At 32.6% G+C, this 67,119-nt stretch overlaps 3 protein-coding genes and 1 pseudogene across 3 annotated transcripts; all 4 read left to right on the forward strand.

The window, feature by feature from the left end:
* The first annotated feature begins 794 nt into the window (after positions 1–794).
* On the forward strand, positions 795–1,902 carry LOC147401827 (putative carboxylesterase 18 pseudogene; annotated as a pseudogene).
* Positions 1,903–6,848: 4,946 nt separating this feature from the next.
* Positions 6,849–14,450, forward strand: LOC147401828 (protein NRT1/ PTR FAMILY 4.4-like). Its single transcript, XM_086443243.1, has 5 exons — positions 6,849–7,053; positions 9,045–9,262; positions 11,085–11,525; positions 12,158–12,237; positions 13,500–14,450. The coding sequence occupies exons 1-5, from the start codon at positions 6,960–6,962 to the stop codon at positions 14,353–14,355; spliced, it is 1,689 nt and encodes a 562-aa protein (XP_086299369.1). The 5' UTR covers positions 6,849–6,959; the 3' UTR covers positions 14,356–14,450.
* A 22,431-nt stretch (positions 14,451–36,881) lies between these two features.
* On the forward strand, positions 36,882–38,027 carry LOC147401829 (dehydration-responsive element-binding protein 3-like). The gene has a single exon (XM_086443244.1). The coding sequence runs from the start codon at positions 36,922–36,924 to the stop codon at positions 37,510–37,512; it is 591 nt and encodes a 196-aa protein (XP_086299370.1). The 5' UTR covers positions 36,882–36,921; the 3' UTR covers positions 37,513–38,027.
* A 13,976-nt stretch (positions 38,028–52,003) lies between these two features.
* On the forward strand, positions 52,004–59,680 carry LOC147401830 (Galactosyltransferase family protein). The gene is made up of 8 exons (XM_086443245.1): positions 52,004–52,357; positions 54,006–54,070; positions 54,190–54,383; positions 55,719–55,976; positions 56,854–56,941; positions 57,062–57,187; positions 59,039–59,148; positions 59,484–59,680. Exons 1-8 carry the CDS (start codon positions 52,055–52,057, stop codon positions 59,630–59,632), a joined length of 1,293 nt encoding a protein of 430 aa, XP_086299371.1. The 5' UTR covers positions 52,004–52,054; the 3' UTR covers positions 59,633–59,680.
* Positions 59,681–67,119: the final 7,439 nt, after the last annotated feature.

The raw sequence follows: 67,119 nt of genomic DNA on the forward strand, positions 1-67,119 counted from the left end.
TTTTTCTTCTTTAACCTTATTTTTTATTTCCCAAAATCAATAATCTTCAGCCTGTTCTTTTACTATATTTTTAACTTAAATTTTTTTTCTTTTTTAACCTTATTTTTTATTTCCGAAAATCAATAATCTTAAGCCTATTGTTTTAAACCTCAAGAATAAAATATAATTTTTGAAGAATTAAAATAATGGATTTTATGTACAAAAGTCAAATTTCTACGGGTCATTGGAGATGATGGATCCAAGACAGCATTGATTGTGTTAAAAAACAATTTACCAAGTTAACGGCTTGAAGATGTGGATTTCCATGGTAAATTCATTTTTAATCTTTAAATTTTATTACATTCGACTTTTAAGTCTCAAAAACAAGATAAATTATTGAAAAAGTTGTAGGGTAGACTTTTGTGTAGAAAAATGAAAGGGTTTTTTCTTTTTTTTTTCAAACATTGAATATGATTGGTTGAAATTAGATTAAATAACTTAAAAATATTTTATCTTAAAAATGGATTGATTTTTTTAAAGAAAAATCAAAACGTTTTTGGCCAAATGTTGAAGACAAGGGCATTTAGATTATTTTACTTCAATCTCTCAAACATAGCACAAGTCGAGCGGCATGTTGAAGAGAAGGGTATTTAGGTCATTTTATATCAATTTCCCATAGAAAACCTAAGTCAAGGGTATAGCATTAATTTTAAAACATAGGGGTATCCCTAATATTCATTAAGATATAGAGGGGGTATTTCTAAATCACCCTATTGTCCTTAATACTATATATAAGGAAAATGCTGAAGTGAAGTGATTGCATCTTATATCTTCACGTCTGCGAAACTTGAGTTCAAACCAGAAATTGTTTGACAGCAATGTCTGAAAACCCCAACTCATCATCTCTAGTTCTCCCATGGAGTGTACGTATCCACATGTTCTTCCTAACCGTCGCTACGGATTTCAGTCGTCGTTCTAACGGCACCGTTAACCGCCGTCTCGTAAGCTACTTCGACATAACCGCCAAACTACCCAGAAAACCGGTTAAGGGAGTCAAAATCTCCGATATCTCTGTGGATCCAAGCCGAAATCTCTGGTTTCGCCTCTTCGTGCCAATCGATTCAACCGGTCACACCACACTCCCTGTAATCGTCTTCTTCCACGGCGGCGCATTCACGTTTGGTTCTCCTAAATCCATGCTCTATGACGCCGTCTGCCGTCGTTTCGCCCGGAAAATGCCTGCCGTTGTCGTCTCCGTCAACTATCGTCTCTCGCCTGAACACCGATTTCCCGCACAATACATCGACGGATTTGACACATTAAAGTTCCTTGACGAGAGAGATATCAAAGGTTTTCCTGAGAACGCTGATCTATCACAGTGTTTTCTAGCCGGAGATAGTGCCGGCGGCAACATAGCTCACAACGTTGCTCGCCGAGTCGCGGAAGCCGAAGCTGAATTTCGGAAAGTGAAGGTGATCGGATTGATACCGATTCAACCGTATTTTGGAGGAGAAGAAAGGACTGAGTCAGAGATCCGAGTCACAGGAGTTCCTATTGTTTCTTTGGATCGTTCGGACTGGCATTGGAAAGTGTTCTTGCCTGAAGGATCGGATCGTGATCACGAAGCTTGTAACGTTTTCGGTCCGAAATCGAGCGATATTTCTGGTTTGAAAAATTTTCCCGTTACATTGGTGTTTGTTGGTGGTTTTGATCCTCTGCAGGATTGGCAGAAACGATATTACGAGGGATTGAAGCGTAACGGGAAAGAAGCGTATCTGGTGGAGTACCCAACCGTTTGTCATTGTTTTTATCTTTTTCCACAATTGCCCCAATCTTCGCAATTATTTACGGAAGTGAAGGATTTCATTCATAAGCTGATGCAGCAAAACCAAAAAAAATAATACTTACTAGTTAAGTGAAGAATATTTCTGGGTTAGTGAGATGGAAAGAGGAAATGCAGATTTCCCAGAGAAACTTCAATGTGAAATAAATGTATTTAATTAATATTTATTTATATTTATTATATGTATCAGGTGGTAACATTAATAGATGAAAATTTTAAGGGACAAGTCAAAATTTGGCTTGTCTCACCCATTTAAACGTTATTTTCTAATAAATAATAAAATAATGATAATATTCATTTTGAATTATTCGTCGCACTCACATAAAATGGGTATTCTCGAATATGATAATACTAGCAGTGCATCAAAGATGCATTTATCGACATGGTTTCAAAACTTGGTTTGACGTCTCGACTCGTTTTGTCCATGGACGAGGCTGAGTTTTTTTTTTGATGACTCAACTTGTCTCGAACGAGATAAATCATTTTACCTAGCTTATAATAATTTATTTACATATATTTAAATAAAAATAATTATAATTTTCTTTTAATAAAATTAGGGAGATTAGAAGGTGTTTAATCATAAAATCATCTTTTATTTATATCATAAATATTTAAATTCTAAAAAAGTTAATTATTTTAATCAAAATATACAAAATCTTGATTGATTCGATCGAGTTTTACTGACTTGCCAAGATTTTCAAAATATTGTTCAAATCATGTCGTTTATCTTGTGAGTTGGTGTGAAGGTTGAGACATCGTGGAGACGTATCTTGTTGTTAAACTATATCAAGATGACTCGGGCAAGTCATCTCCATCTCGGATGAGATTTAAAATCATGATAATCCATTCTTTCAAGAGATCACAATTACCATGAGCAAACATAATAATGAAGAGTAACATATTTTTGCTATGCTACTAATTGCTCTACTATTTAGCCTAAGCCTGAGTGAGGAAGAGTTGTGGGGGGAATAAAAACAACATATTTCTTAGGGATCTACTATTGGCACTCCAATTTTTTACTTATTACACCCCAATAAAAAAGTAAACAAAATATGTGAATGGTTGAGAATAAGTAATAGTTGGGGTGTTAATAGAATCTCTCTCTCTCTCTCTCTCTCTTCCAGTTGTTTGAATGAGTGTTATAATGTTTTCTAATGCCGAGATTATAATTTGAGCCAAGCCTTTGTAATGTTTGAAGAGTGTATTTTAATCTTGAATGGAGTGTAATAAATAATTTAACAAATTGGAGTGCATTATTTAAAAGTTGGGGTGCCACTTAATCAGATCAGTAACTTGGTGATGGCAAGAATTGAACCCAAAGACTATGGCCGTTGCGTGTAGAATATAATTTACCAACTAAGCAAGTTGAAATAGTAGTTGAATTATTAAGTATGTATTTAAGGTGACTTTGATCCTTCAGGGATCTCCAGACTTTCATCCCCATAATTCTGTGGCCATGAAAAGAAGGAATGAATGCAATTGGAGTGACCTCGACAAAAGTACCTATGGTTCACATACACTTTCACGTCAAGATGTGGGATGTGAAGTCCAATCTTGAGGTCACTTCAGCATTATTCTTGGAAAGATATTATTTTGCAATCATAATGAAATTATAAGATATATATATATATATGGGGGGGGGGGGGGGGGGGGGCGGGGGGGGATGATAATGTTTTTTTTTTTCCTTATGATTTTCTCTATATTTTCTAGTTAGGTCTTATTATAGCCTTTGCAGAGTGTTATCAAGCCCGATCAATCTTTTGTTTTTTTGATAATTATGTATCCTCATAGATAGATAGATAGGGGATCAGGCTCATAGTTGGATTGTACTGAGTCCATAAACCATGGTCTTGTCCAAAGATTAGTCTAGGACACGTGCAATGCCCACACATCACACTCACCAGGTAAGTAAGGGTGCACTATCGCGGGTGGCCCTTGGGGACTTAATGCTCATACTGGGTATCGAACTCACAACCTACGAGCATTAACCACTTATTTGATTGGTGGATTGAACGCAATTAGAAGATGATTGATCTTGGCTCCAAATTAAAACAAAGTAGTCTTGGACATTCAAATTGGTATCGGATGCCCATCAGATGTGTTATCATGTTCGCTTCGAAGTTTTTAGTTTTTATTTTTTGATATTATGGGGTGTCCCCACACGCTTTTGAGATCGGACATCCCTGTAGTGAAAAATCTGATCCCACAGAAGTATCCCAACCTACAACATAATAAGTTAAGAAGCCACCAAATTTCAAATAGAGAGGTACCAAACACCCACCACTAGTTTATCAAAATTTCAGAATTGTGAATCATTGACTTTTTGCCAAAAATTTGTAAACCACTTTTGATGGACTTAGAAATTTCAAATTTAGTTGATTTTTGGTGAGGATGCTCTCCTCATCATAGAAAACATCCTTACAAAAAATCAACTCAATCCAAAACTTTTAAGCCACATAAAACAAACATGTTGGCTCCTTAACGTTGGTTGTCGTACATATATATATATATATATACTCAATGGCTAATATAAAAAAAAATGGATCAATTGACGTTGCAATTACAAAATCTCATTTTATACAAGATTACAAACATTGAAATTCTTTAAAAATCAATTTTATTTATATGAAAAAAATAGCAAAATCAATCTATAAATCGATTCCTTGGGTATTTCAAAATCTTAGATGAGACATCTTGATTTTTGGATGACTCAATAAGGTGATGGATTTATAACTAAAAACTACTTCGTTGACACCAAAAACCAAAATGAGCACCTGAGTCTTCTCTTCTCGCTCGCCTAGCTAGATTTAGAATCATAAACAAGGATGTGCATGGACCTGACCCAACTATACCAAACCTCTTACCTTGGGTACATTCTACCTAAATTGGATGTCGATTGAGTTGAATCAATTAAAAATATATTAATTCTAAAAATTTTGAACTTTTTAAGAATTTAAGTAAATAAATAATATATAAAAATATATTATATATAACCAAACAACTCGATCGAGTTTTGCCCCGACTTGTTTCAATTTAGTAATCCAATGTAGCTCAAGACTTAACTTGATGAGTTGGTTTACACTCAGTTTGAGGACTGATCACCTCAAAATCCAATTGAATCAAGTTGACTTGGCTAAGTTATGAGTCAACTCCACAAGATTTAAAACTATGCTACAAAGTCTAAATGCTAGAAGTGCACAAGTAACAATTGTGGAATGATGTACAACATATAACAACGATATTTATGACTAGGGATGACAATGGGTTATGGGTACCCATTAAACCAGATTCAAATTACCTGGTTTTGATTCCTTTTTTATGGGAATCGATTAAAGTTGGATCTAGAATAGAATCAAAGGAATTGAAACTGTTAGATTCTATATGATAGGTACCCGAAACAAATTTTTTTCGTCATTTCTTTTTATACGACAGATGAGTTAAGGTTTTATTACATTTTAAAATAATACACATTACATAGAATGCTTCAAAAATTTTTTTTTTTTTTTTGAGAGCTACTATTGCCGCACTGACTTTTACTAATGCCACACCAATTCTTTTATGAATCACCACACCGTTGGTGTGGCGTTAGTAACAATTTGTGTGGCAATAGCAACTTTTTTTTTTTTTTTTAAATATAAATTATGCCATTACTTATAAAAGTTTATTATTTGTAAAGAAGATGGAAAAAATTCCGTTAACTCACATCTTTAATAAAATTAATTGTAATAAAATAAATATTTTGTTTTCCGGATGACATGTTGATTTTTTAGAAGGAATTTATTTTTTAATGATTCAAAATATCTTTTTCAAATTCGATTCTTGAGAACTTGAACACTTAACTACCCACATTTCTTGGCGATTTTGATTTCAGTTTGACAAGAACAAAAATCAATAAAAATATAATGATTCCAATTCTAAATACCTTGGTGCACATAAGGGGTAAAGAGCCGCGCTACATCGACTTCCTACAACACTATTTGTGCAAAGAGCCATTAATTTTCCTTGAATACACAACACTCATATCTCAAGGAAAAGCATCTATGCAATCCACCACCGCCACATCAGTGCAATAGGAGGGGGCAGTGTTGTAGGAAGTCAGTACCATTAATCAAAGGAAAAAATACACCTAAAAATACTAAGTCCAACTAGCCTTACTAACATAGAAAGAAAAAAAAGGGCTTATTAAATCTCATCCACAGTCAAAAAGACCTTGAGCACATATCTTTTTTACAGTGGATGAGGTTTAGTAAGTCTTATTTCCCAAACTTAGTAAAGAAAGGGTTTGTCAAAGATGTTTATTTGCAAGTCCTCAAAACCTATCCAATTCACTTTCCTTTTCTCAAAAAAAAAAAAAAAAACCTATAATTTAAGAACCTAACCAATTATTGGACCCAAAAATTGTTAAATTGATTTTATTGGATCGGTTAAATTTGATTGCACCGGTTTTCATTTTTATTCATTTATCTCCTTTTATTTTTTACAAATAAAAATGTTATATATTATTTTTTACAAATAAAAAAAAATTATATACTGTTAAGATTTGACTATATATTTTCAAATAATAGTTTTTTCTCAAAAATATCATCCAAAGAAAAGGAAGCCTTTTAAGGTTAAATGGTTCACAAAAACCGGTTGTTTAATTGGCTCAACGGTTAACTAACCGGTTTTTCTTTAAATCAAACCAACTTTATTGCAAATTCCAATTGAACCGGTCTGAAACAGGGTTGGAGAGTAAAAAAAGAAGAAAGGGACTGGCCAGCTGTCTATGTTATCTTGGATAGAAATGATATAATTTTAGTGGTAGTTCAAGGTCATTATTGTCTTATAACATTAAAGAAATAAATAAATTCTTTGTATTTGACTTTTTTAAATAAAAAAAAATCCTTGAATTAGTTTATTCTATCTACAAATAATAAAATATGAGATTTTTTTTGGCAGCATTTACACACCAACTCGAATGGCAGTGAAGTGAATTGTAGGGACACGTAGCAAAATTTATTGGTGTTGCAGGAGTTTTTTTGGTACGTTTAGCACAAACAGAGAGTGACGGTGGGAGGAGAGAAAGGATGGAGAGTGATACAATGGCAAGACAGTGCACCTCCTAAGAGAAGGAAAAGGTAAAGGTGAAGGAGAAGTCATGATGAAGGTTGAGGACGTCTACGTGGATTGGAGGGGTAGACCATGCAATCCTCACAAGCATGGTGGAACGAGAGCTGCAGCCATTGTTCTTGGTCACTTTCTCTCTCTATAAATCAACCAACATGCATGTTTTCCTTGTTTCTTCATTTCTATGTCTTCTTTGAACCCAGATTTATAAGAGTAAAAAAAATAAAAACTCATCTTCGACAAATTGTTTATTTTATTTTTTTAAGATTGTTAAATCTATTTTTAATGAGATTAGTAATTCAGTGCTAGTGCTAGAGGGAATTGAACTTAATAGACTTATAAGAGTGATTGTTCACTCACAAACCAACACTGTTTTGGCATGTGACGTTGATGATATAAATAATAAGAAGAAAATTTTTCTCTCCTGCACACACATCCACTGTTTTAAAATTTGTATTTTTATATTTCAAATCTTAAAAAATGTAGTCGGATCCACATGGATTATTATATTGGCTATCTAACACCACAACTCTCTAGATTTCATAAAAAATCTTATGGTATAAAGAACAAAAATAAAAATAATTTTTTTTCAAGCTTGAACAATGGTATTAAAAATGGACGGTTACCCAATACTTAAATTTAAAATTAAAATACAAGGGGGAAAAATAACTTATTTTTAATTTTTTGAAATTCATTCTGTACAACACTTTTGTGTTGGATCATATTTTTTAATGTGACAAGATGATCTTATTAGGAAATTTCGATTTTTTACCATGGGTAGAAGAGAGAAAAATTCTCTTATTATTGCCTATATCATCAGCACCCCATGCCAAAATAGTATTGGTCTGTGAGCAAATTTGCTCACAGCGCAATGAGCAAACAATCACATAGATTTACAATATCATCACCCCTAGATTTTAGGGTGAATTACTATTTCGTGAGTCGAAAATGAATTATTTATGAGTTGAAACACTTTTCATTTTAATCACCAAAATGTGAACAATCGCGTTCTCATTAAAAAATATTCAGAACGAAGTGACTATTTCACAGGTATAAAGTGACTATTTCGCAAGTTCACAATGTAATGCGAAATAGTCACTTTAAAAACTTTCGAATTCGTTGTCATTCACATTTTGGTAATTAATATGAACAGTGAGCCGAAATCATAAATTCTTCAAAAGTTGATCACTTTTCATAAATATCTCTAGTTTTTACCAACTAAGCTAATTGTGCAAGAACATGAAGGTCACTTAGCTAGTTTTCCACTGTGAACCCTCATTTATTTGTCCAAAAATCAAGCTCATTTATTTTATTTTTTGAAAATCTTAATCATTTATTTTATGAAAACCCAATCAAGTCTTTGGTTTTTTATGATATTAAATAGTTGGGATTAATTGTGAGATTACTAATCCATATCATAAGAAAAAAAAGAAATTTTGTTTTTGAAATATTATATGTATATGATTTTGTTTTAAAATTAGTATGGGCTAATTCGGAAGGTTTCAACTTGCTTGAGTCATCAAATCAATAAAATAAAAGTGGGCTTGGTAAAAGACCGATCCAATCTCCAAAGTTGATTCTTAGAACCATGCTCATAGGAGTTATAATTGCAGAAATTATATATAACACCACAAACAACGACAAATATTAAATTGTTTTCATGGATACTTGAAGGGACCTTGTTGATATTGTATAACATATATATATATATATATATATATATGTGTGTGTGTGTGTGTGTGTGCGCGCGCGCGCGCCAAAATTTTCAAATTTCTAACCCTAGTTTATAAATTGAAGAATCGTGGACCGTCCAATTTTTGTAAATCACTTTTGATGGGATTAGAAGTTTTGGAATAAGCTGATTTTTTGTGAGGATAATCTCTATGATTTTGGTGAGGATGATCTCCTCATCATAGAGATCATCCTCACAAAAAAATCAGCCCATTCCAAAGCTTCTAACCCATGTTTTGAAACATGTTTGGCAAACTTTAGGGCTGCTGAACCGTTCCCATATATATAGGTAGTGATGAAATCTTTCATTATAATATTATCATCTTTATATATTTTAATTTATTGGATTTTGTTGTGGTGGTGGGTATTTTTTTTTTTTTTTCAGGGCTTCAAGCATTTGAAATTATGGGGACTAATGCAGTTGAGAACAACCTCATAACATATGTGTTCAATGAGATGCACTTTTCACTATCAAAATCAGCAAACATAGTGACAAACTTAATGGGGACACTCTACCTTTTGTCTCTCCTTGGTGGCTTCCTCTCAGATTCTTATCTTGGGAGCTACTCCACCATGCTGTCCTTTGGCTTAGTTGAACTAGCTGTAAGTTTAATAATCTCTCTTTCAATTAATTTTTACATCTCAAAATCAAAATATTACCTCAATTAATGGAGTGTGGTTGTATTTGTTTGTCAGGCCTTGTTGGTGGAATATATTTTTTGAAATACACACTTATTAAGGGTTTTCAAATATTAAAGATGTTGAAGAAATGGATTTTTGGAGAAAAATTCAGGGCTTTTATAGTGAGGTTGAAAATGAGAGTGTTTGGTTGCTTTTTTGTTAGTCTATCAAGGAAGACCTGGTCAAGGAGGTATATCATCTATTTGGAAACAGTGTATCTCACCCTCCATATTTTGCTGAGTATTTGAGACCGTAGTTAGCAATTCAGTGTACGGGGAAAAAATGGTATGGAAATAAATTGGGTACCATTCGAAATAGTAATGCACCGATTCATTTGAAAATTTGGCAAAAAAAAAAAACATAGATGATAAAAATACGATACGGAAATAGTTCGAGAATGATTTGGATCCAATAATTTTTAAAACTTTCAAAAATTCAGATATATATAACATATGATATGACCTAATAATTCTAATTTACTAATCAAATTATCAATACTTAAATTAAAAATATCTTAAGTAAAAAAGTAAACAATCCACAATCACATTCATCCAATAAAATATATATTCGCAATTAAAGATTTACTTTTAATCCATCTAATAATCAATGTAAATAAAAAGTATAAAACATGATATACTAATTAATACCAAAATCATCAAGTCCCATGACTTAATTAAATTCAAAAAAGAATTTCTTATCGTTTCTAAAAAGTTATTAATGCGAAATTAACGAAAATTTCACTGGACGGCGAACAGTGGACGGTTAGCGAGTAAACTCCACAGTGGGTCGGTGGGGGCGATTTTCAACTAAGGATTTTTTTTTTTTTCTTTTCTCTTGAGTCTTGAATTTTGAAGTGAGAACAAGAAAATACGACGTATTTTAATAAAATTCTTACGGAATGTACGTACAAATCACGATCCAGTTAGGATTCAAAGATCTGCAAATTAATCTAAATCTTTGAATCTAACAACAGGTCTGATTGGGAAGAGTAATATACGTTTAATTCGCGAATCAATCGCGAATTACTATGTTTGAGACATTCTTGTTTTTTCAAACTGATGACATACTCTTTGACCTCAATCTCCTCTTAAGAGAACTATATGAAAATGACCTAAATGCCCTCCCCTTCAATCTCTAGTCGCAGACCATTTATTTTCCTCCCAAAAATCCATCCTCTTCGAGTTCTTCAACCTCTAGGGTAAATTTTGTTAAACTATTTAACCACTCATAGGAAACCCTTGACTTTTCTACCCAAAGATTCAGGGTTGAAGATGATGGGCTTTGATGAAAAAATAAAGGGTTTTTGGCTACTACACATTGAAGATGAGAGAATTTAAGTCATTCTATATTAATTTCTCAAAGAAAACCAAGGTCAAAGGAGTATATCCCCAGTCTTAGTACACGGTATATCTCAAACATTCACCAAAATGTGGAGAAGTAATTATATCACATTCTTATCATGGTTTTAAAACTGGGTTTCATGTCTCGTCTTGTCCATGCCAGATACCAAGTCGTCTCAGACAAGTTTTTTGATACGTTTGAGACATCTCGTTCAAAAATGAAACAAAAAAAATTAATGAGGGATTTTAAATCTCGCCCGAAAAATTAACTTGTCTATCCGTCTTGTCCATTCCTGATATCGATACAACTCGAGCGATACGTCTCGATCTCGGACGTGTTTTGAAACCATGATTCTGATTGATAAATAATGACTTGGGGGAACTAAGATATGTATATCAAACAGGGTTTCATATTGCTAACAGTACAAGCCCATCTCCCACAACTAAGGCCACCAAAGTGCAACATGGGAGCTGAAGAAGAACAATGTTTAGAAGCCAAAGGTTTCAATGCCTTTATTCTCTTTCTATCTCTCTACTTGATAGCTATAGGGAGTGGTTCTCTAAAGCCTAGCATAGCCTCTCATGGAGCTAACCAGTTCAGAAAAGAAGATCCTAAGCATTCAAGGAAGGTTTCAACCTTCTTCAATGCTGGCTACTTCACTGCCTCTGTTTCACAACTCATTGCACTCACCGTTCTTGTGTGGGTCCAAACACATTCAGGGATGGATATCGGATTTGGGATTTCGGCCCTTGCCATGCTCGTCGGGTTGATATGTTTGATATCTGGAACTACTTTTTATAGGAACAATCCTCCTGCTGGAAGCATCCTCACACCTATTGTCCAAGTAATCTCAATTTCCTTATTTTCTATCTTTATTATATTTAATTACTAACATTAATGTCCAACATTTCAAGGGGACACTAGCAACCTCCACAAACATGTACTTCTCATATATATTATTTCTTTAAAAAATATTTTCTATTTTATCTTTTAGTTCAAAAAGTGAAAATTCTATAATAATTGTGCAATGACAATTTTGTAAATATCGCAAAGTAATCAAATATTATTTTATAAAAACATGCACGGAACCATAGATGTTTTGTTCTTGTTGTCATGATATTTTTTGCAATGACTCAAGATCCAATATAGTGTCCCATTCCTATAAAATAGGATAGGTGTCTACATGGCACGTTTTAATTAATAGGTGTTTAAAGCACCTCGGGCTCCTATATGCAGCCCAAGGTGTTTGAATTCCAACAAAATTGTGTCACGTAGATACTTAACGTTTTTATAGGAATGGTATGGGATACCGTTCTGGATCGTGACTCATGCTTGGTGCCTAGAGAGTTCAAAATAGAAGAGAAATCAATCCACAAAGCCTACTTACAAATCTCGAGGAGGATTGCGGATTTTTGCAATCATAACCCTTATATTAGCTTCTGTAATAACAAGAGTGATTTTTGGTTTTCCTTTCAGGTTTTTGCTGCTGCGTTTGCAAAGAGAAATCTGGTTCTTTCATATGATCCAAAGATGATGCATGGAAGTCAAAAGTTCAGGTGAATCCTTAACTTTTTTCGAAGAAGGTTACCTTTGTTATTCATTGTGGACTTAATTTGGATTTGAAATGATCAAATCTTAAAACTTCAAACGAATTCATAAGTTAATTGCTCTAAAAACATTTGTTGTAAAAAATCACAGTTTTATAGTTTTTATCATTTTGTTTGGGGCAAGACTTGAACTCAAGACCTTTTGGATTTTTAGTTGAGTAGAAATTTTAGTTTTAAGTACAACGGTTTCTATGTGCCTCAGTCAATGATAAGTTCTTCCAATTTCTTCGTGCTTTTACATTATTCTATTGTTTAGAATATATCTGTTTCAAGAACACAAAACTTAGAACCAGAACTAGAATTAACAATAACATCCACTCAACTAGGATCAATATTTGGATACATCAACAAATTAATGTGCTACATTAATTGATAATGTGTTAGACTAGGAGTCGGTCCTTTAAGGTTGATTACAGGTTCTAATTAGATTCATAGAAAATTTAACCGCAGCAATGGATATTCACCTTTCACCATGTCTGATACCTCATGTTCGTTTTGACTTTACATGGGTAATGCTATTATCTCACTACAGATCGATTGTTCTAATTTCTAATTTCAGGAAAAAACATATGGATCTGTTGTTGATGGGAAAGGATGGATTAACAAATGACCCTTATATAATGGTTGGAGAGAGGGCCAAGAATTCTAGTTAGGTTTTCTAACCCACCCAAGTAAACATCAAATAATATTTATTTTCCATATTAGCTTATCCTAGAGTACCAATTAGGATTGAAATTACTATAATTATGAGAATCCAATTAATTTTAGAAACACATGCGGGCCAAATAATAGCAAGTAATTCTAATAGGTCACACATGTATATATATATATATGTACTATGGACTTGAGCTTCATTTTTTTTTTTTTGATCATCAAAATCTTTGGGTGTATGAAAATCTAACGGAAAATACACTTACTTCCAATTTAATGGTTTGTAAATTAATTTTATTCTTGATCAACTTGAGCTAATGAGCTTGTTAGAGCCCTAGGAATTGAGGATAACACGATAAACATGTGCCTCTGTCGCCTAATTTGATAAGTTTCATTGCATCTACAGCTTCGGTAATTATTAGCATTGTTTCTTTAAAATTTGGATCCTGATCAGACATTTGTAGTTCAGATTAATTCTTTCGTCCAATTATGTTTATTGGTTTCTATATTGCATTGTTAGTTACTATAACAATACATGCACTAATGAAGAAAATTTTCAGGTGCTTGGACAAGGCTTGCATCAAGATCCATGATGAGGAGGATCCTGCCAATGACAGCCCATGGAGACTATGCACCATAGCTCAAGTCGAGCAAGTCAAGATCATCATCACCGCAATGCCAATCTTAGCTTGCACAATCATTTTCAACACAATTCTTGCTCAACTCCAGACGTTTTCGGTTCAACAAGGACGCATTATGGACACCCATCTCACCAAAAACTTCAAAATCCCTCCAGCTTCACTTCAGTCCATCCCATATATGATGCTAATCTTTCTTGTTCCTCTGTATGAGATTGCTTTTGTCCCATTTGCTCGAAAAATAACCAAAAATGAATCCGGAATCTCTACTCTACAACGGATAGGTGCTGGCCTATTTCTCGCGACCTTCTCCATGATCTTGGCAGCTTTGATGGAAGACAAGAGAAGGAACTCAGCAGTAGACTTGAAAAAAATTATATCAATCTTTTGGATCGTTCCGCAATTTCTCATTTCGGGATTTGCCGAGATGTTCACAATAGTTGGTCTTATTGAGTTCTTCTACAAACAATCTTTGGGTAAGATGCAATCCTTCCTAACAGCCATGACCTATTGCTCTTTCTCATTTGGGTTCTACTTTAGTTCTCTTCTTGTGTCTGTTGTGAATAAGATCAGTTCAAGTTCATCTAGTAAGGGATGGCTAAGTAGTAATGACCTCAACAAGGATAGATTGGACCTTTTCTATTGGTTACTAGCTGCCCTTAACTTCCTTAACTTTCTCAATTATCTTTTTTGGTCCAAATGGTACTCTTACAACCCATCAAAATCACCATCTTCACCAATTCATACATGTGAGGAGAATGAAAATATTATACCTTAATGCTATTGCAAGATTCACATGTTATGATCATAAGATGTAAGGAAATAATCTAACTATTATGTTTTGCTTCATTTATTTGGATGGATGATTCTGTAGCTCTCCTTAGAAAAATGTTCATTTGTTTTCATTTCTTGTCAATCATTTTCTCTTCATGAAAGACATATATGTATATTGGAGTTAGGCCTCTAATGTTTTCTCAAAAGAGTACTATCATGGTCGAACGGGGCAATTACATTTTTTACTGTTCGTTTTTCGCAAAATTGATTGTATCGTCGCTTAATCGGCCGATGCTAACAGCTTACCTGCCAAAATAAATTAAATGGTACACTTGTTTCCTGATCATGATCCTTTAGTGAGTGGGTCAAACCTCTACTATGATAGGTTTCTTTCTCATGATTCATGAATTTATGAGCAACCAATCCTCCCATGAAAAATATAATATGAATTGGGTCGTTAAAATATACCAATTCAATGGGATTTCGCCACTTATCGTGACAAACCAAACATGCCAAGCCATTTCTTTTGTGAAAGAATAAAATTAAATTTATTCTCTCAATCTATCCTTGAAAAATCAAACCAACAATTGGACAAAAAATTTCTCAAATTGGTTGGATTGTGGTTTGAACTTGATTCAATTTGGTTGGACCAGTTTATATTTACTGAAAAAATTATATATATAATTGTTTCTAAATATATTATTATCATTTCCTTTTATAAAATATAAACATAAAAAACATTAATTCATTAACTGAACTGATTTTTCTAAAAAATTTGGTTAGACTAAGTCTGACTACAGGTTCAATATTTCAAAACACTACTCTCAATTAATAATTATAATATTAAGTAATTAAAGAGAAAACAATCCCCGACAAATCTAATCCCAATCTTTAACATAATCAAATTTAATCATATTTTAATCCTATTAATTATTTGATTTGGTTTATCATAATTCACCTTACTACAATGCTTCATAACTTTATACTATACATTTTCCACTGCATCTATCTTTTTCTTGGCAACCATGATTAATATTTCTAATATTAGTTTTATCAACCATTGAGATGTGTTTTAAAAAAATCCATAATTTCTAATTGTTTTTTTTTACTATTGTTGTGTAAAGTACCATAGATGAGTTTTGTTCCTCGGAATTTGACAAACATGGGATGTTTTATAAGCCAGACCGATCCAATGGTCTGAGAAGGTTCAACCAGATTTAATAATAAGATCAATTTGACTAGTGAATCCCAGTTTTTGTTAAGGGTGTCTTATGCTGTCACATAAACGTTTTACGCTATCCTAATTTAACAATGGGTAAGAGAGTGTAAATATGTTATTTTATAATACATTTTAGTTATATTTTGTTATAAAAATAATAATCTAATTCCATATAATATAGTAGGGCATAAAATGAGTCGGACTTGACCCGAAATTGAAGTAATTAGATAATCGACTTTGACAAGTTTGGATGGTTAGAGTAGATTTGAATAAAAAAGGACTAATCACATCGGGACACAAAAAAGTCATATATCGAAATTCGTAAAAATTGACAAAATAACCAAATTAATCCATACTTTAAAATGTTTCATCGCTTGAAAAATGCCCATACAATTTGGAACACATTTAGAAATCTTCACGCTTAGGAAAAAAAAAAAAAAAAACATGAAATGACAGATTTTCCTATAAAATGATGCTTTTTCACATAAAATAATTATTTTCGGCTTGTGAAATAACACAAATTATCACATAAAATGACGACTTTAATCACATGAGACAACCCTTATCAATCTTGATGAGAAGATAAAATTAAAGTCAAAATTTTAATCAAGAGATTGAATATTAGATCTTTGTCGATAAAATTTAAACATTTTACTTAATACACTCCAATGAGAAAATGGAAGCAAAACCAAATTAAGGTGATGTACCAATAGTATTAAAATTTAAAGGTCGACCAATCAATTTAAAAACAAAATCAACGCATCAATAGAATCCGTAAATCATATTAGTAATTTTAAACCAATCAATTGATTAAATTCCAATCTCCGATTAAAATCATTATTCACTAAAAAGGATTAAAAAACCATCAATAAAAAAAAATTCAAACAAATCGATGACCAAAACCTTGATAAAATATAACAACCTAAGCAAAGTATGAGATCTCTCCCTATCCATTCTCTATACTCACATGATGCAAGAAAACATAGAAACAAAAAATATGAAGTCTTTCCCAATTGATGGTTTAGTCAATAAAGATTGAAGACAATGGAAATAAAGCACAAAAAAAAAGGAAATAAATTAGAGAACCTTCCCTTGTGGATTCAATTAGTAAAGTGAGAACAGGAAACAAAAAAATTAGAAAGAAAAACCTATAAAAGGCTCTCCATTCTTTCAACACATAATTTTTTGGCTCTCCTACCTACGTAAGAGCTCCCCCTTGGATTCTCACTCACTCGAACACCCTCACTCCCGAATTTTCTATCTTGTCTATTTTTTTGGACGAGAAGAATAAAAAAAAATACATAAGAAAATAGAAGAGAGAAGAGAAAAAAATAAACTCACTTGATTTGTCTTCCCCAATAACACCACCGGATCCCTTCATTTCTTTTGTCCACGCCCAGCTAATAACCTAGCACCTTATTCTTCTGTCAATGTCCAGCCAACAATCGAGACCTCCTCTCCTCATCTTTCCTATCATGACCCAGCCAACGTCCCAACCTTCTTTTTTTTTAATTATATTTTCCTCTTCTTTTAATAGTTAACCAACTCGATGCCACCCCCACTTTCTTCTTTTCATGCATAGTCTGACCACAGCTAACCTCTTTTCTTCTCTTTTATTCTTTCACAACATCATCGAACCAACTCCATTTCTTTTCCTTTTAGCATCCGATAGCAACTGAATCCACTCCATCCTTTGCATTTTCAACAATCTCACTTCTAACAATCACGTGAACGTCTTCCATTAACCTCCAAGTCTCAATCTCGCTCCATTTTCATTCTTTTAGTGTCCTCTCAAAATTTATTAGGCAACTCTAAAGGATTTCATAGGAGCCACAATCATGTTCCTTGCTTAAGGTGAGTCTTATTTTTATCATTTTTTATTGATGAGTTCATATCATTATACAATTCCTTCTCCTCCCCTTGTTCATGATTTTACACAAGCATGTCAAATTTACCTTTGTACGATCTCCATATTTTAATGTATATTTATTTTTCCTTTTTCAAATCTTCTCATTGGTTTCATAATGTCCATGTTTATATGATTTGTTCAATTTGATAATATTCATATTTGCAATGACCTCCTTGATTTAATTATATTCGTGTTTATGTGATTTGATTGATTCGATACTATTTGTGTTTACGATGGTTTGATCGATTTAATAATATTTATGTTCATATGATTTGGTCAATTCCATAAAATTCATGCCTATGATGATTTGTTTAATTTGATAATATTCACGTTCATGATGATATTTAACTGATCTGGTAACTATGCTTGCTCATTGTTAGGATTCTAACCAATTTAGAAATTATTTATGCATGTGATATATTCTCCAATTTATTTATGAACATGGATTGTTGATCAATTTGAAAATTTTATGCATGTGATATATTCACTAATTTGATAATTTATTTATGAACATAGATTGTTTACCAATTTGGAAATCATTCTATACACATGTGAATATTTACCAATATGAAAATCAATGATATATGTGAATCCTCATCAATTTGGAAAATATTTATACATAAGGACTTTGAACCAATTTTGTAATTTTACACATGTGATTGTTTCTACCAATTTGGAAATTCTTTGCATGTAATGATAAATTTATTGATTTGAAAATTAATTATGCATATCATGTGATAATGTGTTTATTGTAGATGCAAAAACATGCACTACCTTGAGATTTATGACGATGCCTTATGATCTCCTCTCATCGTGCCCTTTGGTATGCCTGCAACAAGACTTCTACGACGCCCAAGTCAAAACCTTAATATAAAAATAATATCAAAATTTAAAAGAGGAAATTCATACCTTTTAGTACCTATGTCCATCTATTTATAAAGATGAAATCCTAAAATCCCTTTAGATCCTGATATCGATTTTACCCTTATCAAATTTAGAAAGAGATCTTAATTGGTAATTTTGAAATATCTTTAGTCAATATCCCGTCCTTATACATTCATTCTTCCTTGAGACTTTTCTTCATCAAGATTTTAACTACTTGGGATCTAATTCCCGATTTTTAGGGATTTAGACTGATTGAATGGCTCTACATGCGTCTTTGACCCAATATTTCCCCTACCAACCAAGGTCCGAACCTATGGTTGATTTACGATCAAGCTACCGAGCTTATCCCTAAGGATGAGTTAGCTCGGATCTCTATGCCTAACTAGAATCCCTAGGTACCACATGTCACCCCTTGGCACCCAACAAAAAATATCCTCTACAATTGTAGACACCCCATTTTTGCACTCGCCTGATTAATCAACTCGTCAACCCGATTGCAACGGTTCCCAATGATGGATGTTTATTCCAATGTTTTATTTTGTTATCAGATATGTTTCGAAAATCCGGATGAGGTATCTCGAACTGACAAAACCTTAGAAACCACGCTACGCTAGGAAAATACAACCCCATAAACGTAAAAATCATCATATTGTAGACCAAAAAGAAGCTTCACGATAAAATCATTAAAAATGACCAAATTATCAAAATACCCTTAACATCAAAACAATCCTAGAGCCTACATTACACTTAGAAAAATCCATTCAAACACATAAAAATACAAATTGAAATCAAATAAATTATTTCGCCAATTTTCACAGAATTCGATAAAATTACGAAAATGCCCCTCATCAAGTTCACAACCATTTCATACAAAAAACTTCATAAATGACAAAAAACCAACACTCACATTGAATTTCTTACGAAAAACTGATTCCAAAACATCCTGGAACATTGAAAAATGACTTAAAACGTAAAAAATCCTTTCCGAGGGTAAAATGGTAATTTCACAATTTTAATAATTAAAATTTTCGAAATTAATAAATAAATCATTAAATAATGTAAAGTGAAACATTAATAAAATTAATTTTAAAATTTAAACAAAAAAAATCGATCAATCAGGCTTTCAGGCAAAAGTATTGATAGTTCCCAAGATATTTCTTTAAGGACCCCTCCATTTGGGGGTCCAAAGAATTAAAGATATAATAGAAGGGGGTTCTCCAAAAATTTAAAGTCAATCAAACAAGACTAAAGTCAAGATATTAAAGTCAATCAAATAAGACTAAAGTCAAGATATTAAAAACCAACCAAGAAAGACTAAAGTCAAAGTATTAAAGTCAATTTCATAAGACTAAAGTCAAAACCCTAAATCAAAATCCTAATCTAAACTAATCAAGTCAATCTTATAAGACTAAAGTCAAAATCCTAAATCAAAACCCTAATTTAAACTAATCAAGTCAATCTCATAAGACTAAAGTCAAAACCCTAAAGACTAAGCCCATCTTATAAGACCAAAGTCAAAATCCTAATTAAAACTAATGCTTCTAAAAAACTTTATAAATAGGAGCCTCCACACCCTATTTTCGTATCAAAGAAAAAACCCTAGAAAAAGTAGGTGAAGAAGCCTCCACAACCTTCCCAAAACCCTAATTTTGGAGCCCCAACTCCTTACTTAACACCCCTACTTCGATTTCAACCTAAAAAATACCTAGAAACCTTTTAAAAATAATTCCAAAATCTACAACAAATTCGAAGCACTCAGATCCAAAAGGAGATACCTTACCTCGGATATCAGAAATCAGATCCGGAGACAAACTAAGTAAGGAGTACGGTACAAGGAGCAGTTTCACCAGATCTGAGGGAATAACACCTTTGCAGATTGAAGGTAAGATTTTCGTTATTTTTTTAATCTAGATTTTGTCATTAGCGATGTAGTTTTATTTGGGATAAGAAGAGACCGGTATTGGCCGGGCGGAATTGGTGCCTAACACCTTCCAACCCCGTAATATGATCCCCAGATTCAGTTTTTCTGTAGAAGATTAGTTTTATCCGTTTTAGAGTCAGTTTGGTTCCTATACCATAATAACTAGGTGGCGACTCCCAAACCTCAAGGGTCAAAAGCGGATCCGCGCACCCCGCGGATCGAGGGCGCTTTCAGTGGCGACTCCACTGGGGACTATTGAGGATCAGACTTGAAAAACTCCAAGTATGGGAGCATTGCCAGGATGACATAGTTTTTTTCTTATTTAGTTTGACTTATTTTATTTATTTATTTATTTATTTTTGTGGTTAGATTGTGGATGATTTTTGGTATTGTATTTTCGTCCAATTAAGGATCACTTTTTGATGACCCCTAAATAATGAGAGATTCAAATTGACATATGAAAAGGCTAGAATGATAAAGGTTGGGACAACAATGTTAAAATATTTTTACAGAATATTTTAGTGAGAATTAAGTCTGGGAACCTCTTAATAATATGTAGATCCCATCGAGTAAATTAATTTAGAACCAGAATTCACTCGATTTCGTTATCGGGAGCCTTAGATATCATCGATGCAAGTTCAATATGTAAATCTGGAATTATTGCTGAATGAAGATTGCGACAGCAATGTTAAAAAGTTTTTATAGAACGTTCTAATAAGAATTATGTTTGGGCACCTCTTAATAAAACGTAGATCTTATCGAAAAGATTAATTTAGAACTTGAATTCACTCAATTTCGTTATTGAGAGCCTTAGATATCATCGATGCAAGTTCAATCTGTAAATCTGAAATTTCTACTGAATGAAGATTGGAACAATAATGTTAAAACGTTTTTACAGAATATTCTAGTAAGAATTAAGTCTGGGAACCTCTTACTAATATGTAGATCTCATCGAGTAGATTAATTTAGAATCTGAATTCGCTCGATTTCCTTATCAGGAGCCTTAGATATCATCGATGCAAGTTTAATATGTAAATCTGGAATTTCTGCTAAATGAAGATTGTGACAACAATGTTAAAACGTTTTTACAGAATATTCTATTCAGAATTATGTCTGGGCACCTATTAATAAAATGTAGATACCATCGAGTAGATGAATTTAGAATCTGAATTCACTCGATTTCATTATCAGGAGCTTTAGATTTCATCGATACAAGTTCAGATTGTATTTTTCTAATTCACAGAAAATCCAAATTTATCTAGTGTTAACACAGTTAATGATCTAGAGAGCAAGCTCATTTGGCACTAGGATCTTTCTCTTTGATTTTCTTTTGGGTTGTGTTTTTAGTTTGTTTTTATAATTTAAAAAAAAAGGGGGTTCATCGCTTCTCATCTCAACAATTATCATTCTATCATCAATGTAACATCTATTGGAATCTCGATTTATTTTGGATCACCCAAAAGTGATCATTTATTGGACCTTAAAAATTATAAAAATGCCATGATCATTAATTGATTTGTCATGATTTTGATTCATATATATTTTGATGTGCATGCTTTAATCTTGATTTTAATACTTTGGATATTTATGTTGTATGATCACATTTTCTAATATCCATATTTTAATGGTTTGATCTGGCTTATGAGCCCACTTGTTTGAAAAAGCCCCGAGCACACCCCACACTGCTTTGCACACACCACATGCACGTTTACTGTTTTGCATACTTACACGTCCTATATAGCCAACGTGGCACTAGTGCGTGGTCCGGTCTCTTTGGAGATGCGACGTCATTCATGAAAATCACAACTCCAGTCACGTACCTTAGGGTATATCAAACTGGGGCATCAGTACCGTCTGATCAGATGATTCTGAGAGATATATTGATGCACCCAGGCTGGAGCGACCTGAGCCTTTGACCTATTGTGAGTCACACAGTCACATGTCCTGATTGCCAACGTAGTACTAGTACGTAGTCGGTCCCCTCGTGAGATGCCAAATCATTTATGAAAGCTACAATTCTTGACTCGTACCCATAGGTATGTAAAAGATAATCTAAGTATATCAATTGCACTTCTTGGTCAAAACCAGTGCCTAAGCGAGATCCTGCCCCGTTGTACCCTACTGTACGAGGGGGATAGACTACGTCTATTCTAGACGAGAGGTATTTAAATGGGCCCTTGCTCAGCATTGTGCGCCACCTCTCAACTGAGGATCAAACTGACTATTTTTGACTTCAGAGAAGTGAGTTGAGATTTTAAATTATCACCTATACGGTATATCAAACTCCATCCACCCAGAAGCACCTTCTCGCTTTTTAGATAATTATCCCTGAGTTTTCTTTGAATTTCAATCCAGTTTTCATCAGTTTTTAAATCCAGTTAGTTACGTTAGTTTTTCTTCAACTTTCAAGTTTTAGTCGAGTTCAATTAATGTTTATATCATGCGTCATCCGACTATTTCACCTTCGAAAGTATATGACTATAATTACCTCGATTTATTTGAATAGTTGGTTTTGTTACATTCCTCGGGTTTTTTTCTTTCATAAATTCATTGTCTTATTTCCCATGTATTTTCATTTCCTCTAATTGATCGGATTTGGTGTCATCATGAACCAAAGCTCCTAAGCTAATAGATATAACTCCCTAGGGTTGGGTTTGGAATAAAAATCAATTACCTTAGGTTTGACTCCCTTATGAATCAATCATTAATAAAAATAGAACGAATTAGCTCGACCCTCATTGGTCAAGTTTGGTTCCCTAATGAACCAAGTTTTAATAAGCAAAAAATCGACCCCCAACGATCAGGTCCAACTCCCTTTACGAGCCAAGAATTTTGTTGTACCGATCCCACTTTTGATCGGATTTGGCTCCCCTTATGAGCCAATGCTTTCGTTGTACCAACGCCCTTACAGTCAGGCTTAACATCACTTATGAGCCAAGACTTTTCGTTTTTGTGTCAACCCCCTTACAGTCGGGCTTGGCATTTCTTATGAGCCAAGGTTTTTAGTGTAGTGACCCCCTTGCGATCGGACTTAGCTCCCCTTAAAAGGCAAGACTTTTTGTTGTGTTGATCCCCTTACGATAGGACTTGTCATCCCTTATAAGCTAAGGCTTTCGATGTACCTTTCTCTAAAAAATTGGACTTGGCTTCCTTTATGAGCCAAGACTTTTTTTTGTGCCGACCCCCTTACGATAGGGCTTAGCATCCTTTATGAACTAAGGTTTTCGGTGTACCAACCCTCTTACAGTCGGGCTTGGCTTCTGTAATGATTCAAAATTGCCTAATCCCAAATTGTCAGTTTTGGCTCCCGTAATGATTCAAGATTTTCCAACCCCAAATGGTCAATCTTGGCTCTCGTAATGAGTCAAGACTTTCCAACCCAAAATAGTCGGGCTAAACTCCCGTAATGAATTAAGATTTTCTAACCCCAAACGATCGGGTTTGACTCCCATAATGAGCCAAACTTTTATTGTAAGTTGACATCGTTATGGTCGAGTTTTGCATTAAGTGGTCTCATACGACCAACTTAGGATGTGGATCAGACTCTCGAACAAGTCGAATGTGGCCTTAAGTAATCCCATTCGATCGATAAAGATGTGGACTAGACTCTCGAGGCACTAAGTGGTCCTATACAACTGACTTAGGATGTGGACTAGATTTCCCATATGAATTGGGTGTTGAGATAAGTAGTCTCGTACGATTAACTTATTATGTGGATTGGACTCCCAAATGAGTCTGTGTAGTGCTAAGTAGTCCCACATGACCGACTTAGGATGTGGATTGGACTCTCCATATGAATCGAGTGTTGCGTTAAGTGGTCCCATAAGATCGACTTAAGATGTGGACCAGATTCCCTATATGAGTCAAGTGTTGCGTTAAGTAGTCCTGCACAATTGACTTAGGATGTGAATCGGACTCTTAAATAAGTCGAAATGGTGTTAAGTGGTCTCGCACGACCGACTTAGGTTAAGAACTGAACTCCCCATATGAGTCGAGTGTTGTGTTAAGTGGTCTCATAAAAAACGACTTAGGATGTGAACTTGACTTCCCATATGAGTCGGGTGTTGTCAAGTTCCTCTACAAGCTGTGTCTTTTAAAATACTATAGACACAAAATAATAATAATTACATAAAGTAATGATGTAATTAATTCCCAATCCAGTGTTATTGATCTGTGTCATTCCATAGAACAACATAGATTGCACAAATCTCCATTATAAATTTACCTCCTAAATCAAACCCAATTGACTCGTTAAGTCAAGGTCAATTGTCCATTAATAAATTGGTTGTTCGAAGTTCAAATTAGACCCTTATTTATACCGTATGACTTGATAAGTTGAATTTGAATTGAAACTTATATAAGTTTACCATTTTAATCATTTGAGTTCCTTAACTCGAATAAAGTCCCAATTATTTGTCACGTGATTCGACAAAGTCCCTTTTCTCGATCAATTTTTTTAGTTTCAAATCAAAGTACCCGACTCGATGAAATACCTTGACTCGACCGAGTTCCCATTTAATAAATATGATTTCTTGAATTGACAACCTATATGCTTATTGCAATTCACTATAACTCAATAAAATAAGCATTTGGTTGTCGATATATAGCCATAGTTTCATCGTCACCTATAACTCGGGCTTCATGAGAACCCCCAATCTAGATAAAACAATGGACCACCCATCTTAATAACTTTTGAATTTTAAGTCATGTACCTTTTATGCACAAGAGGTTTTAATTTTTTGTTCCCATTGAGTACCATCAATGTGTTTCTCCATATCCAAGTATACACCCAAGGTTTTAGTGGTCATCAAAGGTTGATGTTAAGGACAAATACTCAAATTCAACTTTTTTTTCTTATTTAAATCCTTCCACTTTCCTATTTAGACTTTTCCATAAAAAATTTCAATGGCATCAAAAATTGATGTGAAAGTAATCACAATAAATTTTTGTCCCTTTAAATTGTCTTTTATGTTTAATCACAGCAACAAAGATTTACGTGATGTGCTTGAGTTGTACCCAAATTTTTGTTTTTTTCAAGAAAGGTCAAATATAAAGATTACCTGGTGGATTGGATCTCCTGATTCCCCAAGTCACCGAATCCTCAGGTGAGCATAAAATTGAGTTGCGTAACCTACACGCGAGCTTGGCTGTATCATGTTTGTACTGTCAATATCATATACGTTGCACATTCTTCAACCCTGGTTGCCTCTAATAATCCTTTGTGCATTCTATTTAGGGTATGTTTGATTGCATATGGAAAATAGGGTGGAAAATCAATTTCCATGAAAAATGACATTTTTCAAGTGTTTGATTGCACATGAAAATGGAAATTCATTTTCCACTTCCATCTAAAAGTGAAATCCACCTATATTTTCCACCCCCAATTCTTCCACACTATATCTTCTTCTTCCCTACCATCACCACTATCATCATACTAACCTCACCGTCGTCACTATCGTCGTCATTGTTGCATTCGCCATCATCACCATGTCCAGCCACCTTCTCCATCTCTCTCTCTTCTTCTCCTTCTCCTTCTCCATCCCTCACCTCCGCCACCACCACAACCACCATGTTCTCCCATCATCTTCTTCCTCGTTTACCTCCGTTGCCACCTCCACTACATCCTCCCCCATTCATCTTCTTCCTCTCCCCCTTCTCTCATCTTATTTCTCCTCCTCCTTTTCTCCTTCGTTTTTTTCCTCATATAATTTTCTCATGATTTTATTCAAGTAAAATAAAACAATAGAATTTGATTTTCCAATCCTACCTATTTTCCACCGTAATTTTTCTATGGATTTCAAATTTCATAGAAAGTCATTTTCCATGCAATCAAACATACCATATTGTTACAATCATATATAAAGATGAGTGCTTTAACAACGGGTGCACATGATGTCCACGAAATGAGTTGGCCTTGTTCTTATTAAGGACATGAACACACAATCCTAGAAGACTTAATCCTCAGATCAACAATAAAATCTCAAATCAAAGATTTGTGATTGAAGCCGAGATGTGTTCTTAGGAGAAATGAGATGGATTTGGGGATTTTACAGAGAAGGTTGTTAGATAAGGCTTATAGTTTAAATCAGACCCCATATTTCACAATTGCTACTTAATGATTGCTAAAATCATAATCATTATCCTTCCATAGCATATTTGTAATTGACTACCCTCTAAACAATTATCATTATTTTTGTGATGTTTTCTCATGCAATTATACTTTGTCCATTAAGACTACAAAATCACTCGTGCCATCTGATATCCTAAATCTTGCAACCCCAATATAGATGTGACAAATAGAGATTAGCACATTTCGAGTCATCAAAGAATTCAATCAAAAAATTATGATCTATCCCTCGGTAAAGTCAGATCAAGTTAACTCACGATTGATCTTGGGGGTAACTTTGCTCTCATTTATTAGTCGTTTCTCCTTGTAGCGTTTCCTATTGACGACGTCAAATTGTAAATACAAAAACTTATACTACCTTGAGATCTGTGACGATGCCTCACGATTTCTTTTCCTAATTCCATTGGATGTGCCTGCAACAACACCTCTCCAATGTCCAAGTCAGAATCTTAATAGAAAAATAATATCAAAATTTAGAGGGGAGAACTCATACATTTTAATACATCTATTCATCTATTTATAGAGATGAAACCTTGGGATCCATTTAAATCATGTTACCAATTTTACCTTTATCCAATTTAGAAAGAGATCTTAATTGATGATTTTGGAACGTATCTAAGTCAATATCACGTCCTCATACATTCCTTCTTCCTTGAGATTTTTTTTCACCAAGAGTTTAACCACTTTTGATCTAATCCCTGATTTTTAGGAATTTGAATTTTTTGAACGGCTCTACCATGCGTCCTTGACCCGATATTTTCTAGATTAACTAAGACATGAACACATGGTTAGTTTGTGACCAAGTTTACCCTTGGCTCGGATCTCTGTGCCTAACTAGAATCCCTAGGTGCCACGTGTCACCCCTTGGCACCCAATAAAAATCCTCCACATTTACCGGAGTTGGAAATTGTTCATCTAATGACATGTTTACCGAATTGAAAATTATTCATGTGATAATGTGTTTACCAAATTGAAATTTTTTCATGTGATGATGTGTTTACCAATTTGAGAATTATTTATTTGCATGCGATGATATTTGCTAATCTGAAATTTTATTTGTGCACGTGATATTTATTATATTGATCATGCATGCGACTTTTTATTGAATTTTTTCATTCTTTATAAAACTTACCACTTAATGATTTAAGTTTTTACAAAATTTTAATCCTCTTTACGTGCGAAATTCGAGAAATTGTGTGATATTTGAAGAGATCTTAGCTTTAGAGTTTATTTAGCCAACTTGACATAAAATAATGATGATTTGACCTTTGACCCTAGCCTTGACCTTAGTCTTATTCTCTTGATCTTAGAATTTTCTTGGATGGTAGTAGAGATCGATTACCTCGATCGAGCGGGTTCGATGTCTAACACCTTCTGAAATTCATAATCTAACCCCTTGCCCATATCTCTTACTCGTGGACTACTCCAGATCTATTTGGAGTTATTTTTATTCCTAAAATTAAGCTAGGTGGCAACTCCCTATTCTCAGAAAATCCCCAATTTAATTTACTAGTTATTTTTTATTTCATGACGAGTGGAGACACTTTCAATGAAAGCACATGATTTGTATAAGACTCACTTACAAATTGATTCCCTAAACCAAACTCATTTAAGTGGGTGGGACAAATTTTCATCATATGCACTGGCCTACAAACAACAAGGTCGGGGTTCCTTCTTGTGTACCCAATTAACAACAAGGTTGGATTCGCTTTTGTGTACCCATAAATCCTTAAAATTATACTTCGATCGAGCCCCCAAATAGAAATTAATAAATTTACCTCACACATTGGGTTTACACTGAGCCCCTCAAGTGTATCATTTAACTTAATAGGTCAAAGGTCGATAAATAAATTAAATCACTTAACTCAATAGAGTCCCTAGACTCGATTGAGTTGGGTACAAAATAATAATAATGACACAAAATAATGAGGCAATTAGTTATCGATCTAATATTGTCGATCTGTGTCATTATTTAAAACAATATAATTTGATTGAATCCAAAGTATAAAGCAATTTCCTAAGTCAAACCCAGTCGAATTGTTGAGTCAAGGTCAATGAGTCGATATTGATTGCCCATTAACAAATTAGTCCTCTGAATTAGACGCCTACTTGTACCATGTGACTTGACAAGTTGGACTTGGGGTAAGCCCTCATATAAATTTACCATTTTTATCAATTGAGTTCATTGGCTCACAAGAATTCTCAATTATTCATCAAGTAATTCGACAAAGTCCCCTGACTCGATCAAATTTTCGAATTATAAACTGAGTAGCTCGACTCAACGGAGTTCCTGGGCTAATCGAGTTCTTAACTAATAAATTTAATTTGTTCAATCTATGAAGTCACTCAGCTCGATCAATTTTTTTGTTTATACATGATTCAATCGAATATCTCAACTTAGTTGATTCCAAAATAATAAATTTGAATCAACTGAGTCAGATTCAGGTTTAACCTCCGATTTTTAGTCGATCCTCCAAATTTAACTTGTCAATTAAGTTGGGATTAGATTAAATGAACCTTATTAAATTCATTGAGTTGGGCTCATTTGGCTGGACCGAACCCCCACATAAAAATGATTGTATGTTCCAACATCCCAACTCAAATTTTAAAATTAATGGTTAATTTCCATGAAAAATAAAAGGGGTTGGTCTCTATAGGCATCTAATATGGATGTGATGCAAGGCATCCGAGTCAACTCAATTTACTTTTAACCAACTATATACATGGTCATGTTCATGTTTAATTTTCCTTAAATAGATAGTATTCCATACATCAAGAATTATGTATGTTATAAATACCCAAGTCTACCATTTTAAACAAAAAGGGTCCATATACACCATGAATGGTGTATACAGGTAACGTATCCAAATCAATTTCTTTTTTGTTTCTTTGATGTGATGTTAAGAGTGCGGGAAAGAGTACCTAACTTTATAGCTTTGATTTCTTCAGCCACAAGGCATCTAGACATTATCATAGCCTCCATGAGAGCTTTGTCGTATCAAAGCATACATCTCCCTTTACAATTGCAAACCATATTTACAGACAGCCACTTGGGGAATATTAAGTCAGATCTTTTGTCTTTACTTCCCTAATCAACCTGTGATGGTCAGTGTTTGCAATGCTAACGTGATCCTATCTACGTCAGTACACCCCCAACAACCTAATTTATGCTCTCCCATCCTCACAAATTTGCGGCTCTCGTAATCTCTGAAGATATTGGAGAATACCAAACGAACATGAATCACCCCCGGATGATTTTATCGAGCAAAGATCTATAGCTAATACCATCAATATAGATGCGTAAAATACAATCTCTCTGACATTCAAATCAGTATAAGAGTAAATAAAATATATATATATATATATATATAGGGTCACGTTCAAGGGCCAACTTTTTGGCAAAACATTTTTCAAAACATGAGTTAGAAGTTTTGGAATGGGCTGATTTTTAGTGAGGATGATCACTACGGTGAGAAGATCATCCTCACCAAAAATCAGCCCATTCCAAAACTTCTAACCCATGTTTTCAAGTTGAAAAATCGTGGACCGTCCATTTTTTGTAAACTATTTTTTATGGGATTATAAGTTTTGGAATGGGCTGATTTTTGGTGAGGATGATCTCCTCACAGTAGAGATCATCCTCACCAAAACTCAACCCATTCTAAAACTTCTAACTCATGTTTTGAAAAATGTTTTGCCAAAAAATTTGCTAAAAAGTTAGCCATTGAACGCCACCCATATATATACATATAAAATGTAAGAGAATAAAATCATATTTTTTAATAATTCTATTCATATATTTATAGAAGTATAATCTTAAGATTTATTTCCATAAAAGAAAATAATTATATATTATTCTAAGTCGTACATATGTTCAAATCGATTAAGTGATACCAGACACAGATCAGCATACGAGACGTTATTCTGTCAAAGCAATTGACTTTAGTTTAGTACAATAAATTCAAGAGATCCTGATTAGGTAAATAATTTCGTAGAGTCAGTAGATATCTCATGATTATAGCCTACAGAGGGGAGAAACCCTATGAACAGGTAGGAAGGATAAATAACATAGAAAACATTATTAAGAGAGATCTTTTTAGAGGGATCAAAAGTCTAATCAATACTGGATATTATTTATCTACTTTTCTAACTTGAGCGTCGAAGTGATTTTGACAAGTACCACTCCGCCGCGAAGAGGGAGGTATTAGGAACAACTTCGGATTAGTGTGATTAGATTCATCAGGGCCGTCCATCGAATTTCGACCCCACAGAATTGGGTATCAATTTAGTATCATTCCAATACGAATATGAACATTTCTGAACATGAACCTAATCTGATCGGATTAATAATTGTGTAACAAATCCAAACTGTTTCATTTCATCCTTAATTTGAAACCGGTCTGATCCAACCACAAGCCTTATTTTCAAATTATCAATGTTGAAAAAAAATAATAATAATAATAATAATAAATTAATACTTTCCAACTACAAATATAAATATAGAGGGAAACAAAAAAAAAAAACTAAAACATTTTGTCTATATGTATTTATATGAAATTAAGAATAATAAAAAATTTATTAAAAATATATTGGGGTACATTCGAATCTTATGCGAAATTACTTTGGATCTAAAATTTTAATTCGAAAATTCAATTTTTTCTATTTTTGAATCGATTCGAACATTAGGTATATTTCAGATTCTTGGTAGCCCTATCGAGTCTAGATTTAATGGATTGAAAACTTTTAAACCCTGACCCAACCTTTTTGGGGGCTTAATATCTAATCCCAACCCATAATTTTTTGTACAGCCCAAGCCAGGTTAGTGGGCCCAATTGAAATCCCTAATGGGAGTAGGGGTGTCAATGGATAGCCGAAATCCGAATTCAAATTCAAAAAATCGGATATCGAATTCGGATTCAGATAGTTTTAAATATCCGATAATGTTTCGAATATGGATTCGAATATCGATGAATTCAATTCGATAATATCCGATCCGAAATCAATAATAAATAAATATTATTTGATTTTGATTTTAAAATTAAAGAAATTTATTTTTCTTTAGATTAGAAGTTTTAACTTAGAACTTAAAGAAGCTCTGTTGAAGTCGAAAACCCTTGTCCCATCGTTCTTCTTCAACGATCTTAGGCAACGGCTCAACTCTTCCTCTTCATCGCAGCATCGCCTCATGACCTCAACCCCTCACTGTCACGATCTCAACTCCTTTACAAAAAGGATTAATCTATTATAAATAAGATTTTTTGTGCAAACAAAGGGAGGTGGAAGTAAAAAAGAGATCGAAAGAGAGGGAACGAGAGCTTAGGAGAGAGGGTGATCTAAGCATGATTAGGGTTTAATCAGAAAGGTAAGTAATCTTACATCATGAATGGGTTTGATTTTTTATTCAAGTTTTTAATAACGCTTTTATTTAAACTTACATTAGGGTTTAATCAGAAAGGTAAGTAAGCACATTGTTTTCCTAATTTTAGATTTTTAGTAAAATTATTTATATATATATATATATATATAACTTTTTGGCAAAACATTTTTCAAACATGAGTTAGAAGTTTTGGAATGGGCTGATTTTTTGTGAGGATGATCTCTACGGTGAGGAGATCATCCTCACCAAAAATCAGCCCATTCCAAAGCTTCGAACCCATGTTTACAAGTTGAAAAATCGTGGACCGTCCATTTTTTGTAAACTATTTTTAATGGGATTAGAAGTTTTGCAATGGGCTGATTTTTGGTGATGATGATCTCCTCACCGTAGAGATCATCCTCACCAAAATCAGCCCATTCCAAAACTTCTAACTCATGTTTTGAAAAATGTTTTGCCAAAAAGTTAGCCATTGAACGGGACCTAAATATATATTTTATTATTATTATTTTTTTGTTTAATTGAATCTGGGTTATTTTAACAGCATAGTAATCTTGACGGAAATAAGGGTTTTGAAAGGTTTGAATGGTGATTTTGATTTATTGTTTGAGTGTATCTAAACTTTGCTCTGCAAGTATTTATGAGAATACTTCAAAGAGATAAAAATAAATGAAAAAATCATAAATTTTCTTTCTAATGAAGTTTGAATCGATGTTTTTAAATGTGATAGAAATGCTAAGCCTAAAAGTGATTGTTAAGTGGTTTACGTTGCTAGTAAAAATAGTCTCACTTCATATATATATTCATGACCAAATGCATAATCCTTAAGAGATTAAAAATCTCTCAAAATTTACGATGGACTTTTGAAAATTATATATGTGGTTCTTCCAGTACTCTCTTTTGAATTTACTTTTTATTGATAATTTTTGAATAGTAAATAATTTTTTATTAAGTTTTAGATAATTTTCGAATAATAAAAAAATTTCGGATAATTTTCAAATCGGATAATATCAGATATCTAATATGTTATTCGGATACAAATTTGAATATTAGTTAGTGATATCCGATCGGATTCGAATTCGGATTCGGATATACCACAATTCGATCGGATACCTAACCGTTGACAGCCCTATATGGGAGTGACCCAAAGAGGACATGTTGGAGCAAGAAGCTTCCAGGAAATGGTGTGTAGATTTTTCAGTTACGGACCGTGCTATGTGGAGCTGCACCAGCTCTCACTCACCATAAATAGTTAGAGATAAATGAGTCAACACGCTCTCTCTCTCTTCACCTTTTATAGACAGTGGATACTGACATATTATTTAAATCTAGAAATTAAGCCCATCCATTTTTTTAAAATTGGTGACAGCTGGTTTAACGCGTTTGATGACTTAAGCATATTTCCGTGATACGGAGGTAAGGACACAGTATGTTGAAATGACCGAAGTACCCTTCAAACCCACATTAATGAATTTATTTTATACTTGAGTTTAAAAATCATCCAAAATAATCATATTAAAGGCGTGTTAACGGAATTATATCAATGTAAGATGTGGATTGTGGAATGTATGGTACCAAATAGTAGATGATAAAAAAATATTTATATAGAGAGAGAGTTGTGCTCCTTCCAAAGCTTGAACTCTAGTCGAACATTATTTTACTTTTCTTTTTTATTATTTTAGAATGATTAAGTAATAAATTGAAAGGAAGGCAAACTTAATCCACATGAATGAATAGGGGTAAAGGATTCAAGATTTCAAGTCAAGTGGTGTAACAATTGTTTGACATGTTGCGTAAATGACATAAGCAATAAGAGAGAAAATTTCTGACCTACTTATAGTGGAAAAAGAAATTTTTTTAATTTGATATTTTTGTGACATTCAAAAGCATGATCCAATGCCACAGGATTGTAAGGGACACAATTCTATGAACTTAAAAAAAAAAAATTAAAATAAGATTATTTTTCATCATTAAATTTTAAATTTAAATTTGGGTATTCAATAGCTATCCATTTTCAATACCTTACATCAAGCTTGAAAAGGTTTTTTAATTTTTTGAATGTGAGTTTTTTTCATGAAATCTAAAAGGCTAGGTGTCATGTCAATTGTGCCACGTGTCAAATAGTTGTTAGGTTGTGAGTAATGATATTATCTAATGCACCAATATAAAGTGTGGACATCAACAAGCCATTCCTTTAAGAGAAAAATAACTTTCAGTCAATAAAACATGAAATTCAGAGATGAAAATATTGATAATTGCACTTACCCTTATAGTTATCTAAGGGGCTCACTTACCCCCTTTTGTCAAATTGCTATCACCTTAATAGTTAAATTTCTTTTATAAAGACCATTTTACCTTTTTTAAATGTTATTTTTTTATAAATAAAAATAGGCCTGTGAAAAAATGAGTTCAATAAATGCCTAAGCTAGAACATAATAATTATTATTTTAAATTTTATTTTTTTAATAAAAGATAACAAAAAATAAGAGGGTAGAATTTTAAAATAACATCTAAATTATAACTCCATTATTGAAAAGTGAAGTACAACTTGGTCCAAGTCAAACCAAGAGCTTTGGATTGGCTTGGTTTGGTTTATAATGAACTTTAGTTCAATTCCAAATAAACAAAATAGATAAATCAACCAATCTAGTTTTTCAAGTGTTTGATTGCACATATATATGAAAATTCATTTTCCACCTCAATCAAAAAGTTCACAAAAACATGGATTTTACTTTCCCATCCATATGGCTGGGAAAGTGAAATATTTTTCATCCCCAATTCATATATTCTTCTTCCCTACCACTACCACCATCACACTAATCTCATTGTCGTCACCGTCATCGTCATCACCATCTCCGACCACCTTTTTCTCTCTCTCTCTCTCTCTCTCTCTCTCTCTCTCTCTCTTTCTCTCTCTTCTTCTTCTTCTTCTTTTCTTCTTCTCCATCCCTCGCCTCCATCGCCACTACCACCACCACGTTCTCCCCTCTTTTTCACTATCATCTTCTTCTTCACTTAGCTCCATCGTCATCGTCGCCACCATCGCCACCACCATTACATCTTCTTCTTCTTTCTTCTTCTTCCATCCCTCGCCTCATCGCCACTACCACCACCACGTTCTCCCCTCTTTTTCACTGTCATCTTCTTCTTCACTTAGCTCCATCGTCATCGTCGCCACCATCGCCACCACCATTACATCCTCTTTTCCCTATTGCTCCTCATCTTCTTCTTCCTCTCCCCCTCCTCTCATCTTCTTTCTCCTCCTCTTCCTCTCCTTCTTGTTTTGTTGTCATATATTTTTTTCATGATTTTATCCTAGTAAAATCAAACAATGAAATTTGATTTTTCAACCCTACCTATTTTCCACTACTATTTTTCCATTGATTTCAAATTTCATGGAAAGTCACTTTCCATACAACGAAACATTCATATTTGATTGCACATGAAAAATATGATGGAAAATGATATTTTTCATGTGTTTGATTGTATTTTTCCATGGAAATTGATTTTTCACCCTAATCAAAAAATTCACCAAAACATGGATTTCACTTTCCTACTCATATGGGTGGAAAAGTGAAATCAACCTATATTTTTCATCACCAAAATGACATCTCTTCTTCCTCCATTCATATCTTATTCTTCCCTATCACCACCACCATAGCTACCATCGTCATCACCGTCACCATCATCACCATCTTCAGTCACCTCTCTCTCTCTCTCTCTCTCTCTCTCTCTCTCTCTCTCTTCGTTTTCTTCTTCTTTTCCTTCTCCTTCCCTCACCTCTGTCGCCACCACCACCATGTTCTCTCATCTTCCTCCTCATCATCATCTTCCTCAGATATTTTTTTTCATGATTTTATCAAAGTAAAATCAAACAATGGAATTTGATTTTCCAACCCTATTTATTTTTCATCATTATATTTCCCATGAATTTCAAATTTCATGGAAAATCACTTTCCATGCAATCAAACATACCCAAAATCACTTATCATTTTGTCTTAGACAATTTGATGGAGGTCATGAATGTTGTTGAGATAAGTGTTATGATAAAAGAAAAAAATCGAAAAACTTTAAATTTTAAAATATTAATAATAATTAAAAGAGTGACTGACTAGTTGCACACTACTAATTATTGGTTGCACTCCAACTTTAAAAAATCCTTTATTTTTCTTTTCTTTTTTATAATCTCTATTTTAACCCCACTAATTGTGCTTGAATACAAAATCTTTTAAGGTTTAAAGCTTATTCATCTTCCTGGAGCTTTGGTATGTGTTTTTGCTAAGCCGCTTTGTATTATATGCTTATGATCTACTTTGAATGTGCTTCAAGATTGATTTTGCTAGTGCTCTCTATCTCCAATCTGACGTACTAATTTTTTAATCTCCGTTTATATATAGTTTTCTAGAAATTAATATGAACCTACATTTCGATCTCATCTCTTTGATTTCAATGACTTTAAAGTGTCAACATGGATTCCAACAAGTTATTAAGTCTTACAATGACTTTAAAATTACCAAACGCAGTCCTTCCTTAATGGTTGTTGGGTGGGCTGTGAATAGATCTTAGGGATAACTCTTTGGGGACATCCCATTCGACTTCAACCATTTTACCTTTCAATTCATAAAAGGTTTTGAGCAATATTTTTTGATTTATTTTTTGAGTGTAATTCAAAGGAAAATTTTTAAGTGATGAAGTGCAATTGGTGGTGTACAACTAACTACCCTTAGAAAGAGAGTTACTATTGACACACCAACTTCTATTGACGTCACACTATAGGAATTGGTGTGCATTAGTACAAGTTGGGGTGGCAATAGGAACTCTTAAAAATTTTGGTGACTTTCTTGGCCATAACTAAAAAAAAAAATTGGTTATTTCTATTTTACAGATTGAGTAAATTTTCCAAATCAAACTAAAATAAAGAGAGAGTAAGAGGGGTACTTTGGGAATTTCAGTTATTTAATGATATCATAACTTCCGGACATATCTTTCCGGTCCTTTCAATCCACAAGGAAGTGGTGGCCCCGCTAGCCAGCTATCTTCAGCTAGGTTTTTTCGAAAAAGCAAAAAAAAAAAATTATAAAAGCGCGGGAATCTCTCCAAGTTTCTCAAGTTTCTTTCAAAACCATCTCTCTCTCATGTCTCCTAGTCTTTCTGAAGAAGCTTTAACATCCGAAGCGAACCGGAACGAAACAAAAACGTTGCCGGTTCGCGACTCAAAGAAACGGACTCGAGATACCGTGTTTCGTTTCCGAGGCGTACGCAGACGTAGTTGGGGTCGCTATGTTTCAGAGATACGCATACCTGGGAAGAAAACCAGAATCTGGCTTGGATCGTTCGTATCAGCTGAGATGGCAGCTCGAGCCTACGACTCAGCTGCGTTTTTCTTGAGAGGTAAATCGGTGACTCTTAATTTCCCTGACTCAGTTGATTCACTGCCTCGTCCACGCTCATCATCTCCTAGAGATATACAGATGGCCGCCGCGAAAGCCGCTCTAGAATTGGAGGGGAAAAGTGGCCGGTTCAACTCGGAAAGCTCCGGATCAAATCGGTTGAGGACAGACCAAAGTTCAAATTCGGGTTCGTGTTCGGGTTCTGGGTTGGATTCTGAAGAGGCTTGGTGGGGCTTAGACAGTGAGCTGGTTAGTTTATTTGAAGAAAAAGAGAAAGAGACTTCACTCGGTGACTTGTTCCTTACCGAAGTCATGGGAGATGGTTTTCTCTTTTGACTTCTTTCAATGACTAAAATGCCCCTGTAAATTACAACAATCTCTATATTTGGTAGGATATTTTGCTTGCAAGTTTCAAATTAAGGGTGTGAATGGGTTGGTTCTGGCTCGGGTCCTATTAGATATCAGAATGATGAACCATTGATCTATCGTTTTGATTCTCAAATTGATCCGTGTGCCACGTACGTAGGGGTAGATTAAGTAATTTAAGTTAAGATGCACGGGATCTTCGCTTGTAATTGGATGATATGGGTTTAGTAAGTGGATCCTAAGTAAGGATAGGTTTTAGATAGGTATTTGATTTAGGAGTCGTGCCCGAGCAACATTGTTGGTCGGGGCTCATAATGTGACTCCAGCACTACTCTTGATTTAGATGAGAAACATTTTTTTTTGTTTAAGGATTGGATAGTTATCCTTTTGTCTTTTGTGGGTTAAGGTCAAGTGGTTGTATTTAAATTGATATCTTCTCTTAATAAAATTATTTGACCCAAGGGGTGGAGGTATTGTTTTTCTACGGCTCGGTTTGGTATCAGATCAGTACCACTCCAATACCGATTCAAACGGATTAATAAATATGTGAATCGAATCTAATCCATTTCATTTTATCCTTAATTTGAAATCAATTCGATCCGAACACATGCCTTATTTTCAAATGATCAATGTTCAAAAAAATTAAAATATATAAAATTTTAAAAAATCTACTTTCCAGCTATGAATATAAGGAGAAATCAGAAAGACTATTAAAACGTTTTTCTATATGTATTTATATGAAATTAAGAATGATAACAAAATTATTAAAAAAATGTTCGGATCGGATTTTTTTAAAGCAGATTAGGGTAGATCCGAATCCGATCTAAAAATCTGATTTTTCATGTTTTTTTTATCGGATTGATTGGACATCGGGTATATTTTGGATCATTGTGAGCCCTAGATACAGCGCTACAGGCAGGGAAATGGTGCTACAGAGGTTCCGCTCCCATTTAATGCACCTATTTCGAATCACTTTCCCAACTCCACCACCCCAACCTATTTTGCTGTAAAAGTAAAAAAATAAAAAACTTACAGTAAAGCAATTTTTGGCTTGGGCTGGGTCGAGCTGAGTTAAATAGTCTTTACAAAATCCAGCCCAAAACAAACTCGCTTATTGTTGAGATGGAAAAGGCTTTTGTTATTAAACTTTTAAAATCCAAGCCCAGCCCATCTGAATTTAGTTCAATTCCAAGGAGAAACTGGGCCTGAAATGCAACAATTGATTCTTGCGATTTTGATGGAAAAAAAAAATATTATTGTTAATAAATATTTTTTAATTGAAATTTACTTTCAAAGATATCACTTCTTCTTCTATCAAATCCTTGATAATAGAGAAAATTACGAAAAACTAGAAATAGAAAAAAAAGAGGGGGTAGTTGCTTAGTGACAAACAAAAGATTTTGGATGGGCTGGTCTTTTGACGGGCCATAATCTTAAACTTGAGACCGACTTAATTTGACGGGCTTGACCCGGCCCTGCCCAATATCATAACAATACCACCCATGTCCATGCCAAGCCGGTCGGGTCATGGTCCAACCCATTGATAGCCTTACCTGAATATTCGGGATGGATAGTCTTCTAATTTCTAGTTTAATTTCTATTATCCATTATTCTAATTTTGATGATAATTGTGTCAGTTTGGAGACTTTTTGAATTTCTTTATTTATTGGATTTAAATTATATATATAGAGGTGGCAATCAAACTCCAGCCTAGAACACATACCATCGTTTATTTATTTTTATAGGCAAAATGCAAATTTATTAAAGTGGTTGAGATAACCAACTAAAGGAGTACAACTCACTTACAAGCTTTATGTTTTCGGGTTAACGACAAACTCAAATTAGTTAAAATTAAAATTAGATCCATTTCATATCGCTTAATCTGGGTCGGACTAGTTGATTTATTAATAAAAACCCAAATTATTTTGTATAAAATGGGTCGATATTCAATAAAGATCCGAATCAACGTAAAAAGGAGCCAATCAAACCAACAAATAATACTAGAACCATTTTCTAATTCCACTATGTATCCAAATTCCAAACCTACTAAATTCGTGCGAGTCTCCAATTTCCAGTAAAATCCGACTCATTTTATGTCCTTTCCACAGTATGGCAAACCAAAAGTCAGACTAATTGGTGTTGTCTAAACATATGATTTGAGCATTTTCATCGTGGGTAACGTTCAAACTAGAGGTGTCAACAGGTCGGTTTGGTTCTACATATACCCAAAATCAAAACCTAAATAAAACATTGATTTCAGTTCTTATCGGTTTTGGTTCTTGGTCTAAAATCCTTAGAACCGGAAATAATCCTACAAATATGCATTACCCATCAAGTACCATATCAGAATACATTTATTTTTAAATGAAAAAAAAATGATATGTACTACGTCACTTGATAGTTGAGACCGACCCGTTTAACCTCTTTATAACCCTAAGTATATAAAGGGTAAGAGATGAAACCCGAAAGGGGTGTGAGATATATACGAGAGACAGAGAGAAATTGTAACCTAGTTCTTCTTTGGTTAATATAGTGAAATCGCCGTTTTTCGCTCGTGGACGTAGGTTAATGCTTTGACCGAACCACGTATATCTTGTGTCGTGTAAGATTTTTGTGTTCTTGTTTGATTTATACTTCAGATCATAGGATTTAGTCTAACAACGATTAATAAGGAAAATGAAATATTAAAAATTAGACTCCGCATTCCTTTTGGAATCCAATTTTTGCCAAAGAACGTTTACTTCTAGCTACCTTGTTGATGAATATTTAATTAGACTACTTAATATCCTTATAAATAGATTACAAGTAAAAAAAATATATTTTGACTCCCTATGTCAATAGGGATGTCAATGGGTCAGTTCTTGTTTGATTCATGAAGTTTTTAGAACCATAACCATTTTGTTTTTTTGTTTTTTTGTTTTTTTTTCGGTTGTAGGTATTGTCGATTCTGGTTATGATTTTAAGATAAATGGAACCGGAATTGCCAAGAAACAAGGGTACCCATCAGTTCCGATTCTAAAGAATATAATGAGAAAAAGTTATTTCAAATCACCATAAAATATTTTTCCTTTCAGAAAATAAACGTATTATATTATCTACCAAATTATCAACTTAATTATAATTTGTTCTACAAAAATGTATAAAGTAAAAAAATCAAAAATCAAAAATCAAAAATTAAAAGTTATATATTTTACAAGTAATAAACGTTTAGAAGAAATAGGTCAAATGACCCATATTAGACTTGATTACATAGTTTATATGATAATTGAAGAATTTTACATAACATGTATTCATTTTAAAATGAAAGAAACCCTCCAATCATCTATAATATGTGGGGGGAAATCGGTTCTGGATACCTAAGGGTACCCATTGGATAGAACTTAATGGTTATGGCTCCTATCGATTCAATTCCATTTTAGACCATGCTCTAATAAATTCCAATAAAAAGGGAACCAGAATCGAGGTTTTCAATTTCGGTTAAATGGGTGCCCAATGACACCCCTACCCTATGATGACTACCTAGAACTTGTAAACACCCTAATTTGATCTAAAAAGCCCGATAGCTCATTCAAATCCAATAGTGAGAATTAATTCGAGAGAATTTCAATCAATCAAGTGGGACCCACTCAAACTAATCAAAATTAATCAAATAATATCAAAAAATTTGAGTCCGTTTGGCACATATGGTTAGGCCATTTGTTGTTTTGACCTTTGCTTTGTAGTGCATAAGTATAAAATTGCATTGGCCCTTCTTCAAGAAGAACTAAGGATAATTCTTTATGGTCGGTGCATGTTATTGACCTATTAGCTAGGCAGTTGCAGAACCCATGTGTGCACAAGATTCTTCACAAGAAATGACCTCAGTTAGACAGTTGGATTTTTCCACTTCTAACCCCTTCTTAATTTCTTAAGTACCAATATCATAAACCCCCAAATTTCTCATCACCTAGGTGTTTTAGTAATCTTCATTGTCCTCTAATCTTGATCCAAAGTTGCCTTTAGTCCACACTTAAGATGAATTACCTCCTCTAACCTTGGTTTGTTGAGATTCATTAAGGTCAAATCACCATTCTACCGTTCTACTCTTCTTCAAGAATCAAAGAGATTCCATGACATTCAATGCAAATTTATTAAGTTCAAAGACATATAACCATTTTATTCACTCTCAAGAAAGCTCTAGAATTTGTGTGCAAAGACATTATATCTCTAGGTTGTTAGAAATTAATATAGGTAGAAAGTCCAAAATATTCAAAATCCAAGTAAATTACATGTCATTTGCCCTAATTATTTTTCAATTAATTCAGAGCTTATGGTATAGGACCACTTTACCCCCCTCCCACCCAAAGAATTCTCTAGAAGCTATTGATTTTTTACTAATCTATCATTAAATTATCTTGATTGGTTAACTCATAGATAAATGAAAGACCATCAAAATCAAGTTGATGAGAGGTAAATGAAATCATTCTATATGATTTTCTTGAGAATATTGGGAACACTAGGTTTTAGGATCAAACTATCCCCCAAAGTCTCCCAAAATCCTATAAATAGGAGACTCGTCCAAGGCAAAATGAGCGAGTTCAAGTGTGATCCAAAATTTTATCCAACTTGTCTTTCAAGCTCTTTAGCCTTCCCATTCTCCCAAACCTCTTTCAGAATCTATAGAAAGAAAATTCAAGAAGAATAAAGAAAAAAGCTATGGTAGGACCAAGAAAACCCCCTTCTAATCCTCCTACTCTTACTATCTCATTTTTTACTTTCAAGCATTTTTCCTTATTTAGTTTATTTTTATGATTTATAATGGATTCTCTATATTCTTAGTCTCAAGGCTAGGGGATAGAGAGTAATCCCTCATAAAGGTAATCTCTTTTTTATAAGTTCTTGATAAGCTCCTTAAGTATTAGGATAGTTTTTCTTTGCTTATTTAGTTTTATGCAATTAAAATTTTTCGATTAGTTGTGTTACTTTTATTTACATTACCTTGCACTTTAAATTCCTTAGAATAATGATATTTTATTTTACTTTTTTTTATGGAAATAGAACTAGATAGTAAAATATCCTTAGAGGTAATCTTCTCTTGATGAGTCTATCACATGCATGCACACATGCACATACTCACATCCAAAATGACTATTGAATCAAGGTGTAGGTTCTATAGACTTACTTCCTACTTTAAGCTAATAAAAGATTTTCCTAACATGGATAACACCTCGTGCATAAGGTTTTGACCATTTCATGATCTTGTTCAATTCATAAACATCGCATGTGAGTCAAACCAATAAATAAAGTCTCACAAAGAAGCACATAAAGTAGATTTGAAGTTTTGGGACTCTAAATGATGGAATTTAAGTAGATTTCCATCAAAGTCCCAAGATCACAACAACAAAAATCAGTAAACATATCATAACGTCATGAAATTTTATTACGTATGTCAAGGAATTAAGTCAACTATATTGACCTACTTTCTTATTAACTTTAAAATAAAAAAATAAATAAGCAAAAATAAATCATAATAGTATCAATCTAAAATAAGAATTTTTTACAAGGAGAATTTGATAATGAAATGTAAAATTCAGGGAACATCATCATGATTATGATCGAAGAATGAAAATATTTAGTTGAAATAGATAAAACTCAAAATTTTATATAAAGTTTTTTTGGTCAAACGAACATTACCATTGAGTTCAAAAGCACAAAAAAAAACATAGTGTAAACTGACAGCATGCTTAAATCCTAGTTCAATATGATAAGTTATGAAAATATTAATTTTATCAAGAAAACTTAAGGCATAAGGGTATTTTAGTCAATAGAAAAAAAATCGGTAAGGATTTTAAAATTTTGAGATACACAGTTCGAATTAATCTAATGTAATGGACATAAAGGAGAAAAGAAAATATATGAAAAAAATATATTATTTATTATTTAATTATTTAATTATTATTAAAATATTAAAATATTTTTTTATTATAAAAATTGGGTTTAAGTGTAATTATTTATATAAGAAGGATTAATTTAAAATAATTAAAGTGTTAAAAGGTGAAGTGTAATTAATATAATATTATTATATTATATAATATATATTATAAGTTATAAATGTGTTAACAGTTTAGATACCTAGGTGTATTCATTTTATATATTAAGCTATAATATAATATATATATTATATTATTATATATTATAATCTTACCCGATGCCCATTCATTCATGCGAGAGAAACAAAAATTAGAGACGAGTGAATTTGTGTACATTATATTTGAATGAGATTTAAATGTATTTCGAACGTGAATTAAGATTCGACACTGAATAACAAAATATCAACGATGTCGAGATCTACTTAGTCATCGGAATATTTTGTCGAATCGCCAAGAAAATTAATTAGAAAAATCATTTTAATGTCGTAGGGACGTGGTAAAACCTAGCTACAAATGTAGAAAACTTATAATTTTAAATTCATAATATAGTTTTTAATGAAATATGTTTTATTTCAATTTTGATAATTAATTTTAAATTTATTATGATTTAAATTTAAAATTCATGCATAGAATTGTAAAATAATTCATTTTATATCTTTTTTCTGATATTTTAATATTGTAAAATAAAAATAAATGAATTTGTGTGAGTGTAACGAGAAAATTAATTTAAAATAAATTGATTTTCGTAGAGTATTCATTTTAAAAACTATTAAGACATCATGTTTTGAAAGTGTATTTTCATTAGGTGATAATCTATTAAAAAATGAAAATTTTAAGTTTAAATTTGAAATCGAGAATGAAAGTTTCGATTGTTTAAAATCAAGAATAGGATTGTTAATTGTTAAAATTGAGAATGAGATTTTCGATTATATGTACTTGTATTGATGGATTTTTAAATTTAGATTGCTTTTAAACACTATATAATAGAACATGAGATACAATTAAGATGGTAATCACAGGACTGTGTACTTACATGTTTACTATTTTATGATTTATTCTTTTCGATATATTACTACATATTTATAATTCTAGAATACGTAGGAATGTCATTACATTTGCAAATTTATTTTAATTTATTTCAAATAAAATTTTTATTTTTATTTTTATTTTTCATTAAAAGGATATTGAATGTCTATATGATTAATTGATAGTTTTTTTTTTTCGAAAATAACCAATTAATTTGGAATAATAAGGTTTGATATTTTCTCTCGTAATATGAGATACTACTTGAAAATACCCTTATATATATTATTCGTGGAATTCATATCTTATCTTTACTAAAAAATAACAAATTGTACTGTAAAGATGATTTGTAGAAGATTAGATTGATTGAAGACATATATATATATCACAGAGATACGATAAAATTGATTTATTAAATGATCATTTACAGTTTATATTAGTCAAACGATTGATCTTTGTTACAGATCAATAATCAACCTAAGCCGAAAAATATGATCAATTAATTATGGTAATTGTCAGACCGACTATAAAATCAACACTGGTTAAATATTAGAATATCGATATACAGATCGATATTTTTGTATCGATCGTATACCTCATCATTCTTATCAAATACACTATAAAGATTAATATTCTTATGACATATTTATATTTATTTTATTTTATTATGAAATGAAGATATTTCGTTATTATTTTATTAAAGATTAACCGATTTCGAATCTTATTCATTTTTGTTTATTTATTTAAAAACTTGCTTTATTTATAATAGATTAACTTGTTTATCCATTCATATTATGACTATTAATTTGAAATGTGGGTTTACTATTGAGTAACTTCCTTGTTACTTACCCAATTAACAAAATCTTATAGATGTCTCAACTATTAAAATACATATTTCTAAAGGACAACATTATATAGAGAGATCGTAAGATGAGGATGATGAACACTATTTCTATTATATGTGAGTTGAGATTGGGATTTACTAGAACTAATTTTGTATACTTTTAAACTTTTTTGTATATATTAGCACCATGTGTATTGCGTATTATTGTATGTATATGTCTAAAGTGTGGGAATTAGTATTTATAATGTGGATAATTGTCGATTGATATGAGATATGTAGTTGATATATGTATACTTTTGGATGGTAATTATAATTATATTTTTTGAAATGATATATACTCGATATGATATGATGATTGGAATGTAGTTGGATATATGACTTTTGATTATACAAGTATTTCTCTACAAGTGAAAATTTTTCATAAGTCTAATTTTAGGAAAAAGTTTGTCGAAATTATTTAAAAGAAATTTACATCGTATTTAAGCTTTAAAAATCTTGATTTTGATTTTTTTTCCCTTCACTCCACCCTCGGGATTTGAAAAAATCTAGATCCCAAATCGGGAGCGTGACACATACACTTTGGTGTATGGCTTACTTATCATCTCTTTTTGTTCGTTTTATAAAACAAAACTATAACTCTCAAAAGAGATTATAAAAAAATGAATTTTAAAGTTTCATTTATGGTAACCATCTATGGATGGGAGGGACAAGGTCTTTAACACCTTGTCCATCAATCGAACTCCCTTACCTTAGATTATCTAAGTAGACCAAAAATCATTTATCCTTTGGATGTAAGAGTCACTATAAAGTAACAAAAACAAATTTCAAAATATGTTTATGGTGCTCATTCACACTTTAATTGAATGGTGGAAACTCCTAAATCCGCGTAGATGAACTCTCAAACCTCCCTAAAGGTTTCAAAACCCGCATATCTATAGAACTAAATTGAAAAATAATTAGATCAATAATGATGACTCAAAACCAACTAATTGATTTTGGATACATCGAGTAACTAGGTACCATTGCAACTAGGGCTATCAATGGATCAAACCAAACTAGAAATCCGATTTGATAACATTGGGTTTGGATTTAGGATTTGGACTTTGATAAGGATCCAATTCAATGTCTTATTGAATCAATCGTGTCTCAATCCGATAAAATATGAGAAAGTGTATAAATTATATAATATATTTTGTTTAAATATATAAAGTCTATATGGATTTTATTTATCAAAATGGGTTTAGCCCTATTCGATTATTATTGGATATTAGGTTTGGATCGTAATATTGAGATTCGATAAAAGCCTAATCCGATAAGGGTCTGATCTGATGCTTATTGGTTCAATTGAGTTTGATCCAATCCTTATCGGATTGATACAAATTTAACCCCAATCCATTGACCGTCCTAATTACAACATCCTTATTTCAATCGATTTCTTTGATACATAAATCACAAGGACATTTTTTATTTCCATTTGATTAACTCCATCCAAAACCAGCACAAAAATATCCTAACATTGTATTTCTTTTTTTAGTAATTACTTCATTTTATTGAAGTAAACTACACACTTTCGAGAAGAGGTTGAAGACAATACTAACATTTCCAATTCAAAATAGAAACAAAACCACCATGAAAATGTGGTCATACTTTTGATTTCTTGTTTGATTAATTACCATTTTGTAGCGATAAAGTACCCTACTTTGAAAGGAAGTTGAGGATAGGATATTTCGGTTATCTTAATCTTAATAAAAATAAATGAATTTTAATTTTAAAATTAAAAAATAATAATAATAATATACATGTTTATAATTTTTTGGTAAATATAAATTAATAGAAAACAATAAACATGATCTTAATTAGAAACGATTTATAATTCTAAATCTTAAATTAATCAAATTCAACCTTAATCTCTATGAAAATATGATTCATTTGATTGTTGTACACCTTATAAACAATACATCTTCTAATATTCAAATAATGATAGACTTATAGATGGTAAAAATTTCATGCTATCACATGATGACACATGTCACCTCAAAATCATCTTTTAATTCTTGCATTAGATCAAATAGTGATATTTTGAGATTGTGATTCTATTTTCAATTAAATCACGAAAGGCCTCTCCATAAATAAGCCATAACTAAAGAAAATGATATTCTTCTCTTTAAAATTTGAAGATTATTTTTTTTATTGACTTGAGCGTCGTAATTTTAGTGTTGTACACCCAGAATATATCTAAGGATAGTTCTTAAAGAGTTTATTAGTCAAGTTCTGACTCCTCGAGATGGATCAAGAAAATTGCATTCATATAAATAATCTCAAACATGCCACCGATCGAGATGGAAGGATTTTATGTTAGAAAGAATTTATAAGAAATTTGTACACATCCCTAGGAAACATGTTTAGTGGACCTTTGATGTTTTGTCCAAACCTGTTTTGAGGCTACAGAAGCGATTATTATTGGAAACAGCTGAAATTCAGGCTTGTGTTTCAAGAGTCGTGTTGGACTGACTGTGTTTCGTGCACATGGAGCTGTCGTGAACAAAATACCTATGATTCCGTGCACAACTCAAGAATATCTTCCTCATACATTTTTAAAACTCTTCACAGTCGACTCTAGTTTAGTTTCTAGGTGACTCGGTCACCAAAACTGGAAGGAATCAACTCGAAAATTGCCACGTCACATCACATCAGTAGGGGTGTCAATGGGTACCCATTTACCCGAAGCCGAAAAGTCCGATTCTATTCCCTTTTTTATTGGAACCGATTGGAGTTGGGTCTAATATGGAATCGGAATGATCAGGTTCTATTTGATGAGTACCCATGGGCCACCGGTACTTAAAATCGATTTATTTTTACATTATACATGATTTAAAATTTTCTTATATTTTAAAATTAACATATATTATATAAAATTCCACAATTGTTCATGTAAACTAAATATTAAAGCTTGAATGGCTCATCTATTCTTAAAGTTTATTATTTGTAAAGAATATGCTTTTTAATTTTGAAAAAAAAAATCATTAAACCCTATTTTAGTGGGATAAATCATAATTAAGTTGATGTTTTGTATATAATATGTTATTTTTTAGATGGGAATTCTTATATAATGATTTTAAAATATTTTTTTCGTATTCGATTTTTAAGAATTGGTACCGAAGGGTACCTGTGATTTTTAGCAATTCTGATTTCCGGTTCCACTTATTTTAAAATCGGATCAAAACCGTAAAAAATCGAAACTAAAAAAATATAGTGATTATGATTCTAACTTTCTTAGGAATCACCCCTACCCATCAAGAATTATATCAAGATGTTTAGTTATATAATACTTTTGAAAAGAATAAAAATTAAATAATTTATTTATTTTAAAATATTATCATTTATAAATATATTTTTATTTGACTCTACGAGTCAACTTGATGGACGTTGGAGTTGAATTTGAGTTTTCCGAGTTTTAAAACTATGTTTTTGATATAATAATCAATTAAACAATTAATTACGTATTTTCAGTCTTATCTGAGGTTGGTTGAGGCATGATGAACACATGACTTAACTAACAATCGAAAATGTACATCAAATGTGTGTGCGTGAGAGAGAGAGTTTAGGAAATTTGCATTAAGGGCGTCTTAATTATTGTCAAAATTATCAGCATTTTAGATCTAAAACATCTCAATTTTCGATACCCCAGGCATCAAAAACAGGTAACTTAGATTTCGAGTAATTTTTGAATAATTTAGTTTATTTCTTCTGCATAATTAGCATGGATTTAAATTAAGTTTTTTTTATTTTTTTTCTTCTAATTTTCTATTACTATTATAAGTTGACCTGAGATTGACTTCAAGCCTTGAATTTTATTGTCTTTGAAATAATGGAAGGAGCTTTAGTTTTCAAATATCTTTGAAAGTTGTACCTTCATTTGGTTGAACATTGTTCTCTATTTTTATTTTTTCCCTTTTTTCTTTCTCTTTTTCTAATATTTTTTTATGGAAAAGTTTAAAAAAACAGGCAACAATGGAATTATCATTGTTACTTTTTCATTTCTATGATGGTGAAAGGGTTATAAACACTTTCAATAATAGATGTAATTCTAGACATAATTGAATAAAGAACATATAATTCATCAAACCGACCAACCAAATACAATGTTTGATATAAGGTTTCGATGATGATGACGATGATAATGGAACAAACTCGAAAAGAAAAATGTAGTGTCATTGTTATCTTCAATCCATGGTTTACAAGCAATGATAACGATTTTTAAAAAATCTTTGATTTCTCTTCTCAAAATTTTATCATCTTCTACTTTTCTAAATTCTTAAGCTTTAAATATATAGAATCTTAGGATTAAATAAGGAGGTAAAAAAAAATTACCTAAGAAATTAAAGATAATTTTTGGGAAGAAAACAAGAGGCTTTGGCTTCAAAATTAAAGATGAGTGTATTAAGTTAATTTTCTTTAGCCTACTAAACTAGATAGAGGTCAAGGGTGCAGATCAACAAATTGAAAACAGTCTCAAAATTCTGTCAATTTCGTGTAAATTCAAAAAAATAAAAAATAAAAAAAAATTAATATATATATTGAAAAGAGTATGTTGAATGAATCAATGAGTTTCAGAGTAATTGATTGAATTGAGAAAATTATTGCTTTTTTTTTTTTTTTAATCCACAATTTTTTTTTAAAACTATGTGCTAAATATAAAAATGTTGATATTACCATCCAAAAAAAAAAAAAATAGTGAATTTTTACATTATCCCATCGGCTCAAAATTGTCAATCGATCTTGCAATTTTCCTGCATTTTTTTTTTTTTTAATTTTCTTGAATTCATTCGAATTAAGTTAACTGACCCTTTGCAAAAATCCAAATCGGATTAGTATGTTTGAAAATAGAATAATGTTGAAGTGACCTCAAGATTGGACCTCATATCGCACACCCAAAGTAAAAGTGTATGAGAACCACAGATGTTTTTTTCGAGATATGAGTGAAAAAACATCTATAATCCCTACCCGCATTCACGTTAAGATATGCGATATGAGATCCAATCTTGAGGTTTTTGGCACGGCTCTTGAAAATTTATAAGAGGGCATCTCAAATATTTATTAAAAAGTAGAGGTGTATCCCTAAATCATATTTTTTTCCATATTTTTTAATTAAATGCTTTTAATGAATAATTACTTGAAAGAATTATTTATAATCTTTTTCACCTTAACATCCCATGTCCTGTCACATGTAATGTTCGAATGCACGTTTGAAAATACAATTTTAACGCCATGAGATCTTTAAAGCTAACTTAACCGATCATATTTCCTTGAAAGAGAAATGTTTTAAAACATAATAATTAAGACTCAGGTCCAATACGATATTCCGTTCCTATAAAATTGGTTAGGTGTCTACGTGTCACGTTTTGGTTGGTCTTTAAAACACATTGGCTCCTAATCAAGCCTTTCACGCATCCTAATGTATTTATTTCCAAATCATATTGTGCCACGTAAACACTTACCTATCTATTGGAATGGGACACTGCATGGGATCTCACCTCAATAATTAATAACTTTCAATTAGAGGAAATTATTTTGAGAAACAGAAACCATCATATTCCAGTGGCCCACACACCCAAATAAGACACGTAGTTCCTTTTTTCTGTAACAAACATGACTTTCGACCCTCTCTATGATGGACCCACTCACTACTCGCTAATCATGCCATGTGGCAATTTTTGTGAATGGGGTCACTGAATATCAATGCTCCTAGGAGCATTAAATCATTTTAAAATTCTTTTTTAAAGTTCACATCACTTTCGCCAATATTTCCTGGATCTCTCGTGAGAAAAATCAATTTCAAATGTATTTATATTAGAAAAGTTATATTGCCACACCAACTTTTTATAATACGCCAATTAAATAATATTAGGATGATTTAAACATGCAACTCCACATTTTATCAAATATTTGAGTTATCTCCTATGTTTCCAAGCTGATAGCATGTCCCTTGACCATGATCTTCCTTGATAAATTATTGTAAAATGACTTAAATGTCCTCACCTTCAGTTTGGAATTAAAAACCCTCATTTTTTCTTTAAAAAAAAAAAAATAATCAGTCATCTTCAAACTCTTCAATCTCTACAGTAATTAAATAATAGTCTTGATTTTTTTTTCCCCTTTTGGTTGGGATTTTTGGCCAAACCCACTCTTACCATTCAAAAAAAAAAAACATTTTTTAAAAAGATCGAGGAAAGAAATGTTTTGAATGTTGGAATAATTGAAACAAATAGCATTTTTAAAAAGGGGTTAAAGATTATTGGACATTGGAAGAATAATGAAGGGTGTTTTTTTTTTATGGACAAAGATGATGGTCTTTAGGTCATTTTTATTAATCTATCAGAGAAGATTATGATCAATAACTTATCAACAGTTTGAAAACACGGGTAAAATAAATATTACTAAAATGTAAAGGAGCATATTTAAATACCACTTAATGATAGTAAATTAATTTTGCACTTTTTCTTCTTTTTATTCTAAGTATAATTATAAAGAAAAAGTTAAAAAGGTAACATGATGAAGAAAAAATAGTTTTTTTCAACCCCCCACATTCTCATTTAAGCTTCTTGATTGAGGTGTTATAAATAAAATTTGGTGTGGCAATATAAACTACCCCCACTTCCCTTATAAAAGATCACTCAGACCATGCAATCTAATTTGTCTTCCTTTGTTCAATTTTTCTTTCTCACGTAAAACCCTCATGAAGACCTTAAACGAGAAGCCACCCCAGCTAGAAAAGAAGACGGTTGTCGGATTCCGTCAACCGATATCAACCCTGTGGCCGTGGCATCTCGACAACGAACCAAAGAAAATGCGAGGAAAGAATTTGCCCGGAAAGGCCGTGTTCATGCTGTGTATCACTTGCTTTCTGGCCGGATATCTCTTTACTAGCCGGACATGGAACGGACATACGCCGGAGAATGGAGATTCTAGGGTTCAGATCAACTTGAATCATGTTCAGAAGAAGCTTGGAGATGTAACACAAGATTGTGATCACAAGCGTGTAAGTTACATATCATTTACTCACACATTGCAACGTTTTTTTTTTAACAAGGGTAAATTACCAAAACGGTCATCTATGAGGCAAAAATTACTAGCCTACTCATGTTTTTTCGAATGATTCCGACTGGCCTTACTAAGTTAGTAAGGATTCCACCGTTATTAAGGGTCCTTGGGCTCATCTTATGGAGTCCAAAATCATGATCCAATCCTTCAGGGTTGTAGAAGACAAAATTCTATCAACTTTGAAAAAAAATTCACCGTTGAAAGTTTGGTTGCCGTCCATTTTTTAAATCTTGGATCAAGTTGAAAAGAACCTTTTTTTTTTAAATCTGAGCTTTAAACGACCCTTAGTAAGGCTTAAAATCTTACTTAAGAAAAGTGTTTTTTTTTTTTTTCGAATACCATTTTTGGTATTTTTATAATTTTACCAAAATGGGTATTCACTGTAATTATGAACCTAAAATAAAACACCATAACTTTTTCTTTAATAAAATTAAAAAGCCAGAATTATAAGGTTTGAGGTTGTTTGAGATCAAGAATAGGGATATATAAAGGTAAATTCAGCCAAATGGGTACCCTAGGAGAAAAAAATCAGTTTATTTGAATGAAGTTGGAGAAAAAAATTAGTTATAAATATAAAATCAGTTTAATGCCAGTGGAGTATACCTTTTTGGTAAAAATAAGTACATATCAAATCGGTACACACCCATTTTTGAAAATATTTCAAAACATGGATGAACTCACGTCATATGTAACAAACAAAAACTGACATAGTTCAGATCCTGTACTCCAAGGACCTGAATTAGCTACCATGCTCCATGAATTCCTTACTCGATCACGACTCGCGAATTGATTCTAGCCCACGATGAGAAAATCTAGAATTGAATGACAAAAAATCACCAATCAAAGCTGATTTTTTGTGTATGGGCCGGGCCCACCTAATCGTTGGTTAATTAAGCATTGATTTGTAAGTCGTTTTAAACATAAAGGGTACATGGAGTTAGGACTTGGAGTATATTGGATCCAACCTTTAAACAACCGTTATATATGAAGAAATATACTGTTTTCAAAGTGAGGTACAAACGTATTAAAGCTTTTTATTTTGAGACAAACACGTGTAATCCAAACAGATTAATAGTATTAATTATATTTTAATTTTAACTTTTTTTAAATAGATATTTCAATTTGCGTTTATATTTTTTCTATTTCTGTTCTATATCAAAAATTGGTTGGGTTTGAATGACCAAAATCTTTGAAATAAAATCTCTTTACTTTGACACAAACATGTGTAATCCAAACAGACCGATAGTTTTAATTATATTTCAATTTTAACTTTTTAAATAGATATTTCAATTTGCTTTAATATTTTTTTATAAGGTGAATTATTATTTCGTGAGTTGAAAATGAGTCATATTAATTATCAAAATGTGAACAATCATGTTTTTGTTAAAAAAATTCAGAGCGAAATGACTATTTCGCAGGTTTAAAGTGAAATTGTAACTTCAAACTTGCAACATAGTCATTTTAAAAACCTCCATATTCGTTATCGTTCACATTTTAGAAATCAATATAAATAGTGAGTCAGAATCGTAAATTCATCAAAAATTGATCACTTTTTCGTAAATATCTCTTTTTTCTATTTATATCAGAAATTGGTTGAAGGAAATTCGAGAGACATTTTGGGAGAAGTAGCAAAGACTCATCAAGTCATTCAGTAAGCTTGAAATTTTGTTTTTTCTTTTTTTTTTGTTTATTCATAATTTTAGTATTTTATTTGGCTCTTTTTATATCTAAACATTTTATTATTTAAAAAATAATAATGGTATTTGGTAGGTCACTTGATAAAACAATTTCGACGTTGGAGATGGAGTTAGCAGTAGCTCGAACAAGTAAAACCAGTGGCCCACCTTCGATCGAAGGAACTTCGAATCATAGTCTAAAGAAGGCTTTTGTCGTGATCGGAATCAACACTGCATTCAGTAGCAAACGACGTAGAGATTCCATTAGGGAGACATGGATGCCCAAAGGTATTTTACTTATCTTATAGAATTTTAAAAAATAATAATAAGAATTATGAAGGATATATTTTTAATTTGTTTACCATCTTAACAAGACTAAATAATTTGTTTTCCTCGAGATACATGTGAAAAGCATCAACGATTATGTGCACGCATCCATTTCAGCTCAGTGTCGAACACAATATCTTGCACAGTTACTCAAGATGAACGAATCTTTTTCATATTAAGATATAGAGTTCAAGGTTCAGGGTTCAACGTCTAGAATTTATTTGTCATTTACACGACCTTATCTCAAACATTGTTTTGGGTATAAGTCGACATCTCTTTTTGACTAATTTGATCAATGCTATTTTCGACGCTTTGCTCTCTTCCGTATTTTCTATTTTTTTTTATATTTTTTTTTTCAATTTTACGGAATTTGAGATTTACTTGTTTATTTTACCTTATTAGATTGATGGAACTAAAAACATTTTCTTGTCAGTTTAAAGTTAATTAGTTGTTGTTTGTTTTAATCAGGAATTATTAAATTTAATAAATATCTTGAATTCTCTTTATATTTACTTTAAAATAAATAAATAAATATGACACATAATTCGACATGGATTTTAATCCGACCCAACCAATATCTTGGTCTACTTTCTTTAAAATACATTTTATGAAGTAAGTCTAAGAGCATCTTTAAAATATTAAATTTAAATAATTAATTTATTATCATTGTCAACCCTTTTATGGGCCCTTGCCATGATCTTCAGGAAAGGTCGATTGATTAATAGAATTTATATATTAACTTGAAATTTAAATTCCCAAATTGCCCCTGCTTACCAAATAAAATGACCATATTAGCCTTAGATATCTGCTGTGGCACTGCTAAGGTTTCAAATATCGGTTAGAGGTGACCGAGTTGTCTCAGATGAGCCAACTCGTCTCATGTGGGATAAATAATTTAACTCAGTTTACACAATTTAAGTATTTCTACAACAAATGTTTAAATTTAAAAAAAAAAAAATTTAATTAAAATTTACAAAATCCCAGTTGATTCAGAAGAGATTTTAAAAATATCGTCCGAGTAACCTCCTTTATCTCGTGATATGTGTGAAACCTGAGACATTATGTAAATCCATCTCGTTGATGAACGATATCAAGATGACTTGGGCAATTCATCTTGGTATCGAGGATATAAGTAAGACTTAAAACTCAACACTCAACTTTCGTATTTCATGAGTCAACTCGCCCATGGGTTGACTTACACAAGTTTTATGAACGAGTCAACTCGAAATGCACTGAGTTGAGTCGAGTAATTTAAATAACCCAAATCACCCTTGTGTAAAAATAAAATGCATGCAGGAGACAACCTGAAGAGATTGGAGAAAGAGAAAGGGATTGTGATCAGATTTGTGATCGGGCACAGTGCGACACCAGGAGGTCAACTTGATCGATCGATTGATGCGGAAGACGCAGAGAACAAGGACTTCCTTCGACTACAGCACGTAGAGGGCTACCACGAGCTATCTTCCAAGACCCGAATCTACTTCTCCACCGTTGTCTCCATGTGGGACGCCGATTTCTACATGAAGGTCGACGATGACATCCATGTCAATTTGGGTGAGTTTATTTCTCCTTCACAATTCTAGTCCACTCAACTAGATTAAAATTTGGGTTGACTCAGTTGTAAATTCAATTTTATCTTATTCATTGAGTCAACACAGAATCCTAACGAGTTATTAGATTTTAAATATAAGTTGTTGTTAGCATTTGTGCTAATAAGACAAACGAAGAAAATTGCCAAGCTGAAAGAGTTTCAAGCTGACTTGGTAGTAAACTCGTTTGATCTGATTAATCGAGTCAACTTGTAATTGTACTGAGTCAAAGTTAACTCAACTCGGAGTCAAACCGAGTCAAATTAAAAACAATAATTTATAAATTTTGAGTTAAATTCAAAATTCAGGATGTATTCTAGACCTGTGTTACCTGGTTCGTCAGTTCGAATTCGGGTTCAAAGTTTGTGGTTCGCCAATCTAAAATGAACTCAGATCGTACGGGTAGGTAGAGAAAATTAGTTTTTTGGTTCTACTTGAATTCCTAGTTCGATTCACTAACTTGGTTTGCTTGATCATTTATATAATTCAAGTATACAAGTTCTAATTATAATTATAATTATAATATTAAAAAAAATTAAATTAAATAGAAATAAAATAATAAAATAATCTAAATTTTAAATATGAACAATGAAAAAGAAAGTATTTTGATAGCCGAACCAAAATCAGTGGATTCTTCTAATTTCAAGCTTTGGTTCGCTTAACCAAATATTTTGGTTCACTTAACCAGACCAAAATTCAGTGGGGTTTCGAACCCAGTACAAATCGTATCGTGAATTGATTCAGACTAGTAAAAACAAATTGGGTAACATAGATCTAGACCTTTAATGGCCACAATATCAAATTATTGTTTTTTGAGCCATTGGAATTGAATTTTTTGACAGGTATGCTTGCCAATACCCTCGCAAAATATCGAACAAAGCCAAGAGTATACATTGGTTGCATGAAGTCCGGAACCGTTCTCTCTCAAAAGTAAGTCTATGTAGACATACATTACTCGACATTCTCGTCTATGTATGTATGTATGTATGTATGTATGTATGTTTAATTTGACAAATAAACTTATTGAAAAAAAAAAATTGGAAAATGCAGGGGCCTGAAATATCACGAGCCAGAATATTTGAAATTTGGAGAAGAAGGGAATAAGTACTTCAAGCATGCTACGGGTCAAATATATGCCATCTCCAAAGATCTTGCTGTCTACATCTCTATCAACTCGTCAGTACATTTTACTTCCCCCATGTGCCATGTTTTCTTCAATAATACATTTCGTTTCATTTATCATTATGTTCAATCTTAATTAGGTTTATTATTCTAAATAAGAGTTTTAATGTTGGAAAACACTGGAATGACACAAACGGAAACACAACGGTGACAAAAATGATGTGGTGGCGAACATATAACCGTAGATGCTTTTTACTCGTATCTCGCGGAAAAGCATTTATAGTAATATAAACGACACCACGTGTTTTTGTCACCCTTGTGCCTCCCTCTGTGTCATCCCAGCATGACTCTTTAATGTTTTATGTATATGAATAATTATATCTACCCATCAAGAATGTGGCATAGTGGTAAGAGTTTTAAGTCTCTCAAGAGATGTATATTCAAACCTTAGCCGCCCAACTTCTTGACTTAAAAAGTGGGTTATCTACATCCACCCAGTGGATTTAGTCCTAACGAATATGGTCTATGGGCCTATGGGCTAACCCTTGATTCAACCAGTTGCACATAAGACTTTTCGAGAGAACGATGCATTTAACCGTGGGATTAATCTCACCTGAAGGGTGGGGATACCGACAATAAATCAAAAAAAATTACAAATATAGGATTTAATTCCATGAATCATGTTGTATATACAATCATTTTTCAATCCATGTAAACCATTCAAAGCTTCCAACCAAGGAGTCTCTTCAAAACAACAACAAAAAACTCTTCTTCTCTCTTCACAATTACTTGTTAAAAAAAATTAAAATATAATAACTTATAATTATAAATTTATTTTATTCTAAGATTTTTAAATTTTAGTTGTTATAAAAATATCGTAATTATAATATGATAATTATTAAAACACTTAGGGTATGTTTGATTGCACATGGAAAATAAGGTGGAAAATCAATTTCCATGGAAAATGATATTTTTCAAGTGTTTGATTGCACATGGAAATGGAATTCATTTTCCACCCCATTCAAAAAGTCCACTAAATCATGGATTTCACTTTCCCACCCATATGGGTAGGAAAATGAAATCCACCCATATTTTCCATCATCAATTCTTCCCTACCACCACCACTATCACCACTACCACTACCATCACCATTACACTAATCTCGTCATCGCCGTCGTCGCCATCGGCTCCGTCTCCGACCACCTTCTATCTTTCTTCTTCTCATTCTTTTCCATCTCTCACCTCATCCGCCACCACTACCACTACGTTCTCCCCCCATCTTCCTCATTTACCTCCGTCGCCACCGTCGCCCTCGTGGCCGTCACTGCCGTCGCCCTCATGGCCGTCACCGCCGTCGTCGTCGCCGTCATGGCCGCCACCATCTCCATCGTGGCCGCCACCCTCGTCGCCACATCCTCCCCCCTCCCTCTTCCTCGTCATCTTCTTCTTCCTCTCCCCCTCCTATCATCTTCTTCCTCCTTCTCCTCTTTTTTCTTTTTTCTTTTTTCTTATATTTTTCCATGATTTTATCCATGTGAAATCAAATAATGGAATTTGATTTTCCAACCCTACCTATTTTCCACAACTAATTTTTCATGGATTTCAAAATCCATGGAAAGTGACTTTCCATGCAATCAAACATACCCTTAGTTTTCTTTTAGTTTTTATTTTTATTTAAAATATTATTATACGTAAATAAATAAATAAAAATCTAGGCAATATCATTATTATGACGAGTAAGAATACAAATATATAGAACAGAAAATTTGATCATATATTATAAAATTTGGGTGGAGTGAACGAATCTTGTTTTTTTATTTAATTTTATATATTTAAAGTCATATCTTCCATTAGTTCTTTTTCTGATAGTCATCTTAGAATGGAATATTTTCTACTGTATGACAGGCCTATATTGCATAGATACGCTAATGAAGATGTTTCTCTGGGTGCATGGCTTATTGGCTTGGAAGTTGAACAGGTGGACGATCGATCTCTCTGTTGTGGGACCCCTCCAGGTATCTTTTCTTTTCAATTACAAAATCCAAATTAATTACAACTATCATCAGTTTGAGTCATATCGAGTCAAGATCCTGTACTCCAGGACTTCAGTAACGTTTCCCTACTTCAACATCCTACTTTCTTGACATTTGGCATATATATTCTTTCATAAATAGATCTACTTATAGTGCTATCATGGGTCGGACCCATATTGACCAAATCCACTTTCATATGCAAAATATAAATAAATTGCGATATGAAGTTATTGGATTGATTAGATTTTGGATCTGACCCGATCCATTTACAACCCTACCTATTTAAAATAATTTAATTAATGGTGTGGGGTGGGCAGATTGCGAGTGGAAGGCACAGGCAGGGAATGTGTGCGTGGCATCGTTTGATTGGTCGTGCAGTGGTATATGCAAATCAGTGGAGAGGATGAAAGCCGTACATGAATCTTGTGGAGAAGGAGATGGAGCTGTTTGGAATGTTGAACTTTAAAGTGAAGAGCCTAAAATCTGAGACTAAAAAAACGAATTAGTTTTTTTTTTTTTTTGTTTCCAATGCTTTTAACAATTAATTAATAATAATTAAGTTCTATGTGTTAATTTAGTGGTAGTTGTTAAAAATAAAACTTTATTGTTTCTTTAACATAAAAGTACGGTGTCCTCCCACTGAAATTTGGCTTTAGATATGCAGTTACTATTGCCACGTCAACTTTTACTTATGTCGCACCAACAGTGTGAAATTCTTTGGTGATTTACATTAGAGGTGCAACTTGATCCGGTTCAAACCGAGAACTAAATCAAATCGATAGTTTTGGGTAGTTTGATTCAGTTTGGAACAATTTGCAGTTCAATTCCGGGTTATGAAAATGGAGAATTGATCAATTTAATTTAATTCTCGGATCAAGTTTGTATAAAACCAAATCAAATAAAAAATTGAATCCTATACAATAAATATATATAATAATTATTAATAATTATGAATTATTGTATGAAATTAATGATCTTTTATGGATAGATTTGTGATTTATTGTATGAAATTTTATATTTGTTTTTTCATTTAAAAATATTACTTATAATTTATAGAATATTGGTAATCCGTAGAATTGAATCAAAATGAATTTAGTTTGATTTGATTCCAATGAAATTTGGTTCAGTTCTGATTCTTATTTAGTGGAATTGACTTATGTCGGTTTAGTTCCAATTTGACCTCAAACTGAACCAAGTTGCACCCCTAATTTACATAAGAATTGGTATGCCAATAATAGTTCTCACGTTAAATCTTAATTCAATTATAGAGAGAGGAGTTAGGAATCATCAACTGAGATTGTATATATGTATAAGTCCAGTAAACATACAAAAATGAGATACACTTTTAGTGATTGAATCCTTATATTAAACGTGTCACTCTCACTTCATATCTCAGTTCCTTCTTTCAGTGGCGGCAAAGAGTTGGATCTTCTCGGGACGGATCAATGGACATATGTAAAAATAATGGTTGTTCAAAATATGAGTTAGAAATTTTGGATTGAGCTGAATTTTTGTAAGGATATTCTCTATGATGAAAGATCATCCTCACAAAAAATCAATTCAATTTGAAAACTTTTAAGTCCATCAAAAGTGGTTTACAAATTATTGATAAAAAATCGACAGTCCACAATCTAAATCACTTTTGATGGGGTTATAAATTTCATATTAGATTGATTTTTTTTTAGGATGATTTTCTCATCATAGAGATCATCATCACAAAAAATCAACTCAATCTAAAACCTCTAACCCATATTTTGAATTTATTACATTGTTTTTACATGTGTTCCTTGATCGTGACTCATATATATATATATAGGTCAGGTTCAAGGGCCATATGAGAAAACTTTCGACGGTAAATAAAATTTTAAAATATGGGTTAGAAATTTTGGATTAGCTGATTTTTTGTGAGGATGATCTCTATGATGGAAAGATCATCCAAAAAAAAAAAAAAAAAAATCAGCCCAACCTGAAACTTCTAACCCCATTAAAAGTGATTTAGAATGTGGACCGTCGATTTTTTACCAATTTTTATCACTAATTTGTAAATCACTTTTGATGGATTTAGAAGTTTCTGATTGAGCTGATTTTTTGTGAGGATGATCTTCTCATCATAGTGACCATCCTTGCAAAAAATCAGCTCAATCCAAAACCTCTAACCCTTACTTTGAAAAACGAAAGTTTTCTCATATGTTTTCTCGTATGGCCCTTGAACCTGACCCTATATATATATATATATATATATATAAAGTGAGGGTTAGAGGTTTTGGATTGAGCTGATTTTTTTTGCAAGGATGGTCACTATGATGAGAAGATCATCCTCACAAAAAATCAGCTCAATCGAAACTTCTAAATCCATCAAAAGTGATTTACAAATTAGTGATAAAAATTGGTAAAAAATCGACGGTCCACATTCTAAATCACTTTTAATGGGGTTAGAAGTTTCAGATTGGGCTGATTTTTTTTTTTTTTTGATGATCTTTCCATCATAGAGATCATCCTCACAAAAAATCAGCTCAATCCAAAATTTCTAACCCATATTTTAAAATTTTATTTACCGTCGAAAGTTTTCTCATATGTTTTCTCATATGGCCCTTGAACCTATATATATATATATATATATATATATATATATATATATATATATATATAGGGTCACGTTATTACGACCCCCTTTTGGACCCCCTTTGCTACACACCTTTTTGTCTTATATGGGCAAAAATGTTTGGATTTGGCTGATTTTTTGTGAGGATGATCTCTATGGTGAGGGGATCATCCTGGCAAAAAATCATCCCATTCCAAAACTTCTAACCCCATCAAAATTGATTTACAAAAATTGGATGGTCTATAATTTTTCAACAAAAATCGACGGTCTAGAAGTTTTGGAATGTGATGATTTTTTGCCAGGATGATCCCCTCACCATAGAGATCATCCTCACAAAAAATCAGCCCATTCCAAACATTTTTTCCCATATAAGACAAAAAGGTGTGTCGCAAAGGGGGTCTAAAAGGGGGTCGTACTAACGTGACCCATATATATATATATATATATATATATATATATATATATAGGGTCCCGTTCAGCACCCTAAGCTTTACCACACATTTTAACAAACGTGTTTTGTCTTACATGGGTTAGAAGTTTTGGAATGGGCTGATTTTTGGTGAGGATGATCTCTATGGTGAGGAGATCATCCTCACCAAAAATCAGCTCATTCCAAAACTTCTAACCCCATCAAAAATGGTTTACAAAAAATGGACGGTCCACGATTTTTCAACGTGTAAACATGGGACTAAACATTTCAGAATGGGCTGATTTTTGGGGAGGATGATCTTCTAATCATAGAGATCATCCTCACCAAAAATCAGCCCATTCCAAAACTTCTAACCCATGTAGGACAAAAAACGTTTGTTAAAGTGTGTGATAAAACTTAGGGTGCTGAACATTTCCCATATATATATATATATAGAACAGCGTTCCGAAGACTCATATTGCGACACACCGTTTTGTCTTATATGGGCAAAAATATTTGGAATGGGCTGATTTTTTGTGAGGATGATCTCTATGGTGAGGAGATCATCCTTGCCAAAAATCAGCTCATTATGAAACTTCTAGATCGTCCAATTTTTGTAAATCAATTTTGATGGGGTTAGAAGTTTTGGAATGGGATGATTTTTTATCAGGATGATCCCCTCATCACAGAGATCATCCTCACAAAAAATCAGCTCATTCCAAATATTTTTGCCCATATAAGACAAAATGGTGTGTCGCAATGTGAGTCTCAATATGAGTCTTAGGAACGTGACCCTATATATATATATAGGGAAATGTTCAGCACCCTAAGTTTTACCACACACTTTAACAAACGTTTTTTGTCCTACATGGGTTAGAAGTTTTGGAATGAGCTGATTTTTGGTGAGGATGATCTCTATGATTAGAAGATCATCCTCCCCAAAAATCAGCCCATTCCGAAATGTTTAGCCCCATGTTTACACGTTGAAAAATCGTGGACCGTTCATTTTTGTAAATCAATTTTGATGGGGTTAGAAGTTTTGGAATGAGCTGATTTTTGGTGAAGATGATCTCCTCACCATAGAGATCATCCTCACCAAAAATCAGCTCATTCCGAAACTTCTAACCCATGTAAGACAAAACGCGTTTGTTAAAGTGTGTGGTAAAACTTAGGGTGCCGAACGGGACCCATATATATATATATATATATATATAGGACATATGAGAAAACATGTGTAAAAACAATGTAACATTTATAAATTTTCAAGATATGGGTTAGAAATTTTCGATTGAGCTGATTTTTTGTGAGGATGATCTCTATGATGGGAATATCATCCAGAAAAAAAATCAGTCCAATCTGAAATTTCTAACCCCATTAAAAGTGATTTAGAATGTAGATCGTCGATTTTTTATCAATTTTTGTCAATAATTTATAAATCACTTTTGATGGATTTAAAAGTTTCAGATTGAGCTGATTTTTTGTGAGGATGATCTTCTCATCATAGTGACCATCCTTGCAAAAAATCAGCTCAATCCAAAATCTCTAAACCATATTTTTAAAAAACCCTTGTTTTTTCATATGTTTTTACATATGGCCCTTGAACCACCCCATATATATATATATATATATGGGTCCCGTTCGCCACCCTTAGTTTTACCACACACTTTAACAAACGCGTTTTGTCTTACATGGGTTAGAAGTTTCGGAATGAGCTGATTTTTGGTGAGGATGATCTCTATGGTGAGGAGATCATCCTCACCAAAAATCAGCTCATTCCAAAACTTCTAACCCCATCAAAATTGATTTATAAAAAATGAACGGTCCACGATTTTTCAACGTGTAAACATGGGGCTAAACATTTCGGAATGAGCTGATTTTTGGGGAGGATGATCTTCTAATCATAGAGATCATCCTCACCAAAAATCAGCTCATTCCAAAACTTCTAACCCATGTAGGACAAAAAACGTTTGTTAAAGTGTGTGGTAAAACTTAGGGTGCTGAACATTTCCCTATATATATATATGGGATTAGGATCGGTGTACATACATATCTACTCATATATCTACAACGTGTTTCGTCCTATGTGAGATATATATATATATATATATATAATGGGTCCCGTTCGGCACCCTAAGTTTTACCACACACTTTAACAAACGCGTTTTGTCTTACATGGGTTAGAAGTTTCGGAATGAGATGATTTTTGGTGAGGATGATCTCTATGGTGAGGAGATCATCCTCACCAAAAATCAGCTCATTCCAAAACTTCTAACCCCATCAAAATTGATTTACAAAAAATGGACGGTCCACGATTTTTCAACGTGTAAACATGGGGCTAAACATTTCGGAATGGGCTGATTTTGGGGAGGATGATCTTCTAATCATAGAGATCATCCTCACCAAAAATCAGCTCATTCCAAAACTTCTAACCCATGTAGGACAAAAAACGTTTGTTAAAGTGTGTGGTAAAACTTAGGGTGCTGAACATTTCCCATATATAATATGGGTGGGGTTCAAACGACACACATTGCGACAACGTGTTTGTCTTATATGGGCAAAAATGTTTGGAATGAGCTGATTTTTTGTGAGGATGATCTATGTGATGAGGGGATCATCCTTGCAAAAAATCATCCCAATCCAAAACTTCTATCCCCATCAAAATTGATTTACAAAAATTGGACGGTTTAAAAATTTTCAACCTGTAAACATGGGGCTAGAAGTTTCATAATGAGCTGATTTTTAGCAAGGATGATCTCCTCACCATAGAGATCATCCTCACAAAAAATCAGTCCATTCCAAACATTTTTGCCCATATAAGACAAAACATGTTGTCGCAATGTGTGTTGCAATGTGTGTCTACGGAACCCATATATGGGGGCAGTTCAAGGGCCATATGTAAAAACATATGAAAAAACAATGGTTTTTCAAAATATGGGTTAGAGGTTTTGGATTGAGCTGATTTTTTGCAATGATGGTCACTATGATGAGAAGATCATCCTCATAAAAAATCAGCTCAATCAGAAACTTCTGAATCCATCAAAAGTGATTCACAAATTATTGATAAAAATTGACAAAAAATCGACGGCCCACATTCTAAATCACTTTTAATGGGGTTAGAAGTTTCGAATTGGACTGATTTTTTTTTTTTTCGGATGATCTTCCCATCATAGAGATCATCCTCACAAAAAATCAGCTCAATCCGAAATTTCTAACCCATATTTTAAAATTTTATAAATGTTACATTGTTTTTACATATGTTTTCTCATATGTCCCTTGAACCTGGCCATATATATATGGGGTCAGGTTCAAAAAAAAAAAAAAAATATATATATATATATATATATATATGTAGGATTAGGATTGGTGTACGCACATATCTGCTCATATATCTACAATATGTTTCGTCTTATACGAGTTAAAAGTTTATGATTGAACTGATATATGATAAGGAGATCATCCCCACTAAAAATCAGCTAATTTCAAAACTTCTAACCCCATATTTATGAGTTGAAGAATCATGGACCGTCCATTTTTTGTAAATCACTTTTGATGAAGTTAAAAATTTTGAATTGAACTGATTTTTGGTGAGGATGATTTCCTCATCATAGAGATCATCCTCACCAAAAATCAACTCAATCCGAAACTTTTAGCCGCTAAGACAAAACATGTTGTAAATATATGAATAGATGTCTGTGCATGAACCCGGCCCATACATATATATATATATATATATATATATATATATATATATATATATATATATATATATATATATATATATATATATATATATATGGGAAATGTTCAGCACCCTAAGTTTTACCACACACTTTAACAAACGTTTTTTGTCCTACATGGGTTAGAAGTTTTGGAATGAGTTGATTTTTGGTGAGGATGATCTCTATGATTAGAAGATCATCCTCCCCAAAAATCAGCCCATTCCGAAATGTTTAGCCCCATGTTTACACGTTGAAAAATCGTGGACCGTCCATTTTTTGTAAATCAATTTTGATGGGGTTAGAAGTTTTGGAATGAGCTGATTTTTGGTGAGGATGATCTCCTCACCATAGAGATCATCCTCACCAAAAATCAGCTCATTCCGAAACTTCTAACCCATGTAAGACAAAACGCGTTTGTTAAAGTGTGTGGTAAAACTTAGGGTGCCGAACGGGACCCATATATATATATATATATATATACATACACAGGGTCAGGTTCAAGGGCCATATGAGAAAACATATGTAAAAACTTTCATTTTTAATAAAATTTTAAAATATGGGTTAGAAATTTTGGATTGAGCTGATTTTTTGTGAGGATGATCTCTATGATGGGAAGATCATCCAAAAAAAAAAAAATCACCCAATCTGAAACTTCTAACCCCATTAAAAGTGATTTAGAATGTGGACCGTCGATTTTTTACCAATTTTTATCACTAATTTGTAAATCACTTTTGATGGATTTAGAAGTTTCTGATTGAGCTTTTGTGAGGATGATCTTTTCATCATAGTAACCATCCTTGCAAAAAATCAGCTCAATCCAAAACCTCTAACTCTTATTTTGAAAAACGAAAGTTTTTTCATATGTTTTCTCATATGGCCCTTGAACCGCCCCCATATATATATATATATATATATATATCCATGAAGAATTCACTATATCATCATTTTAAGTACTTTCTCTTTCTTAAATTAACAACAAACATTTATGGCATTGTAAATAAAATAATATATGTAGAGGTGATTATGCAATTAGAAGAAAACAAGTGTACTAGTGGAAATAATAAAATAAAGTTCCAGTTAGAAAAATATTCATGAAAAAAATCTTTAAAATAAAATAAGTTTCAATTGTTCAAAATATTAAGTATTTATTATTAATAAACAATTATATAGTAAACTATCTTTGGAGACTCTGAACATAATGGCAACATTTGATAATACCATTC

The sequence above is a fragment of the Akebia trifoliata genome, chromosome 5, assembly GCF_017979445.1.
Source record: "Akebia trifoliata isolate Shusen 1 chromosome 5, ASM1797944v1, whole genome shotgun sequence".
In the NCBI taxonomy this organism is placed as follows: Eukaryota; Viridiplantae; Streptophyta; class Magnoliopsida; order Ranunculales; family Lardizabalaceae; genus Akebia; species Akebia trifoliata.

Bases quoted from the DNA above. Each gene is read 5' to 3' on its own strand.
- LOC147401828 (XM_086443243.1), top strand. From the start codon at position 6,960: ATGATGAAGGTTGAGGACGTCTACGTGGATTGGAGGGGTAGACCATGC. The intron at 9,263-11,084 runs GTAAGTTTAATA...TATATCAAACAG, and splicing joins TTGGCTTAGTTGAACTAGCT to GGTTTCATATTGCTAACAGT. The intron at 11,526-12,157 runs GTAATCTCAATT...TTTTCCTTTCAG, and splicing joins TCCTCACACCTATTGTCCAA to GTTTTTGCTGCTGCGTTTGC.
- LOC147401829 (XM_086443244.1), top strand. From the start codon at position 36,922: ATGTCTCCTAGTCTTTCTGAAGAAGCTTTAACATCCGAAGCGAACCGG.
- LOC147401830 (XM_086443245.1), top strand. From the start codon at position 52,055: ATGAAGACCTTAAACGAGAAGCCACCCCAGCTAGAAAAGAAGACGGTT. The intron at 54,071-54,189 runs GTAAGCTTGAAA...GGTATTTGGTAG, and splicing joins AAGACTCATCAAGTCATTCA to GTCACTTGATAAAACAATTT. The intron at 55,977-56,853 runs GTGAGTTTATTT...ATTTTTTGACAG, and splicing joins TGACATCCATGTCAATTTGG to GTATGCTTGCCAATACCCTC.